This window comes from Rutidosis leptorrhynchoides, chromosome 2 (genome assembly GCF_046630445.1).
Source record: "Rutidosis leptorrhynchoides isolate AG116_Rl617_1_P2 chromosome 2, CSIRO_AGI_Rlap_v1, whole genome shotgun sequence".
NCBI lineage: Eukaryota > Viridiplantae > Streptophyta > Magnoliopsida > Asterales > Asteraceae > Rutidosis > Rutidosis leptorrhynchoides.
Window position 1 is genome coordinate 515504625 of NC_092334.1, and position 72089 is coordinate 515576713.

Here is a 72089-nt window from a genome sequence, read left to right on the forward strand (position 1 = left end):
TAATTGGGTATTCGAATTGTAACAAGGTCTTAATACTTTGTTTAATAAATACACCAGGTTATCGACTGCATATAATCCAAGGTTTTACTACTTTGTTAACAATTACACCAATTACCCTTGAATGTAATCCACCCCTGTTTCAACAAGTCTATTAACTATTAATCCAGTTCCGTGTCAGGTAAAATGAATAATTATTGGTACTTATAGATATCCCGCCCACTGTACCCAGTCAAGCGTATGTGGGGATATATAAATACGTCAAATTATAAGTCTATATATTAAATTACCGAGGTATCATTTAGTTAATATAAAGCCCATTAATAGCCCATAGTCTAATTTTCACAAGTGTCGTTCTTTTGTCCAAACCCCAATTATGGTACAACGCCCAATTACCCAATCTTTAATATTTTAGCCCAACATCACGATTATTTCGGCTTAAATAAGCATAATAATAACTTAGCTACGAGACATTAAATTAAAAAGGTTGAATATAACTTACAATGATTAATAATAGCGTAGCGTTACACGGATAGAATTTCGACTTACACCCTTACAACATTTGCTAACATACCCTCATTATTATTAAATTAAAATTAAAATTATAATATATATATATATATATATATATATATATATATATATATATATATATATATATATATATATATATATATATATATTACAGAGAGATAGAGAGGATATTTTTTTTTGTGTGTAAAACTCGGCAGACTTCGTGGCCTTTTATAGGCAGATTTTAAAATTGTGTGCTCCGCGAGTGCGGAGTTTTTACCCTTTACAGCTCCGCGAGTGCGGAGTTTCAGATTCCAGCTTACCAAATTTTGGATCCTAGCTTTGTCGACATATTTAATATATAAATATAATATATAAATAATTTATATAATTATTTATGTATTATTTTTTATTCTTGTGCATAGTTGACTTGTAATTTTAGGTCCGTTGGGTCGCGCATTTACGCCCGGTTTATGTCCCGGTTCCGGATTTTTGAACGTCCTTTCGTACGCGTAGATATCTTTTACTTTGCGTTTCGCAGCTTGTACTCTTGTAATTTTTAGACGTTTCTCATCAATAATTTGAACCACTTGAATTGTATGTTGTACATTTGAGCTTTTTGGACGTTTGCATCTTCAGATCGTCGTTTTCGCCTTTTGTCTTCGCACTTATTTATTTAAACGAATATTACATAAAAATAGAACAATTGCAACTAAAAGCTTGTCTTTCTTTAGGGATAATGCTATGAAATATATGTTCGTTTTTAGCATTATCAATCACCTAAGGTGTTGAAGCACATATTGATTCACTTCTCAAATCACTAAGAGAGCTACACAACACATGTAATCAAAGTCAAGCCTAAAACAAACTCATAGTAATGGATCTTTAGCCAACTCAATAACACATGATCATGTAATTTATTCAAACAACAATAATCAACTGATTTGGGGTAAACACTAGCATTAGAGATTCATAAATAAGTAAACATAAGAGATTTAGCCAATCATGGCTAAAATTAAACTAATAATAAGCATAGAAATGTAAATCATCATCATCTTTAAATTATTACAAGTAATCAATGCTAAATATGAAAAAGTAAAGTGAAGATTACAACCCAAAATGTAAAGAAGATGAAGATCTAAGCTAAACAATGATGAATCTTGAGCTAGCTTCCTTGAATCCACCCTTAAACACCAATGGGTGATGAAATTAGGGTTTAGTGTGTGAAATTCGGACCTTAAGCAGCTGCTCCAAAAGATGCATATGAAAAATGACCCAATCTCGTTCCTTTTATAGTGCTGAAAATCTGGGCTGAAACAGCGTCAGGAGCGCCACTTTTACATCAGAAGCGGCGCTTTTGGGTTGGTGAGGAGTGGAGCTTTTGACTTTGGAACGCCGCTTTTGGCTCTGAACAGGGGCGACGCTTTTGTTGAGGAGCGACGCTTTTTGCTGATCGGGAGCGACGCTTTTAGCATTTAGAACGGCGCTTTTGCTCACTGAAGAAAAATGGAGACAAATCGTGCATAATAGCGCCGCTTTTCCTTCTGGAACGGCGCTTTTGGGTCTTCAGGAGCGGCACTTTTGTAGTTGTTTCCTGAACTTGTCATTTTCTTAGCCAATTTTGCCCATGATTTGGTCAATTTTACACCAAATCAACTCCTTAGCCCTTAATTTACCAATTAGCTCAATAACACACTAAATAGGCTCCGAGATAGTCAAAAACCGAGCAAAGTGATGTAGATATTGCGTAATAAAGTATATATAAATGGAGCGATATCAAACCCCCTACATTTGAACCTTTGCTTGTCCTCAAGCAAACAATCGACAAAACAAGCTTTGGAGATAGAGAAAAAATAAGTGAACATTGCCAAGGCGCTAGAAGGTTAAGCTTAAAATGATACCTTTCATGAATATGCACTAGGCGGTAATAGCGTTCTCCAAAAACTTGCACTTGCTAGGACCAAGCACAATCATCTTCTTCTTTCTACCAACAATAGATTAACTCAAGCTCCCGCTAGTATCTTCAAATCTTCAATCCTCAAATGCTAACATAAACATAATTCAAGCCTAAGTCTACCCGAACCAATCATGCCCCCGGTTAAAGTCAATTTCATCTACAAGAAGGTCATCAAACACCAATCACAATAGTATCAAATCATTGCAAACTCGAAATTGACCTCCTTGACCTTGACCAAATATGTAGGATTCACGGGATAGCCATAAACTTGTAGCGACCCTCCTTGACCTTGACCTCGAACCCGACAAAATCGTCATTGACGGTGCCGTCTACTTAGGTCCCGTTACATGGTCATAAGTCTTTAAAATGACGTTGACCAAAATATGTCGCATTCATTTCAAATGTAAAGATGTTTCAAGTTTACATAAGTAGTTCAACGACTAGTTACATTACAACGTTTAATGTACAAATGAAACCTATGCGACACAATTTAAAAGTAAGTCAAAAGATGCTCCATGTATGCATGTATACTTGAAATCCAAGCAAGTATCAAAAATAGTGAGCGGAAGCATGTATCACAAAACGTTCAAGGACCTGAGAAAGACATAGAAATCTGTCAATGAAAAACATTGGTGAAATCATAGGTTTAAGTAAGTAAGTGAGTAAGTACAAATGAACCACAAGATTTATAACGTTGAAATAATAGTAAACCATTCTAAAATTTGTTATCACGAGCACCCAATTATCAAGGCTTAACTTTCCACGAACCCCATCACAATAGTGTTAGAACATACACCATTTCTCGAAAATATATTTCATCCGAATAACGGTAGCGAACTGTCCGAATGAGGGTTTGTCAAACCCATATGGCCATACAACATAAGTTCTCCCTTACACCCGGCAAGTGTAACTAATGATAATCGAATTGAGGATTTTGTTCTAACTCGTATGTAGAATGTTTGTTTTCGTACTTGTGTTCACTTTGTAAAATGAAACGTTTATGTTTTCTCATCCCAAATGTAAGTTAAAAAGAGTAAAATTGGGACTATGATCTCACCTTGAGTGCACAAAGGTAAAAGTACTTCACAAGTAAACGTGTGCAAGAATGGATGCTAGTCTTGACCTAAACAAGTAGGTCGTATCAATAACGGTAAACATGATTGGTCAAAGTTGTTCAATTAGTCCTATGGCTCGTTACGACTCGATTATATATAGCATGTGAATCACGTTGCCAAGTTTCATGCATGATACCAATATAAAATCATGTTAGAATGATTGCATAAGTATTCGGTTAAGTTTGAACAAAAGTCAACTTTGGTCAAGTCAAAGTCAACACGTTCGGGTCGGGTCTCGGACAATTTTTCTGAGTTTTATAATCATATAAGAGCATGTTAGAACAAGTTACATGTTAATCAGAGGTGCGTAGCATAGTTGGAATTAAACGAAAAATTGTAAAGTTGATCAGTCCCTGAACACGGCCATTGCCGCGCCGCGACAAATGAGGGCCGCGCCGCGGCAATCAACGTGAACTGGTGCCTGGTCAGTTTCAATTGTTCAAGTCTCAACCAAACTTCAATTAAGCACAAATCACAAACCGTAAACACTTAAAACTCATACCATACATCGTTGGAAAGGTAATTTAATGAGGAATGCAACTAAACACATTTCATCAACCAAAATCATTATTTACAATAATCAATTCCAAGTTGAAAGTTCATTAATTGTTCACCATAAATGCTTTCAAGTTCATAAATGCATATTGATGATTCGGGAATTAAATGCACACATATGATACGCCGTTTCGTAGGTAATTACGCATACAATACAACTAGACACTTACAAATAACATTGCAAGGCATTCAATGCATCAAAAGTTCATTTTACTTCTATCAAACCCTAACTCAAAATCATAAACTTAACGATTATGTTTATGAAGCTTTTCCATGTCAACCTACACACCAAATTGATGCTAATGATGCTAGTAACACATTTAATACATTCACTTTTAACATCTAACAACATTTAAGTAACCAAATCACAAGATCAAACACACCAAATTTCAAGTTCATGCTAGTTACTTAAAATAACAAAGTCGAGCATATAAATCACATATTCATGTTAGACTTGAGCCATAGACACTAATTAACACTTTTATAAGTTAAAAACATCAAGAACAAAGAATCTAGTGTTTTTAGAAAGTTACCCAAATGAGATGAAGTTGGTATGGATTCGAAGAGGATGATGCAAGGATTTCGAGTATGTAATTTGTTTTGATGAACACTTTCTACATCGAAAATGGATGATGATTCTTTAATTTGGGTGTTGAGTGAAAAGATGGAAGTATAAAGGAAATGTGGAGGATGAATGAATGAAGGAGATGATGTTGACCATTTGACCTAGTCAAAAGTTTGGTCTCTTAGCAAGTTTAGTCCCTCAAGTTTGAAGCGAGTGCGTGAATTACCTAAACGAAATATTTTAAAACGCGTATTAGCGGAAGATGTTATAATTATATAACGAACTTTAAAATAGATAGACGGAAAGTAAACGGAAAAAGACGGGATGTTACAAAACTCATCAACAAATCGATCATATCAAATACAAATCTACTCAAACAAACTCAAAGTGTACCCAAAGTATGTAAAATGCACCCCGAAATGAATAAGGGCCATGAATATCGCACACATCATCACTAATCATGAAATGCATCGTGTAAAGAATATGCTTTCAAAAAGAATGCTCACCTCATTAACCCGCAATGGCTATCCCTCTTCCACCTCCATGCCCCTAAAACACCTATTTTTCGTCAATTCCAAAAATGATCGTCAATTCCAAATATATATATCGTCAATTCCAAGTATAAGGTTAAGGTGGGTGTGCCAAAGGTAAGGGACTGGATACCCCACCTTTATTTGGTTACCTGGGCATGAGGTAACCGGCACTCATCAAGCTTTCTATCACAACTCTATGGTTTCTCTCATAGTAGGGCGAAAGCATTGACGGAGGTTCGTGGAATTAGGGCCCCACGTGGCTAAATAAGAGAGTCCTCCAATTCCAAATTTTTGAAGCACTAGGAAGACTTTAACTTCCTTTCAAACAATCAAGCTTGACTTGGGAGACTTTACTCCCAAGCTTGGAACAAACATAACTTGGAAGACTTTACTTCCAAGTTTGGAAGACTTTACTTCCAAAACAAGATGATGCTTATCTACTTCCCACATAACAAGCTTTTATGCTTATTTTTAGAAAGGTAGGAAGTAGTTACTACCTTTCCGTTAATTGCAATAGCAAGGGTGCCATAGCTTTTGGCTATGGGTTGTGTTGTCTAGCAACACTAGCACGAAGCCATTGCTGCTAAAAAGGATAGCACTTTGTGAAGCTCGGTGGCTCTTCTTCCCACGGTATGATACATCGGTTGAAACATCGTGAAATGATGAGACAGCCAATGTCAATATGAAATAGTGTGGATTAGGAAGTCTCCCACACCAAGTAGAACGAAATTCGAGAGACTTGACTCCCTACAATGGATGGACTCGATTCATCCGGAAGTGTTAAAGCATAAAGCTTTAAACACTTGGTTTTGGTGCACATGCATGAAAGACTTTAACTTTCAAGCGTAAATTTTATTTTTCTCAAAAGTTTATCATTTTCGCGGAAAATCATAAGAAGAGTGAAAGACTTTACTTTCACTTGGTGAAATACAAGCATGAAACTAAGGAAGACTTTACTTCCTTAAGTTGAAAACAAGGAAAAGACTTTACTTTTCCCAAAAAGTTTGAAAATTTTTACAAGTTTCAACCATTTTTAGATGTTTATGATATGATTTAGTGTAATGGTTAAAAACTTATTCCAACAATTGTTCGACAATGCAAGCTTTAATCTTTAGAGAGTAAATGCGACTAGTTTACCCGAAAAAAGTTTAAAAATGGCCCGAAATTTCAACTCTCCCCCTACATTTAGCGTATGAAATGCCCTCATTGCATTAATGTAACATCCCAACCCGTTAACCAACCAAAACTGCAAAAAAAAAAAAAAAAAAAAAAAAATCGAAGCAGGCCTGACCAGGCAGGTTGCGCGGCGCGCACAGGGCCTGGCAGCCCGCTGTCCAATTTTTTCCATTTTCGTAAAAAGATCCAACACTTCCCATCATTTTTAGACGAAATGCTTTTCACATCATATTAGTATAAGTAAAACTAGCACGAATCAATGATAAAACGAGTTTTATATCGCGGGGCCCACATATGCCCAAAATACCATTAAGTACGAAATACGAGTTTCGACCACAAAAAGTTTAATTGCCAAACGTCACTAGAGCATGGTGTTTGGGGTTAAACTACCCAACTCTTGGTCGAACTTCCAAAAAGCTAAAACCCTCGAGAGCCACTAATCCAAGCGAATACCTTTGCCCTTATCCAAGCCGGATCCTAAAAAGGTAAACAACGAGAGGGTAAGTTAACGCTTAGTGAATGCAATAATTATACACATACATATATAACCTACTTACTTGCAATCACATACACAATTACCTCATACACGCTAGCAATTTAAATGACATACCAACGCAAGGTATAACGCTAAATCTCCAAGACCACAAGCTAGCACAAACAATAGCATATATAACTCGAATAATATAAAGTGCCACACTACAAACACAAAACCATGGTAACCAAGAGTACAAAGGAATGGTACTTCGAATTTCCCATCGGTGTTCCCAACAACCGTTAGCGCACAACGAATTATAACACTAACCCCGGAGTGGTATCGATCGCCCAAACTTTAAACCCACCCGTCACGTGTAATGTGGTATCGAACGGCCGAACTTTAAACCCACCCTACACGCCCACACACATACATGACATGGCATCGAACGCCCGAACTTAAACCCATATCATATATTGACCCGATGTGGTATCGATCGCCCGAACTTAAACCCACATCGAATCTCGTACAAGTAAATACATTATATACACACATGTATAATCATTCCACTCACCTTGTCGACTTGGCGAGATTTCCAATAACAACTTGTAACTTCAAAGCGAGTCACCTAACACAATTAATTCTCAATTAATTCACATAATAAGTTGGACTTTCCACCAACTAGCCTCACTAGTGCATTTATGACCCATTTGCACTAGAATCACGCATTAAAGGTCAAGACTCCCAACTAATCACTAAAAGCTAGTGACTAAGGTTCTAAGACTTCCATCAACACATAACTAGGGTGTTTTCCTACTCAATTTATCCCGCTAGGTCAAACCCACCCATTTGACCCATTTCAAGTCAACCATAAACCCTAGAACCAATTTTACTAGAAACACAAGTGAGCTAGTGAATAACTAACCATTTTAGACTCAATAACACCAATTATTACTTTGAAATCCTAGGTTAGTCATTCTTGAGTCCTCTTGACTCAATCTTACCCAAAACCCCCAAAATCACCAACAAAAGGTTTTATGTTCATCACTAACCCAAGTTCTAACCCTTAAACAAATTAAATTAAGGAAATCAAAATTAGAACTTACCACCACAACTAAAACGTAGCTAGAGAGGAGATGAACAACTTTATAACTCGAGCTAAGACCCGAAACTAGCTCCTTCTTCCTTTACTTGAGCTTTCTCTCACTCAAATGGGTTTCTCTTACTAAAATTGAATTAGAAAGATGAAGGTGGTTGAGAATGGAGTTATGACTCCCAACCCACTGATCTGGTGACCTTATCTCGTCCCCTAAGTGAAATTACCACAATGCCCTTCCAAAATATCTAATGAAAAAGGCAGAATCCGGCTACAGTAGGAGTGCGCCACGCGCACCCCTAAGTGTGCGCTGAGCGCACTTAGGCCTGAACATAATCTGATCAATGTTAAATTCCAGAATTATTACCACACTTTATGTACTATATTTACACTTATGTACAATAGATATTAGGGTGTTACAACTCTCCCTCACTTGAATTGAAGCGCGTCCTCGCGATCCAAGCCGCATGACAAGCAGGAAGATACACCAACACAAATTCTTCGGGTTCCCATGTAAACTCGGAACCTTTACTATGACACCATTGGACATTAAAGGTCCTCACCTCTTTGTTATGCAACATTTTCACCTTTTCATCAAGTATAGCAATCGGCTCTTCAACATACTCTAGCTTGTTGTTTAGCTCAATCTCATCCAACGGCATCCATGACGAATCATCCGCAAGACATTTACGGAGATGGGAAACATGAAATGTATTATGGATCCCCGCAAGCTCTTCGGGTAATTCCAAACGATACGCAACTTCGCCAACACGAGCTAAAATCTTAAATGGCCCAATAAACCGAGGAGCTAACTTTCCCCATTTTCGAAACCGAATAATACCCTACCACGGCGAAACCTTGAGCATCACCATCTCACCCTCTTAAAACTCGATCAGTCGCCTACATTTATCGACATAAGACTTTTGTCTATCTTGCGCTGCTTTTAAACGAGCCCGAATCATATCGATTTTACTATTCGTCTCCAATACCAAGTCGGTGCTCCCGACTTCCCTTTGACCCACTTCACCCCAACAAATCTGGGTTCGACACCTTCTACCATATAACATCTCATATGGTGGCATTCCAATACTAGAGTGAAAACTATTATTGTATGAGAATTCCACCAAAGGCAAATGTTCATCCCAACTACCACCGAAATCAATAATACACGCTCGTAACATATCCTCCAATATTTGATTCGTACGTTCGGTTTGACCGTCCGTTTGAGGATGGTACGTCGTACTCATATTCACCCTCGTTCCCATGTCCTCATGAAACTTTTTCCAAAATCGAGAAGTAAAACGCGTGTCCCGATCCGAAGCGATAGACGCGGGAACGCCGTGTCTCGATATCACCTCCTTAATGAACATTTTCGCAAGTGCCTCTGATGTAATTGCTTCTTTAATAGGAAGAAACAATGCACTTTTCGTCAATCTATCAACAATCACCCAAATAGTATCAAATTGGGTTCTTGCCGTTTTCGGCAACTTGGTAATAAAATCCATGGTAATATGCTCCCACTTCCACATCGGAATTTCTAGAGGTTGCAACATACCATACGGCTTTTGGTGTTCGGCTTTAACTTGCAAACACGTGACACATTGCTCTACATACTTAACAACGTCACGTTTCATGCCCGACCACCAATAATCTTTCCTCAAATCAAGATACATTTTCGTCGCGCCCGGATGAATGGAATACTTTGACTTATGTGCTTCATCGAGTAGCACCCGCCGGTAATCACTCATCTTAGGCACCCACACTCTTCCTTGAAAAGACAACAAACCACGCGAACCCATAGTAATGAATTCCGATTGCCCCACAATTCATTCCGCATGCTTGTTGTGAACGTAAGCCTCTATTTGAATCACACCAAGCTTTTCAGGAAAATTGTTAGTAATAATCATACGTAACAATCCCAATCGTAACGCCGGGTGGTGACTCTTTTGGCTTAATGCATCCGCGACCACATTCGCCTTGTCCGGATGATAAAGTATCTCACAATCATAATCCTTCACCACATCCATCCATCTATGTTGACGATAATTTAAATCCCGTTGATCAAAAAGATGTTTCAAACTCCTGTGATCCGAATAAATCGTACACTTGACACCATACAAGTAATGGCGCCAAATTTTCAAAGCATGGACCACCGCCGCTAATTCGAGATCATGAGTCGGGTATCTCTTTTCATGTTCATTTAATTAGCGAGAGGCGTAAGCGATGACTTTACCTCGTTGCATTAGAACACACCCGAACCCATTCAAAGAAGCATCACAATAAACCGTCATATCATCTACACCTTCCGGCAACACTAAGACCGGAGCTTGACACAATTTCTCTTTTAACAATTGAAAAGCGATTTCTTGCTCGTTCTCCCAATTGAATCTCGTATTCTTCCTTGTCAACTTAGTTAATGGAGAAGCAATCTTTGAAAAGTCTTGGATAAACCAACGATAATAACCGGCCAATCCGAGAAAACTTCGGATTTCCGTAGGCGTAGTCGGTTGTCCCCAACTCTTCACCGTCTCTATCTTCCCCGGATCTACTTGAATACCATTCTTGTTCACAATATGGCCAAGGAATTGAACCTCCCTTAGCCAAAATTCACATTTTGAGAACTTAGCATACAACTTCTCCTTCCGTAACGTCTTCATCACACTACGCAAATGATGTTCATGTTCCTTCATACTCCTCGAATAGACAAGTATGTCGTCGATGAACACAATTACCGTCTTGTCCAACATAGGTTGGCACACTCGGTTCATAAGATCCATGAATGCCGTCGGTGCATTCGTAAGACCAAAAGGCATAACCACAAATTCAAAATGCCCGTAACGCGTTCGAAAAGCCATTTTCTCAATATCTTCCTCACGGACCCGCATTTGGTGATAGCCAGACCGTAGGTCAATTTTAGAGAAATACGTCGCACCTTGGAGTTGATCAAACAAATCATTAATCCTAGGCAATGGATAACGATTCTTGATCGTCACTTTATTCAACTCCCGATAATCAATGCACATACGCATACTACCATCTTTCTTCTTCACGAACAAGACCGGAGCACCCCATGGCGAAGCACTCGGTCGAATAAAAACCTTCTCAAGTAACTCTTGGGTTTGATTTAACAATTCTTGCATTTCCGTCGGCGCTAAACGATAAGGAGTTTTAGCAATGGGAGTAGCTCCCGGAACCAACTCAATGCGAAATTCAACTTGTCTTTCCGCCGGAACACCCGGTAACTCATCCGAAAAACGTCTTCGAATTCATTAACCACCGGAATCTCGCGAATGGGTGGTGGCTCATCACGAGTATGAACAACATGGGTAAGAAAAGCCATGCCACCACTAACAAGGAAACGACGTGCCCGTGCAAAAGTGCATATCGGCACAAGTCTTCTACGCTTATCGTCATGAATAATTAACTCTCCCCCACTTGGGGTCTTTACACGAATAGATTTTTCATGGCATGCAATATCGGCTCTATTATGATCGAGCCAATCCATACCAACCACGATATCAAAATCACCCAAATTCATCGGGATGAGATCAATTTTAAAGTTTTCGGTACCAAACACAACATTACAATTTTTACACACATCAACCACTAGCACATTCTTGCCATCCGCTATTTCGAATTCTACCGCACAACTTAACTTAACTAACGGTTTATTAAGTTTAGGCACAAATTTTGGAGACACAAACGACAAACTTGCACCGCTATCAAATAGAATTCTCGCCGGACTAGAGTTAAGCATGAAAGTACCTGAGACGACTTCATTGGATTGCTTAGCTTCATCATTGGTCATCAAATAATTACGCCCCCTTGCCGACCCTGCTGCCTTCTCTATTCTCTTAACTTGATCATTTCGGAGATCGGGGCACTCCGACTTCCGGTGCCCTTCTTTTTGACAATTAAAACACGTGATTGTATTAGTGGGCGGTTTTGGACAATCACGAGAGTAGTGACCCTTTTGCCCACAATTGAAACATGTGACCACTAGAAGCACCCCTCTTCACGCTACCGACACTTTCGGTTGCTCCCTTACTTTTCTTGTTCGAAAAACTAGAAACTTCAAACTTTCTTTTACTTGGTGCATAACTAACCGGACTCGGAGCTTGCGCTTCAAACCCCTTCGCCACCGCCAAAAGCTTTGCAAAAGTTTCAACATGACCAATACTAATTTTACCCTTCAAATCATCTCTAAGGGTCGCATGAAAGTCTTTCATTAACAATTGATCGTTCCCCACATACTCGGGGCAAAAATGCGCTTTGGCGAGAAAGTTGGTTTTGAGAGTGTTTAGGTCCAAAGACCCTTGACGCATGTTCCTTAACTCATTGTGCAATTTGGAAAGATCCGCTTGCGTACGATATTCGAGGAAAAACTCCTTCTTGAACTCCGCCCAAGACAACCCCACAAAAGCCGCATCACCCACCATATAAATTTTACCATCGAGCCAATCTTTAGCATGGCCCCTCAACAAACTAGTAGCAAGCCTTGTCTTCTTCTCGGGTGGGAACTCGGTCATGCGAAAATAACCTTCAACATCGGAGATCCAAGCCGCACTTTTCATGGGGTCGGGATCCCCGTAAAAGTGAGGAGGCTTAGTCGCCAAAAAGTTCTTATAGCTAAACTCCAACTCGCCCCCGTTTTGAGGTCTAGAAAACCTCCTTTCAACTTCTTCTTTGACGGCATTGGTCATTCATTCTTGAATCATATCAACAATTTGTTCCGAAACCGACTCTTCGAATATTTGTTTAACCCTTCGTGAGAAAACCGAAACATAGTTTTCTAAAGCGGTCTCAATCTTGGTAGTCATCTCATCTTCCTCCACATGAGAGGGACCACCATTGCCATTCGTATCCGTTCCGTTTCTCATCTTCATTCTAAAGATTAAAAATGGATTAGACATCACCAACAATTTAATACACATATGTACCTACGCATATGACCGCACACACACCACATCTAGCTCGATACTTATCGCACATCCTTGCTTGACTTGACTTGCAACCGTAATAGTGGTCGCGACTCACTATTACGCTCACATGTCGTGCCATGCTCAAACGCATCACAACCATCTTGCTTGATGTTCAAAACAATAACACATGATTAGTATGTCATAACATAAGCATAGTTAGTCCACCTATGCACCAAAAAACTAATCAAAACCCGCACCGACCCGTAGTCCTACAAGTCCCGCATATTATTCAACAACACAAAAGTCTAAGTCTAGGCGCCTATCTCAAGTCACCTAAATCCCTTAGACCATGCTCTGATACCACTTGTAACATCCCAACCCGTTAACCAACCAAAACTGCAAAATAAAAAAAAAATTCGAAGCAGGCCTGACCAGGCAGGGTGCGCGGCGCGCAACCCTTCATGTGCGCGACGCGCACAGGGCCTGGCAGCCCGCTGTCCAATTTGTTCCATTTTCGTAAAAAGATCTAACACTTCCCATCATTTTTAGACGAAATGCTTTTCACATCATATTAGTATAAGTAAAACTAGCACGAATCAATGATAAAACGAGTTTTACATCGTGGGGCCCACATATGCCCAAAATACCATTAAGTACGAAATACGAGTTTCGACCACAAAAAGTTTAATTGCCAAACGTCACTAGAGCATGGTGTTTGGGGTTAAACTACCTAAATCTTGGTCGAACTTCCAAAAAGCTAAAACCCTCGAGAGCCACTAATCCAAGCAAATACCTTTGCCCTTATCTAAGCCGGATCCTAAAAAGGTAAACAACGGGAGGGTAAGCTAACGCTTAGTGAATGCAATAATTATACACATACATATATAACCTACTTACTTGCAATCACATACACAATTACCTCATACACGCTAGCAATTTAAATGACATACCAACGCAAGGTATAACGCTAAATCTCCAAGACCACAAGCTAGCATAAACAATAACATATATAACTCGAATAATATAAAGTGCCACACTACAAACACATATCCATGGTAACCAAGAGTACAAAGGAATGGTACTTCGAATTTCCCATTGGTGTTCCCAACAACCGTTAGCGCACAACGAATTATAACACTAACCCCGGAGTGGTATCGATCGCCCGAACTTTAAACCCACCCATCACATGTAATGTGGTATCGAACGCCAGAACTTTAAACCCACCCTACACGCCCACACACATACATGACATGGCATCGAACTCCCGAACTTAAACCCATATCATATATTGACCCGATGTGGTATCGACCGCCCGAACTTAAACCCACATCGAATCTCGTACAAGTAAATACATTATATGCACACATGTATAATCATTCCACTCACCTTGTCGACTTGGCAAGATTTCCAATAACAACTTGTAACTTCAAAGCGAGTCACCTAACACAATTAATTCTCAATTAATTCACATAATAAATTGGACTTTCCACCAACTAGCCTCACTAGTGCATTTATGACCCATTTGCACTAGAATCACGCATTAAAGGTCAAGACTCCCAACTAATCACTAAAAGCTAGTGACTAAGGTTCTATGACTTCCATCAACACATAACTAGGGTGTTTTCATACTCAATTTATCCCGCTAGGTCAAACCCACCCATTTGACCCATTTCAAGTCAACCATAAACCCTAGAACCAATTTTACTAGCAACACAAGTGAGCTAGTAAATAACTAACCATTTTAGACTCAATAACACCAATTATTACTTTGAAACCCTAGGTAGGTCATTCCTGAGTCCTCTTGACTCAATCTTACCTAAAACCCCCAAAATCACCAACAAAAGGTTTTATGTTCATCACTAACCCAAGTTCTAACCCTTAAACAAATTAAATTAAGGAAATTAAAATTAGAACTTACCACCACAACCAAAACATAGCTAGAGAGGAGATGAACAACTTTATAACTCGAGCTAAAACCCAAAACTAGCTCCTTCTTCCTTTACTTGAGCTTTCTCTCACTCAAATGGGTTTCTCTCACTAAAATTGAATTAGAAAGATGAAGGTGGTTGAGAATGGAGTTATGACTCCCAACCCACTGATCTGGTGACCTTATCTCGTCCCCTAAGTGAAATTACCACAATGCCCTTCCAAAATATCTAATTAAAAAGGCAGAATCCGGCTACAGTAGGAGTACGCCACGCGCACCCCTAAGTGTGCGCTGAGCGCACTTAGGCCTGAACAGAATCTGATCACTGTTAAATTCCAGAATTATTCCCACACTTTATGTACTATATTTACACTTATGTACAATAGATATTAGGGTGTTACAATTAAAGCGGTAGAATAAGTGAAAATGAGGGACATTTTGAAAATAGAGAATATGAGAGGGAAGAAAATAAAAATCGGTGAAGATCAAACGATCTTTGTTGTTACCATTCGAGTATTACTTAGTCACCAAATTCGCTTGCATGTTGTTGCACCACTTATTGAGCCAAAAGAAGGAGCCAAGTGCATATGGCATTCCCTACAATTGAAGTATGCTCACAAGGTACAAAATGTGCGGGGCCATACTCTGGGGAGTATGAGCGCCCACAATAAAATCATAATGCTCCAAATATATCAACAAAATCATACAAACATTTACCAACACAATAAGATATTCAACCAAACTACTCAACCGATAAGATCACTAGTAAAATATAATCTCCAAATTTCAACAACCAAACATGAAATATCCATGATCAACATCACATATGCATAATTCGTCGAATCAACCAACATATCAAATTGGCATCAAACACACAATCAACAATAATGAAAACATCACAATCCTAAATTGTCTTAGGTTATTACATGCCAATATTCAAGTTCAAATTGTTTTATCCGGGAACTACAAGCCATCCGGATCCAAATAACTAGCAACATAAACATAATCAAACATAAACCAAATTGTTTTCGCCACACACACATAAAAATATCGAGTTGTTCAAACGTTCCTAAACCAACCTCCCTTAGCTCTTACATGCCAACTAATTCAAATAAATTGTTTCCCAAATCAACCATCATAAAATTAACTAAACCAACAAACAAAAGAGAGTGAGAATGCAACCAAAGGAATCACCACCAATTGTACCCTCCATAATATGAGTTTGAGCTCCCGTATGATTGGTCCTGAGTTGGGTATTGATCGTAGTTTGGTGGATTATCCCATGTACTTTGCTCGCTTGTGAAATGTCCCGTTCATATTGATTATAAACGTTCCATATTAATTGATTTCGTTGCGAGGTTTTGACCTCTATATGAGACATTTTTCAAAGACTGCATTCGTTTTTAAAACAAACCATAACCTTTATTTTATCAACAAGGTTAACAAGACACCACTTAGATTATTCAGAAATGATAATCTAACAAATATCACACTTACACACTACCAATACATATTGGTTTACAAATATTAATATGTTACAACAAAATAAATCTCGAATGCAGTTTTAAACAATATTATACAAGCATGCTGACACCAAATCTTGTCCATATAATAGCATGTAACAGCGGAAGCTCTTAATAATCACCTAAGAATAAACATGCTTTAAACGTCAACAAAAATGTTGGTGAGTTATAGGTTTAACCTATATTTATCAAATCGTAATAATAGACCACAAGATTTCATATTTCAATATACATCCCATACATAGAGATAAAAATCATTCACATGGTGAACACCTGGTAACCGACCTTAACAAGATGCATATAGAATATCCCCTATCATTTCGGGACTCCCTTCGGACATGATGAATTCGAAGTACTAAAGCATCCGGTACTTTGGATGGGGCTCGTTGGGCCCAATAGATCTATCTTTAGGATTCGCGTCAATTAGGGTGTCTGTTCCCTAATTCTTAGATTACCAGACTAAAAAATGGCATATTCGGTTTAATAATCCAGCAATAGAATGTAGTTTCATTTAATTGTGTCTATTTTATAAAACTGCATGTATTCTCATCCTAAAATATTAGATTTTAAAAGTGGGACTATAACTCACTTTCATAGATTTTTACTTCGTCGGGAAGTAAGACTTGGTCACTGGTCGATTCACGAACCTATAACAAATATGTACATATATATCAAAGTATGTTCAAAATATATTTACAACATTTTTAATACGTTTTGCTGTTTTAAGTTTATTAAGTCAGTTATCCTCGTTAGTAACCTACAACTAGTTGTCCACAGTTAGATGTACAGAAAATAAAACAATATATATTATCTTGAATCAATCCACGACCTCGTGTATATAAGCCTCAGGCTAGATCACAACTCAAAGTATATATAATATTTTGGAATCAACCTCAACCCTGTATAGCTAACTCCAACATTACTGCATATAGAGTGTCTATGGTTGTTCCGAAATATATATATAGATGGGTCGATATGATATGTCAAAACATTGTATTCGTGTCTATGGTATCCCAAGCTAACATAATATATTAGAATACATGTATAATACAATATGAGTTATCTAGGATATGATTAATATAGATTTGTTACCAATTTTCACGTAGCTACAACAAGAAAAATTATCCAATCATGTTTTACCCATAACTTCTTCGTTTTAAATCCGTTTTGAGTGTTTCAAGTTGCTATGGTTTCATATTGAACTTAAGTTTATGAATCTAAACAGAAAAAAGTATAAGTTTATAGTCAGAAATACAGGTTACAAGTCATTTTTGTAAATGTAGTCATTTCAGTCGAAAGAACGACGTCTAGATGACCATTTTGGAAAACATACTTCCACTTTGAGTTTAACCATGATTTTTGGATATAGTTTCATGTTCATAAGAAAAATCATTTTTCCAGAAGAGCAACTTTTAAATCAAAGTTTATCATAGTTTTTAATTAACTAACCCAAAACAGCCCGCGGTGTTACTACGACGGCGTATATCCGATTTTACGGTGTTTTTCGTGTTTCTAGGTTTTAAATCATTAATTTAGCATATCATATAGATATAGAACATGTGTTTAGTTGATTTTAAAAGTCAAGTTAGAAGGATTAACTTTATTTGCGAACAAGTTTAGAATTAACTAAACTATGTTCTAGTGATTACAAGTTTAAATCTTCGAATAAGATAGTTTTATATGTATGAATCGAATGATGTTATGAACATCATTACTACCTTAATTTTAGTAGGTAAACCTACTGGAAATGAGAAAAATAGATCTAGCTTCAAAGGATGCTTGGATGGCTTGAAAGTTCTTGAAGCAGAATCATGACACGAAAACAAGTTCAAGTAAGATTTCCACTCGAAATAAGATTGTTATAGTTATAGAAATTGAATCAAAGTTTGAATATGAGTATTACCTTGTATTAGAAAGATATATTACTGTAAATAAGAAAGATTTCTTGAGGTTGGATGATCACTTTACAAGATTGGAAGTAAGCTAGCAAACTTGGAAGTATTCTTGATTTTATGAAACTAGAACTTATAGAATTTATGAAGAATACTTAGAACTTGAAGATAGAACTTGAGAGAAATCAATTAGATGAAGAAAATTGAAGAATGAAAGTGTTTATAGGTGTTTTTGGTCGTTGGTATATGGATTAGATATAAAGGATGTGTAATTTTGTTTACTTGTAAATAAGTCATGAATGATTACTAATATTTTTATAATTTTATGAGATATTTCATGCTAGTTGCCAACTGATAGTTCCTACATGTGTTAGGTGACTCACAAGGGCTGCTAAGAGCTAATCATTGGAGTGTATATACCAATAGTAAATACATTTAGAAGCTGGGTATTGTACGAGTACGAATACGAGTGCATACGAGTAGAATTGTTGATGAAAATGAATGAGGATGTAATTGTAAGCATTTTTGTTAAGTAGAAGTACTTTGATAAGTGTCTTGAAGTCTTTCAAAATTGTATGAATACATATTAAAACACTACATGTATATACATTTTAACTGAGTCGTTAAGTCATCGTTAGTCGTTACATGTAAGTGTTGTTTTGAAACCTTTAGGTTAACGATCTTGTTAAATGTTGTTAACCTATTGTTTACTATATCTAAATAGATGTTAAATTATTACATTATCATGATATTATGATGTATTAATATATCTTAATATGATATATATACAATTAAATGTCGTTACAACGATAATCGTTACATATATGCCTCGTTTCGAAATCCTTAAGTTATTAGTCTTGTTTTTACATATGTAGTTCATTGTTAATATACTTAATGATATATTTACTTATCATAATACCATGTTAACTATATATATATATATATATATATATATATATATATATATATATATATATATATATATATATATATATATATATATATATATATATATATATCCATATATATGACATCATATAGTTTTTACAAGTTTTAACATTCGTGAATCACCGGTCAACTTGGGTGGTCAATTGTCTATATGAAACCTATTTCAATTAATCAAGTCTTAACAAGTTTGATTGCTTAACATGTTGGAAACACTTAATCATGTAAATAACAATTTCATTTAATATATATAAATATGGAAAAGTTCGGGTCACTACAGCTTGTACCTTGCTCGCTTGATTGTTGTTGTTCTCCCCTCATCCTAGCAAAGTACTCAAACTCTTGAGCTCGCCTTAGTGCCTCGTTTACATCATAGTCGATTAGTGGTTGGGATCTAGGTTTATTGTAATCATACATGTTAATGGTGGGATCAAATGGCCTCGGGGAAGTTGGGTCCGCTTGGTGAAGTTGGCTGCAATGAGCTTCCCATTGAGTATGTGCCCATGGGGCCGAGAAGTAGTAGCGTGCTTTGTATTCTTGGTTTGCTTGGTTAATATTAATTTGATTAAATCGACTTTCAAGCCAAGCTTGGTCATACCCACTCGGAGCACTACTCCCCGCTCCTTGTGCTCCACAACTTCCTTCAACATTACCCGTTTCATATCCCAATATCATTCAGATCAAACCACCTCCTCATTTGTTTGTTCACATCCCTCTTGAGAATATTACCGCCCTTAAAGTCAGCATACCCAAATTTGGCCATTTCATAGGCCGTGAACCTTGAAACATCAATTCCCAAATACTTGGCTATCCTTGTAACAAAAACACCACCCACAGTACCTCTCTTCCCTTTTGTCCCAGTCTTGTCGAAAAGATAGTCAGTAATAAGATGAGGGACATGGACATTCACCTGATTTGAGATTCGATTAGTGAGCCAAATGTCCAAGTAGGACATCTTCTCATTGCTATGGAAATGGTAGTTGACCGCATTCGCAATGAATCGGGCTATGATTCGAAGGTTATGTGTCCTAAGGGTGTTGGCTACGGTTTTACCCGGGCAGAAAGGCCCAATGCTCATTTCATGCCAAACGGCGGGAAAGTTAAACTCTTCCGTGTTGGTAGTGGGGATTCAGCAACTCAAAAGATAGTCCCAAAGGGCATTGGTGTTGTTCCTAAACTCTGTGTAAATCCCTAAGGCCCTGATAAGTTGGAGCATGCTCATTTTTCGTTGTTGGCCGCCCAGGTTAAAGGTCATGTATTCTATGTCAGTAATTGTTTCTACCCTGAAATTGACAATAAGGGTGGAAGTGAATTCCAAGATTGGGACGATGTAAATGGGCTCATTATACCTAAAGAATGGAACCCAAGGGTTGATTTTCCTATTCTCATATGGAGCATTAAAAAGTCCCTCAGCCTCAGCAGTCATACTGGCCTCATCAAGAAGAGACCAGTCAATGGTTTTCCCCAAATAGAACTTTTCCTTGAGCCTAAGCTCTAAGCCATCTCTAAAACGTGGGTTCAGCAAAATCTGTTGTAACCACGGGTCAGATGAAAGTCTTTGGATATCCTCTAAGATTTGTGGCATTTCCTCATCTTCAACCTCAACATCTTGTTGAGCTGGGCGTTTACCTCTACCCTTAACTCCAATACTCTTTTGTCTTTTTGCTCAGCTTGCCGAGCCACCATGTGACTTTGTTGGTACGTTAGTCTATAAAACAAGACAAAAAGATAAAAACATTGTGGAGAGATAAAAGTTAGCACATAAACAATTCACTTTCAAAGTTTAATCATAATTTCCAAGTTGATTTCAAAGATTCACAATTAATTTCATCATGCAAAACATGTTCGTGTATATCATACATGAATAAAACAATTGCATTTAGACATGGTCAATATGTGAAATCAAACAAGACAAACAATTTGGTGAAATTTCAAGCTTTACACAAAGTTGCAACATTTAGCTCATGCAAGTGATTATAAATCATAAGTAGTATCATAAGCTAAACATGCATTATACTCAACTAGTAAGCTTATCTTGGTCAAACATGGTCAACATGAAGCAATTTGCAAAAAGTCAACACTAGTCAAAGCCTAATTAGTTCGAAAATTCAACTAAGACAAGAGCATTCATCAAATTATATCAATTCTTCATGTTATAGTATAAATATACCGCAAACAAGCACATTATCACTAATCACATTGCTCAAATTGGTCAAACTCATTAAAAACCCTATCTTATGAACCCTAATTATCATACAAGCATGAAAGATGGATTCAAAGCAAGATAATCATGGTAGACTAACAATTAAGCATCAACAATAACAATTAACACTCCAATTTGGCTCAAAATCAAAAACTCCCCAAATTGGATGAACCCTAGAATTTTAAAGTTGAAATCTATGTAACAAAGCATGTAAATCATGTTAATAAACATCAATGTAGTTAGATTCATCAACAATTTGACCATTAACATCATAAATCAAGCATAATCTACGAATTAAGCATAAAGAGAAAAATGGTAAAAATCAATCAAATCGTGTTAAAGAGTGAATTAAAATGATGGATTCTTACTTTTCCCATGTTAGATAGTGAAGATATGCAAGAAAATTGAAGAGTTTAAAGTCTTGAGTCGATTTAGGTCGATTAGGGCTATAGATACGCCGCTATTAGAGAGGAAATCGAAGTTGGGTGTGAAAAAATGAATTTTTGGTCGTGCAGAATTCTTAAGTAGCAGATGCAAAAGCGCCGCTTTTCAAACAGGAGCGCCGCTCCTGACCAAAACAGAAGCGTCGCTTTTGAAAGAAAAGTGTTGCTCTATGCGAACTAAAAGTGCCGCTTTTGAAAACAAAAGCGCCGTTCTTGGCTACTGCTCATTTTTGACACAAAATTGCAGGTTAAAGCGTCGTTCTTGTGAAAGAAGCGTCGCTCTTGCAAATGAAAAGCGCCGCTCCTGGGACAAAAGCACCGCTTTTGTACCTAATTGCAGTTTTTCCAAATTTAAGTCCGTTTTGACCCATTCACAAACTATTTTTGACGTTTTCTGGTTTACCCATATGCATGCAATACAAAAAACATAAAAATGCAACTAAGAAAAGCAATATCATACAATTCTAAATGGAATGCAATTAAAAGAAATTATATACACAAATGTGGAAAGTTTTTAACAAGCCTATCACCCGACTCCCATCCCCTTGAGATTTCAACTAATCCCGGGGTGGTAAACCTCCTTTCCCTTTGAACTAAGGGAAACATTTTCGTTACCACCACCACTTAACATTGACATTAATCAATCATTCATTACCTTAGTTTCATTGATTAACTCCTTAAGTTTTACTTTCTCATGTTTTGACAAATTTGACACTAGGTGTTTTCTCAAATGTTCATCCTTTTTGGATGAAGCCCGATGCACCAGCCCAAATAACTTTCACATAGACTTGTCAACAATGTCGTTTTGATTTTTGGCTTTACCTTGAATTCCCTTGGTTAATCCCCCACTACCTTTAATTGGTGAATCTACTTGCCTTGTGCTTGCAACGCATTGCATACTAGCAACAACTTGTGGTGTGGTCAATGGCATTGATGGTGTTTTAACACGTTTGGTTTTTATGCTCATGCATTTCCCTTTATCCCGAAGAGTCAATTTCACGATCCTAAGTCAAAGAAAGAGCCCACGGTTGCCAAAAATGGCCTTCCCAAAACAAGGGGTACAACCGGGTCTTCCTTTATATCAACGATAATAAAGTCAAAGGGAAACTCCATGTCCCCCACCTTAACAATTAAGTCTTCAGTGATCCCCATACTAGAGTTAATTGATTGATCAATTAATTTGACTCCCATTGTAGTGGGTGAAAGATCACCTAGGCCTAGCCTTTTGTAAACGAAATAGGGCATGAAGTTGATACTTGCTCCCGAATCGGCTAAAGATGTGAGCATCTCCGAACCGTTTACATTGCATGGGATAAGGAAAGGTCCAGGATCACCCATCTTTGATGGTAGGTTACATTTCTTTAAAATTCCATCACACTCCTTTTTCATGAAAGCGGTGGATGCTTGCTCAACATCTCCCTTTTTGGCCATGAGTGTCTTCAAAAATTTCCCATAGTTGGGCATATTCTCAAGCACCTCCTCCAAGGGGAGTTTAACATAAATATTTTCATTTTCGGATAAAGTTGACTTACAATCCACATCATTTAGATGTGTAGGATATAGTGATTGAAGATGTGAGACCGGTGTCTCATTTTTCTCCTTAGTTGATGTGGTAGAAACCTCGACCTCGTCCTTTTGCGCCTTCGTATTCAATAAATTTCGACCTTTTGTTCTTTATCAACCTTTCCCAATTGAATTTGCCCAAAATCACCCTTTAACTCTTTGCATGTTAACTCGGTAGTCTCCATGGACATTACACTTTTAACTTGGTAGGGAATGAATGTTGCATCGTCCAAATCTTTCGAAAACTTGAATACCCCATAGTCGATAGTATCAATTTCTAACGCTTCATCAAAATCAAACTTGTCTCCTTCAATATTGAACTTGAAAGCTTGAGGATATTCGGATTGATCTTCTTCGGTTGAATCAATCGAGTTCACTTGAGCATAAGTATTGGTGGGATTTGACGAACTCGCTTGATTTTGGATTGGATTGGTAGTGTTGCCCTCGATAGGAATAACACTCGTATTATTTTAGTGGTTTTGTTAGTTGTTTCGGTTGTTGTTGTAATTATTCGGATTGACTTGAGTGTTTGAAGGTAAAGTTCCTTGTGGTCTTTCGGCAACTTGATTTGAAATTCTTCCAAAGGTGCTCTCAAGGTTTTGGAATGAAGCTTGTTGGTTTCGGAGTTGTTGCTTCAAGAGCTCATTCTCTTTCATTAAAAAAGCTTCGATTGATTCTACCTTCTTGATGTAGTTTTGCATGATATCTTCTAAGCTCTTCGAAGGTTGGAATTGTTGATTGTTTTGTTGAGGTTGTTGATTGTAACATTGGTTATTTTGTTGTTGACTATAACCTTGGTTGTTTTGATAATTTGCATTTGCTTGATTGTGGTAAGGTTGGTTGTTGTAAGGTTGTTGGTTTTGGTATTGGAAGTTGTTGTTTCGGTTTTGGTTATAGTTGTTGTAACCTTGATTTCGGTTTTGGTTCGTGAATCCGGGTGGTGTATTGGTTTGGTTGGTGAATGATACTTGTTTTTGATTAGGATTGTAGTAGCTTTGGTTAGATGTTCCTCCCCGTTGGTAGTTTTGATTACTCACATAGTTCACATGAGCATCCGAATTCATGGGAATATCATCTAGATCAACATGATTGCATTGAGTAATTTGAGGGCAATTCTTTATGAGATGTGGACCCTCGCATCGTTGACAACCTACTTGCATTGCAACTACCGTTTGTTGAATCTTCTTCAATTCTTTTCCAAATGTTTGAAATTGATTGTTCAAGCTTGCAAGCGTCACTTGCCCATTTTCACTCTCGACTTGTGTTACATTCGTCCTTGCTAAATCTCGCGGTGAAGGTGCCCATTCATAAGTGTTGACCGAGATATCTTCTAGCATAATTACAGCCACATTTGGTGATTTGTACATAAATACCCCACCGAATGAAGAATGAAGATATCGCTTCGTTAACATATTACAACCTCGATAGAATGTGTTGATATACTCTTTCTTCGTCAAACCATGCGGTAGGCAAGCTCTTAGTTGTAGTGACCCGAACTTTTCCATGTTTATATATATTAATTGAGATTGATATTTACATGATTAAATGTTTCCAACATGTTAAGCAATCAAACTTGTTAAGACTTGATTAATTGAAATATGTTTCATATAGACAATTGACCACCCAAGTTGACCGGCGATTCACGAACGTTAAAACTTGTAAAAACGACATGACGATATATATATGGATATACATATGGTTAACATGAGATTATGATAAGTAAGTATCTCCATAAGTATATTAACAATGAGTTATATACATATAAACAAGACTACTAACTTAAGGATTTCGAAACGAGACATATATGTAACGATTATCGTTGTAACGACATTTAAATGTATATATATCATATTAAGATATATTAATATATCATAATATCATGATAATATAATAATTTAACATCTCATTAGATATAATAAACAATGGGTTAACAAGATTAATTGAGATCGTTAACTTAAAGGTTTCAAAACAACACTTACATGTAACGACTAACGATGACTTAACGACTCAGTTAAAATGTATATACATGTAGTGTATTTAGATGTATTAAAATACTTTTGGAAGACTTCAAGACATATATCAAAACACTCATACTTAACGAAAATGGTTACAGTTACTTTCCCATTCTTTTCTTTCATCAAGAATTCTAGTCGTATTCTTACCCGTATTATACACAGCTTCAAAACGTACTTACTATGGGTATATACCAATAGGAACTAGCATGGGATTCCACTCTTGATTATGTCATGTATGACTAATCAATTTTAACTTCTACCATGAGCTAGTCAACTAACTAGAACTCCTTTTAACCCCACTCACCACTCACCAATTACCACTCATCATTCACTCCATTTCACTTCCAATTCTCTTGCTAATTCTCTCTCAACACACACACACTATTATGAACGTATTTTTCTAGTAGTTAATCATCATATTCATCAAAAATCACTTCAAGAATCAAGCTATAATCATCATAGGAAGAACACTTCAAGAACACTTCAAAAATCCCTTCAAGTTTACTAATTTACTTCCAAGCTTTCTAATCCATTCTAAGTAATCATCTAAGATCAAGAAACCTTTGTTATATATAGTAGGTTATCTTTCTTATTCAAGGTAATATTCATATTCAAACTTTGATTCAATTTCTATAACTATAAACTATCTTAATTCGAGTAAAAATCTTACTTGAACTTGTTTTTGTGTCATGATCCTACTTCAAGAACTTTCAAGCCATCCAAGATCCTTTGAAGCTAGATCATTTCTTGTCACTTCCAGTAGGTTTACCTACTAAACTTGAGGTAGTAATGATGTTCATAACATCATTCGATTCATATATATAAAACTATCTTATTCGAAGGTTTAAACTCGTAATCACTAGAACATAGTTTAGTTAATTCTAAACTTGTTCGCAAACAAAAGTTAATCCTTCTAAATTGACTTTTAAAATCAACTAAACACATGTTCTATATCTATATGATATGCTAACTTAATGATTTAAAACCTGGAAACACGAAAAACACCGTAAAACCGGATTTACGCCGTCGTAGTAACACCGCGGGCTGTTTTGGGTTAGTTAATTAAAAACTATGATAAACTTTGATTTAAAAGTTGTTATTCTTAGAAAATGATTTTTATTATGAACATGAAACTATATCCAAAAATTATGGTTAAACTCAAAGTGGAAGTATGTTTTCTAAAATGGTCATCTAGACGTCGTTCTTTCGACTGAAATGACTACCTTTACAAAAACGACTTGTAACTTATTTTTCCGACTATAAACCTATACTTTTTCTGTTTAGATTCATAAAATTGAGTTCAATATGAAACCATAGCAATTTGATTCACTCAAAACGGATTTAAAATGAAGAAGTTATGGGTAAAACAAGATTGGATAATTTTTCTCATTTTAGCTACGTGAAAATTGGTAACAAATCTATTCCAACCATAACTTAATCAACTTGTATTGTATATTATGTAATCTTGAGATACCATAGACACGTATACAATGTTTCGACCTATCATGTCGACACATCAATATATATTTCGGAACAACCATAGACACTCTATATGTAAATGTTGGAGTTAGCTATACAGGGTTGAGGTTGATTCCAAAATATATATAGTTTGAGTTGTGATCAATACTGAGATACGTATACACTGGGTCGTGGATTGATTCAAGATAATATTTATCGATTTATTTCTGTACATCTAACTGTGAACAACTAGTTGTAGGTTACTAACGAGGACAGCTGACTTAATAAACTTAAACCATCAAAATATATTAAAAGTGTTGTAAATATATTTTGAACATACTTTGATATATATGTATATATTGTTATAGGTTCGTGAATCAACCAGTGGCCAAGTCTTACTTCCCGACGAAGTAAAAATCTGTGAAAGTGAGTTATAGTCCCACTTTTAAAATCTAATATTTTTGGGATGAGAATACATGCAGGTTTTATAAATGATTTACAAAATGGACACAAGTACGTGAAACTACATTCTATGGTTGAATTATCGAAATCGAATATGCCCCTTTTTATTAAGTCTGGTAATCTAAGAATTAGGGAACAGACACCCTAATTGACGCGAATCCTAAAGATAGATCTATTGGGCCTAACAAACCCCATCTAAAGTACCGGATGCTTTAGTACTTCGAAATTTATATCATATCCGAAGGGTGTCCCGGAATAATGGGGATATTCTTATATATGCATCTTGTTAATGTCGGTTACCAGGTGTTCACCATATGAATGAATTTTTATCTCTATGTATGGGATGTGTATTGAAATATGAAATCTTGTGGTCTATTATTATGATTTGATATATATAGGTTAAACCTATAACTCACCAACATTTTTGTTGACGTTTTAAGCATGTTTATTCTCAGGTGATTATTAAGAGCTTCCGCTGTCGCATACTTAAATAAGGACGAGATTTGGAGTCTATGCTTGTATGATATTGTGTAAAAACTGCATTCAAGAAACTTATTTTGTTGTAACATATTTGTATTGTAAACCATTATGTAATGGTCGTGTGTAAACAGGATATTTTAGATTATCATTATTTGATAATCCACGTAAATCTTTTTAAACCTTTATTGATGAAATAAAGGTTATGGTTTGTTTTAAAATGAATGCAGTCTTTGAAAAACGTCTCATATAGAGGTCAAAACCTCGCAACGAAATCAATTAATATGGAACGTTTTTAATCAATAAGAACGGGACATTTCAGTTGGTATCAGAGCGTTGGTCTTAGAGAACCAGAATTTTGCATTAGTGTGTCTTATCGAGTTTGTTAGGATGCATTAGTGAGTCTGGACTTCGACCGTGTTTACTTGAAAAATGATTGCTTAACAAATTTTGTTGGAAACTATATATTTTTAACATGTGAATATTATGTGATATATTAATCTCTTAACGCGTTTGATATTATGTGATAGATGTCTACCTCTAGAACAAGTCCCATTGACTCACCTAATAATAATGAAGAGTCAAATGTAAATTGGAATGATTCGTGGACTGATTCACAAGTTCCCGAAGAGGAACCGGAAGAAGAGTCGGAACCGGAAGAAGAATCGGAACCGGATGAAGAAATAGAACCGGTGGGGGAAATAATAAAAAGGCAAAAGAAAATAATAAGGGAAAGGGCATAAAAATAGAGAAATCTAATTCCAACCCCGATGAACTTTATATGTATCATCAACCCCCGAAGTCCTTAAGTTGTAACAATGACCCGGGAACCTCTAAACCACCAGGTTTTTCTAAACCAATGTGGAAAACGACGGCTCGTATTAGGGGAACATCATATATCCCTAGAAACTTGGCAAAACGAACCAAAACCGAAGAAGAAGAAGAAACAAGCGAGTCGGAATAAGATAGTTGTATTCGTGTGGTGTAATATATGTAATATAGTGTGCTTATGCTTTATGATATATGTAAAAATTGCTTGTATTAATAAGTATTTTTTTTTATGAATCTAACTCTTGTCTATTTTACAGTATAAAAACACAAAATGGATAGACAACCCAATATTTTAAGAGACCTACCCGGAGACATGATTGATGAAATCTTGTCTAGAGTCGGTCAGAATTCTTCGGCACAACTATTTAAGGCGAGATCAGTTTGTAAGACATTCGAAGAACGTTCCAAGAATGCCTTGGTTTATAAAAGGCTTTCGTTCGAAAGATGGGGGATATCACATTGGGAAATCCATAAGTTACGATGTGTTTACTTTGACGCATATATTGCGGGGAACCCAAATGCTATTTTACGCAATGGGTTAAGAAATTATTTTGACTCAATATATCCGAATATTGGACTTCGTGATTTAGAAAAAGCGGCTAACATGCAACATAAAGAAGCATGTTATGCTTATGGATTAGTAATGTTCGCTTCTCACCAAAGTGAGAATAAGAACATCGGGCTACAACTATTAAACAAAACGTTCCTACAAGTGACGGAGTCGGTAATTAGGGTAAGAAATGAGGTTTTTAGATTGTTACGGGACTGTTGGACATTACGTAACCCTCGTCCCTTTGACGACGTTACAACACGCTGTCTTATCAACGGCCATAACGGTTATGTTCCACAAGACCAAGGATGGGAAGTAATCCTAGTAAAACCAGAATGCATGACTTGTTTCTGGACGTATGAATTACGTGTCTTTATTGCCTTTGCTGAACGACTTGTGTACTAGCTAGAATTATCTTCACAACCATCATGTATCAAATTTATTGTGTGCTATATTTCATGCTATATGTAAAATAAGCGGTATTGTAAGTTTGTAAAATATTCTGTAAAAGTTTGAACGCGAAATATTATTATAATCAGTTTTTCATATAGAATTGTAGTAGTTGAATTGTATATTAGCTACTAAGTATGAACTTAACGGGTAGGTACTACCCGAATTTAAACTTATAAAACGCTAATATGAAGAAAAATCTTTTATAAATGAGTTCATATTATGCTACGAAATACTATTAACTACTCTTAATATTCTGTATGATTAACTTGTTCCATTTGACTATTTTGAAGGAAATGGCACCGACTACTCGACACACCGTGAATATGAATGAAGAGGAATTCCGTACTTTTCTAGCTTCAAACATAGCCACAGTACAGGCTGCGCTACATACCAACAATAACCTTGGATCTAGCAGTACAGGAAATCGTGTAGGATGCACCTACAAAGAATTCACTGCCTGCAAACCTTTGGAATTTGATGGAACCAAAGGACCGATCGGATTGAAACGGTGGACCGAGAAGGTTGAATCGGTGTTTGCCATAAGTAAGTGTACTGAAGAGGATAAAGTGAAGTACGCTACGCATACATTCACAGGTTCTGCGTTAACATGGTGGAATACCTATCTAGAGCAAGTGGGACAAGACGATGCGTACGCACTACCGTGGTCAGCATTCAAGCACTTGATGAACGAGAAGTACCGTCCCAGAACCGAGGTCAATAAGCTCAAGACAGAACTTAGAGGGTTACGAACCCAAGGATTTGATATTACCACGTACGAAAGACGATTCACAGAATTGTGCCTATTGTGTCCGGGAGCATTCGAAGATGAGGAAGAGAAGATCGACGCGTTTGTGAAAGGATTACCGGAAAGAATCCAAGAAGATATAAGTTCACACGAGCCCGCCTCCATACAACAGGCATGTAGAATGGCTCATAAACTAGTGAACCAGATTGAAGAAAGAATTAAAGAACATACTGCTGAAGAGGCCAATGTGAAGCAAGTCAAAAGAAAGTGGGAGGAAAACGGTGATAAGAATCACCAATACAACAACAACAGCAATTACAACAATAATCGCAACAATTATCCCAACAATCGCAACATCAATCGCAACTACAACAAACGGCCCAACAACATCAACAACAACAACAACAACAGCAACTACAAAAATCATCCCAACAACAATAATAACCGCAACAACAACAACAACAATCAGAAGCAGCTATGCCAAAGGTGTGAAAAGTATCACTCGGGGTTCTGCACCAAATTTTGCAACAAGTGTAAAAGAAACGGTCATAGCGCAGCGAAGTGTGAGGTCTACGGACCAGGGGTTAATAGAACGAAAGGAACAAATGGTGTCGGAACGAGTAATGGCGGAGCAAGTAGTGTCGGAGCAAGTTATGCCAATGTAGTTTGTTATAAATGTGGAAAACCGGGCCACATTATTAGAAATTACCCGAACCAGGAGAACACGAATGGACAAGGCCGCGGAAGAGTTTTCAATATTAATGCGGCAGAGGCACAAGAAGACCCGGAGCTTGTTACGGGTACGTTTCTTATTGACAATAAATCTGCTTACGTTTTATTTGATTCGGGTGCGGATAGAAGCTATATGAGTAGAGATTTTTGTGCTAAATTAAGTTGTCCATTGACGCCTTTGGATAGTAAATTTTTACTCGAATTAGCAAATGGTAAATTAATTTCAGCAGATAATATATGTCGGAATCGAGAAATTAAACTGGTTAGCGAAACATTTAAGATTGACTTGATACCAGTAGAGTTAGGGAGTTTTGATGTGATAATCGGTATGGACTGGTTGAAAGAAGTGAAAGCAGAGATTGTTTGTTACAAAAATGCAATTCGCATTATACGAGAAAAAGGAAAACCCTTAATGGTGTACGGAGAAAAGGGCAACACGAAGCTACATCTTATTAGTAATTTGAAGGCACAAAAACTAATAAGAAAAGGTTGCTATGCTGTTCTAGCACACGTCGAGAAAGTACAAACTGAAGAAAAGAGCATCAATGATATTCCCGTCGCAAAAGAATTTCCCGATGTATTTCTGAAAGAATTACCGGGATTACCCCCACATCGATCCGTTGAATTTCAAATAGATCTTGTACCAGGAGCTGCACCAATAGCTCGTGCTCCTTACAGACTCACACCCAGCGAGATGAAAGAACTGCAAAGCCAATTACGAGAACTTTTAGAGCGTGGTTTCATTCGACCAAGCACATCACCGTGGGGAGCTCCTGTTTTGTTTGTCAAGAAGAAAGATGGTACATTCAGGTTGTGTATCGACTACCGAGAGTTGAACAAACTTACCATCAAGAACCGCTACCCACTACCGAGAATCGACGACTTATTTGATCAACTACAAGGCTCGTCTGTTTATTCAAAGATTGACTTACGTTCCGGGTATCATCAAATGCGGGTGAAAGAAGATGATATTCCAAAGACTGCTTTCAGAACACGTTACGGTCATTACGAGTTTATGGTCATGCCATTTGGTTTAACTAATGCACCAGCTGTGTTCATGGACCTTATGAACCGAGTGTGTGGACCATACCTTGACAAGTTTGTCATTGTTTTCATTGATGACATACTTATTTACTCAAAGAATGACCAATAACACGGTGAACATTTGAGAAAGGTGTTAGAAGTATTGAGGAAGGAAGAATTGTATGCTAAGTTTTCAAAGTGTGCATTTTGGTTGGAAGAAGTTCAATTCCTCGGTCACATAGTGAACAAAGAAGGTATTAAGGTGGATCCGGCAAAGATAGAAACTGTTGAAAAGTGGGAAACCCCAAAAACTCCGAAACACATACGCCAGTTTTTAGGACTAGCTGGTTACTACAGAAGGTTCATCCAAGACTTTTCCAGAATAGCAAAACCCTTGACTGCATTAACGCATAAAGGGAAGAAATTTGAATGGAATGATGAACAAGAGAAAGCGTTTCAGTTATTGAAGAAAAAGCTAACTACGGCACCTATATTGTCATTGCCTGAAGGGAATGATGATTTTGTGATTTATTATGACGCATCAAAGCAAGGTCTCGGTTGTGTATTAATGCAACGAACGAAGGTGATTGCTTATGCGTCTAGACAATTGAAGATTCACGAACAAAATTATACGACGCATGATTTGGAATTAGGCGCGGTTGTTTTTGCATTAAAGACTTGGAGGCACTACTTATATGGGGTCAAAAGTATTATATATACCGACCACAAAAGTCTTCAACACATATTTAATCAGAAACAACTGAATATGAGGCAGCGTAGGTGGATTGAATTGTTGAATGATTACGACTTTGAGATTCGTTACCACCCGGGGAAGGCAAATGTGGTAGCCGATGCCTTGAGCAGGAAGGACAGAGAACCCATTCGAGTAAAATCTATGAATATAATGATTCATAATAACCTTACTACTCAAATAAAGGAGGCGCAACAAGGAGTTTTAAAAGAAGGAAATTTAAAGGATGAAATACCCAAAGGATCGGAGCAGCATCTTAATATTCAGGAAGACGGAACCCGGTATAGGGCTGAAAGGATTTGGGTACCAAAATTTGGAGATATGAGAGAAATGGTACTTAGAGAAGCTCATAAAACCAGATACTCAATACATCCTGGAACGGGGAAGATGTACAAGGATCTCAAGAAACATTTTTGGTGGCCGGGTATGAAAGCCGATGTTGCTAAATACGTAGGAGAATGTTTGACGTGTTCTAAGGTCAAAGCTGAGCATCAGAAACCATCAGGTCTACTTCAACAACCCGAAATCCCAGAATGGAAATGGGAAAACATTACCATGGATTTCATCACTAAATTGCCAAGGACTGCAAGTGGTTTTGATACTATTTGGGTAATAGTTGATCGTCTCACCAAATCAGCACACTTCCTGCCAATAAGAGAAGATGACAAGATGGAGAAGTTAGCACGACTGTATTTGAAGGAAGTCGTCTCTAGACATGGAATACCAATCTCTATTATCTCTGATAGGGATGGCAGATTTATTTCAAGATTCTGGCAGACATTACAGCAAGCATTAGGAACTCGTCTAGACATGAGTACTGCCTATCATCCACAAACTGATGGGTAGAGCGAAAGGACGATACAAACGCTTGAAGACATGCTACGAGCATGTGTTATTGATTTCAGAAACAGTTGGGATCGACATCTACCGTTAGCAGAATTTTCCTACAACAACAGCTACCATTCAAGCATTGAGATGGGACCATTTGAAGCACTTTATGGTAGAAAGTGCAGGTCTCCGATTTGTTGGAGTGAAGTGGGGGATAGACAGATTACGGGTCCGGAGATTATACAAGAAACTACCGAGAAGATCATCCAAATTCAACAACGGTTGAAAACCGCCCAAAGTCGACAAAAGAGCTACGCTGACATTAAAAGAAAAGATATAGAATTTGAAATTGGAGAGATGGTCATGCTTAAAGTTGCACCTTGGAAAGGCGTTGTTCGATTTGGTAAACGAGGGAAATTAAATCCAAGGTATATTGGACCATTCAAGATTATTGATCGTGTCGGACCAGTAGCTTACCGACTTGAGTTACCTCAACAACTCGCGGCTGTACATAACACTTTCCACGTCTCAAATTTGAAGAAATGTTTTACTAAAGAAGATCTCACTATTCCGTTAGACGAAATCCAAATCAACGAAAAACTTCAATTCATCGAAGAACCCGGTGAAATAATGGATCGTGAGGTTAAAAGACTTAAGCAAAACAAGATACCAATTGTTAAGGTTCGATGGAATGCTCGTAGAGGACCCGAGTTCACCTGGGAGTGTGAAGATCAGATGAAGAAGAAATACCCGCATCTATTTCCAGAAGATTCGTCAACACCTTCAACAGCTTAAAATTTCGAGACGAAATTTATTTAACGGGTAGGTACTGTAGTGACCCGAACTTTTCCATGTTTATATATATTAATTGAGATTAATATTTACATGATTAAATGTTTCCAACATGTTAAGCAATCAAACTTGTTAAGACTTGATTAATTGAAATATGTTTCATATAGACAATTGACCACCCAAGTTGACCGGCGATTCACGAACGTTAAAACTTGTAAAAACGACATGACGATATATATATGGATATACATATGGTTAACATGAGATTATGATAAGTAAGTATCTCCATAAGTATATTAACAATGAGTTATATACATATAAACAAGACTACTAACTTAAGGATTTCGAAACGAGACATATATGTAACGATTATCGTTGTAACGACATTTAAATGTATATATATCATATTAAGATATATTAATATATCATAATATCATTATAATATAATAATTTAACATCTCATTACATATAATAAACAATGGGTTAACAACATTAATTGAGATTGTTAACTTAAAGGTTTCAAAACAACACTTACATGTAACGACTAACGATGACTTAACGACTCAGTTAAAATGTAAATACATGTAGTGTATTTAGATGTATTAAAATACTTTTGGAAGACTTCAAGACATATATCAAAACACTCATACTTAACGAAAATGGTTAGAGTTACTTTCCCATTCTTTTCTTTCATCAAGAATTCTAGTCGTATTCTTACCCGCATTATACACAACTTCAAAACATACTTACTATGGGTATATACCAATAGGAACTAGCATGGGATTCCACTCTTGATTATGTCATGTATGACTAATCAATTTTAACTTCTACCATGAGCTAGTCAACTAACTAGAACTCCTTTTAACCCCACTCACCACTCACCAATTACCACTCATCATTCACTCCATTTCACTTCCAATTCTCTTTCTAATTCTCTCTCAACACACACACACACACACTATTATGAACGTATTTTTCCAGTAGTTAATCATCATCTTCATCAAAAATCACTTCAAGAATCAAGCTATAATCATCATAGGAAGAACACTTCAAGAACACATCAAAAATCCCTTCAAGTTTACTAATTTACTTCCAAGCTTTCTAATCCATTCTAAGTAATCATCTAAGATCAAGAAACCTTTGTTATATATAGTAGGTTATCTTTCTTATTCAAGGTAATATTCATATTCAAACTTTGATTCAATTTCTATAACTATAAACTATCTTAATTCGAGTAAAAATCTTACTTGAACTTGTTTTTGTGTCATGATCCTACTTCAAGAACTTTCAAGCCATCCAAGATCCTTTGAAGCTAGATCATTTCTTGTCACTTCCAGTAGGTTTACCTACTAAACTTGAGGTAGTAATGATGTTCATAACATCATTCGATTCATATATATAAAACTATCTTATTCGAAGGTTTAAACTCGTAATCACTAGAACATAGTTTAGTTAATTCTAAACTTGTTCGCAAACAAAAGTTAATCCTTCTAACTTGACTTTTAAAATCAACTAAACACATGTTATATATCTATATGATATGCTAACTTAATGATTTAAAACCTGGAAATACGAAAAACACCGTAAAACCGGATTTACGCCGTCGTAGTAACACCGCGGGCTGTTTTGGGTTAGTTAATTAAAAACTATGATAAACTTTGATTTAAAAGTTGTTATTCTGAGAAAATGATTTTTATTATGAACATGAAACTATATCCAAAAATTATGGTTAAACTCAAAGTGGAAGTATGTTTTCTAAAATGGTCATCTAGACATCGTTCTTTCGACTGAAATGACTACCTTTACAAAAACGACTTGTAACTTATTTTTCCGACTATAAACCTATACTTTTTATGTTTAGATTCATAAAATTGAGTTCAATATGAAACCATAGCAATTTGATTCACTCAAAACGGATTTAAAATGAAGAAGTTATGGGTAAAACAAGATTGGATAATTTTTCTCATTTTAGCTACGTGAAAATTGGTAACAAATCTATTCCAACCATAACTTAATCAACTTGTATTGTATATTATGTAATCTTGAGATACCATAGACACGTATACAATGTTTCGACCTATCATGTCGACACATCTATATATATTTCGGAACAACCATAGACACTCTATATGTAAATGTTGGAGTTAGCTATACAGGGTTGAGGTTGATTCCAAAATATATATAGTTTGAGTTGTGATCAATACTGAGATACGTATACACTGGGTCGTGGATTGATTCAAGATAATATTTATCGATTTATTTCTGTACATCTAACTGTGGACAACTAGTTGTAGGTTACTAACGAGGACAGCTGACTTAATAAACTTAAAACATCAAAATATATTAAAAGTGTTGTAAATATATTTTGAACATACTTTGATATATATGTATATATTGTTATAGGTTCGTGAATCAACCAGTGGCCAAGTCTTACTTCCCGACGAAGTAAAAATCTGTGAAAGTGAGTTATAGTCCCACTTTTAAAATCTAATATTTTTGGGATGAGAATACATGCAGGTTTTATAAATGATTTACAAAATGGACACAAGTACGTGAAACTACATTCTATGGTTGAATTATCGAAATCGAATATGCCCCTTTTTATTAAGTCTGGTAATCTAAGAATTAGGGAACAGACACCCTAATTGACGCGAATCCTAAAGATAGATCTATTGGGCCTAACAAACCCCATCCAAAGTACCGGATGCTTTAGTACTTCGAAATTTATATCATATCCGAAGGGTGTCCTGGAATGATGGGGATATTCTTATATATGCATCTTGTTAATGTCGGTTACCAGGTGTTCACCATATGAATGAATTTTTATCTCTATGTATGGGATGTGTATTGAAATATGAAATCTTGTGGTCTATTATTATGATTTGATATATATAGGTTAAACCTATAACTCACCAACATTTTTGTTGACGTTTTAAGCATGTTTATTCTCAGGTGATTATTAAGAGCTTCCGCTGTCGCATACTTAAATAAGGACGAGATTTGGAGTCTATGCTTGTATGATATTGTGTAAAAACAGCATTCAAGAAACTTATTTTGTTGTAACATATTTGTATTGTAAACCATTATGTAATGGTCGTGTGTAAACAGGATATTTTAGATTATCATTATTTGATAATCTACGTAAATCTTTTTAAACCTTTATTGATGAAATAAAGGTTATGGTTTGTTTTAAAATGAATGCAGTCTTTGAAAAATGTCTCATATAGAGGTCAAAACCTCGCAACGAAATCAATTAATATGGAACGTTTTTAATCAATAAGAACGGGACATTTCATTAGTAGCTTCTTAAATCGTACTCATGCATTATACAAACTCTCGTCACCCTATTGTGTGAACCCATTAATCTCCATTCTTAGCCGCTCTACTTTTGACGGTGGAAAGAAATGATTGATAAACTCGTTTGTTAATTCTTGAAAAGACCTTATGGAATCGGATGGTAAACTTCGCATCCAAGCTTTTGCATCTCCTTGAAGCGTGAAGGGGAATGCCCTTAGTTTAAAAGCGTCATCGGTGACGTTTTTGGTTTTGTAAATATCACAAAGATCATTAAAGTGTTGAATATGTTCGAACGGAATTTCATCTATCAACCCATGAAAGTATGTATCCTTGATCAACGTGAAATAGTTACCCTCGATCTTCCAATTATCCGCTTCAATTGGTGGTTTTGTAATAGCCGATGCTATCATTGTTGGTGCAACCAATCTAGCGTTCCACATTGGCATGTTGTTTGGATCATTCAATAAATCTTGATTAACTGGAGGACCATTAGGATCGCCCTCTTCATTGTGAATCGGATTACCGTTTGGATCCATCTCTTCTAAACAAAATGGAAAAGCTTCGAAATTCTTTCTTAATACCCTTTCTTCTCTACGATTATAAACCCCGTGCACGTGTCTTTCCGGATCTAAGAATGTGTGAATTCTTGATCCTTGTGAGACCTTGTTTTCATACACCAAAGGTACCTATCCTTCAATCACAACACAAACACAAGCGGTTTTCTAAACGAAAATAATAGTATAAAATGCGAAAAGTAACTTCCGTAAGGGTGAACCCCTATGAAAGGATCGAACAATTAAAAGTTTAAAACAAATAACCAACTAAGCTAACCGCAATCCCTGGCAGCGGTGCCAAGAAAATGTTGATGCGTGCGTGACAATACATCTTTTACCCTCTAAATTTATACAAGACTCAAATATTACAAATAAGCACACACAACTAACTAGCACTTAGAACCCGGTTATTATAGCACTTTAATGTAAGTATTCTTATCAAGTTCGTCCCAAGAGATTAGGTGTAAGTCGGATATTTGAAACTATCAATTGTCCTAGGGTTTGTTTGATTGGGGGGGGGGGGTGTTTCGATTGATATCAACTAACAACTAAAACTTGCATAATTAAACAAACCTAAATTTATCAATTAAACTAATGACAAGAAACAAGTAGTGAAGTATTAAGACTAAAAACAAATTAACTAAGACGTGTTCACTTATCTAATCCTCTCTATGCTTTGGTGTAACACCCTAATATCTATTGTACATAAGTGTAAATATAGTACATAAAGCATGGGAATAATTCTGGAATTTAACAGTGATCAGATTCTGTTCAGGCCTAAGTGCGCTCAGCGCACACTTAGGGGTGCGCGTGGCGCACTCCCACTGTAGCCGGGTTCTTTTCATTTAATCAGATATTTTGGAAGGGCATTGTGGTAATTTCACTTGGGGACGAGATAAGATCATAGATCAGTGGGTTGGGAGTCATAACTCCACTTTCAACCACCATTTTCTTTCTACTTTAATTCTAGTGAGAGAAACCCAAATTTGAGTGAGAGAAAGCTCAAGTAAAGGAAGAAGGAGCTAGTTTCAGGTCTTAGCTCGGGTTATAAGGTTGTTCATCTCCCCTCTAGCTACGTTTTGATTGTGGTGGTAAGTTCTAATTTTGATTTCCTTAATTTAATTTGTTTAAGGGTTAGAACTTGGGTTAGTGATGAATATAAAACCTTTTGTTGGTGATTTTGGGGTTTTTGGGTAAGATTGAGTCAAGAGGACTCAAGAATGACTAACCTAGGGTTTCAAAGTAATAATTGGTGTTATTGAGTCTAAAATGGTTAGTTATTCACTAGCTCACTTGTGTTGCTAGTAAAATTGGTTCTAGGGTTTATGGTTGACTTGAAATGGGTCAAATGGGTGGGTTTGACCTAGCGGGATAAATTGAGTATGAAAACACCCTAGTTATGTGTTGATGGAAGTCTTAGAACCTTAGTCACTAGCTTTTAGTGATTAGTTGTGGGTCTCAACCTTTAATGTGCGATTCTAGAGCAAATGGGTCATAAATGCACTAGTGAGGTTAGTTGGTGGGTAGTCCAACTTATTATGTGAATTAATTGGGAATTAATTGTGTTAGGTGACTCGCTTTGAAGGTTACAAGTTATTGTTGGAAATCTCGCCAAGTCGACAAGGTGAGTGGAATGATTATACATGTGTGTATATAATGTATTTACTTGTACGAGATTCGATGTGGGTTTAAGTTCGGGCGGTCAATACCACATCGGGTCAATATATGATATAGGTTTAAGTTCGGGCGTTCGATGCCATGTCATGTATGTGTGTGGGCGTGTAGGGTAGGTTTAAAGTTCGGGCGTTCAATACCACATTACACGTGACGGGTGGGTTTAAAGTTCGGGCGATCGATACCACTCAAGGGTTAGTGTTATAATTCGTTGTACGCTAACGGTTGTTGGGAACACCGATGAGAAATTCGAAGTACCATTCCTTTGTACTATTGGTTAACCATGGTTATGTGTTTGTAGTGTGGCACTTTATATTATTCGAGTTATATATGCTATTGTTTGTGCTAGCTTGTGGTCTTGGAGATTTAGCGTTATACATTGTGTTGGTATGTCATTTAAATTGCTAGCGTGTATGAGGTAATTGTGTATGTGATTGCAAGTAAGTAGGTTATATATGTATGTGTATAATTATTGCATTCACTAAGCGTTAGCTTACCCTCTCGTTGTTTACCTTTTTAGGATCTAGCTTGGATAAGGGCAAAGGTATTCGCTTGGATTAGTGGCTCTCGGAGGTTTTAGCTTTTTGGAAGTTCGACCAAGATTTGGCTAGTTTAACCCCAAACACCATGCTCTAGTGACGTTTGGCAATTAAACTTTTTGTGGTCGAAACTCGTATTTCGTACTTAGTGGTATTTTGGGCATATGTGGGCCCCGCAATGTAAAACTCGTTTTATCATTGATTCGTGCTAGTTTTACTTATACTAACATGATGTGAAAAGCAATTCGTCTAAAAATGATGGGAAGTGTTAGACTAGGAATTGCTTCTATAACCGATACGGGACTAAATGGAGCTATTTTACAAATAATCTCTCATGGCTTTATTGGTGCTGCTCTTTTTACGAAAATGGAACAAATTGGACAGCGGGCTGCCAGGCCCTGTGCGCGCCGCGCACAGGAAGGGTTGCGCGCCGCGCACCCTGCTTGGTCAGGCCTGCTTCGAATTTTTTTTTTATTTTGCAGTTTTGGTTGGTTAACGGGTTGGGATGTTACATTTGGCTTGCCCCGTTTTGCCTATATTGCTATCTCATTAGTTGTTGAACTATTAAATGTTTAGCATCACTATGAACCTCAAATCAAATAATACTGCACGAATTCACATAAGCTTTATATCTTAAGATTGAGTTAAGCATGATTTGGTCATGGAGATTGAGCTTAGGTTAAAATCACTTAAAACCTCCAACTATCGAAATCACTTAAGATAATCGGCATTACTATGTTGACTATAGGCCAATTGAAAACCAACCTAGATCAAGAACACAATCACTTGCAGTTCCTAAACTAGTTGTCTAGATCACCTAAGGTGTTGAAGCACATATTGATTCACTTCTAAAATCACTAAGAGAGCTACACAACACATGTAATCAAAGTCAAGCATAAAACAAACTCATAGTAATGGATCTTTAGCCAACTCAACAACACATGATCATGTAATTCATTCAAACAACAATAATCAATTGATTTGGGGCAAACACTAGCATTAGAGATTCATAGATAAGCAAACACAAGAGATTTAACGAATCATGGCTAAAATTAAACTAATAATAAGCATAGAAATGTAAATCATCATCATCTTCAGGTTATTACAAGTAATCAATGCTAAATATGAAAAGTAAAGTGAAGATTACAACCCAAAATGTAAAGAAGATGAAGATCTAAGCTAAACAATGATGAATCTTGAGCTAGCTTCCTTGAATCCACCCTTAAACACCAATAGATGATGAAATTAGGGTTTAGTGTGTGAAATTCGGACCTTAAGTAGCTGCTCTAAAAGATGCATATGAAAAATGACCTAATCTCGTTCCTTTTATAGTGCTGAAAATCTGGGCTGAAACAGCGTCAGGAGCGTCGCTTTTACTTCAGGAGCGGCGCTTTTGGCTTGGTGAGGAGCGACGCTTTTGACTTTGGAACGCCGCTTTTGGCTCTGAACAGGGGCGTTGCTTTTGTTGAGGAGCGACTCTTTTGGCTAATCAGGAGCGATGCTTTTGACATTTAGAACGGCGCTTTTGCTCACTGAAGAAAAATGGAGACAAATCGTGCATAATAGCGCCGCTTTTCCTTCTGGAACGACGCTTTTGGGTCTTCAGGAGCGGCACTCCTTTACAGGAGCGGCGCTTTTGTAGCTGTTTCCTGCACTTGTCATTTTCTTAGCCAATTTTGCCCATGATTTGGTCAATTTTACACCAAATCAACTCTTTGCCCTTAATTTACCAATTAGCTCAATAACACACTAAATAGGCTCCGAGATAGTCAAAAACCGAGCAAAGTGAGGTAGATATCGCGTAATAAAGTATATATAAATGGAGCGATATCAAAGATGAAAGCAACTTAAAATAACAAGATAACTTTATTAAATTAAGGAAAGCGTTCATTGTTTACAGACAAGATCTGGACCATTACAAGTGCCTAACATCCTCTAGACCGCTCCTATTACAATCTTCGGCGTTCGCCTCCGGGTACTTAATTTCCCGCTCGGAGGTGAGAAGGCCTTGAAAGCTCTAGTGAGAGAAAGTGTATTGTAGTGAGAGAGTGAGGAGAAGTGTGTTGAAATTGGATGACAAAAAGCCCTTTAAATAGAAGTGAAAATGGCCTGCAAACGGCTGGCAGGCCGTTTGGTGAGGTCGTTTGCCAGGCCAGCCCGTTTGACATGCACGTTTGATCTGGGCGTATGGCAGGCCGTTTTCCATGCTAGAAAGCCGTTTGGCAGCCCGTTTGGCAACCCGTTTGGCTTGCTAATTTGCTGGATGGTAACTTTATTTCTTGTCTTTCACCGTTTTCGCTCTAGAATCTTCGTTTTAGCTCCGATTCTCTTGATTCTTTTTGCATCGTCTTCGTAATTACTTTATCTACAAATTAACCGAAAAAGCGATTATTTTGCCGACAAAGTTTTGAACTTTATGCTTTTGGGACTCAATATCGGGGGTAAAAACGTGACTTTTTAGCCGATATCAATACTTCGGTACTTATTACTTCGTATAATGTACACTAAGGCAAGTGTATACTGAGATAGGGTAAAAGAAAATGCGTAGGATACTATGCATGGTGTTAAGCTTTGTATTCAGGTGCTCATGATATCGTATATACTTTTACAACCGTTTTGTATGAAATCTCGTGGTCTAATACTGATAACTGATTACTGATAACCTAAACCCGTTGATTCACCAACTTTTTTTTGACGTCTTTTGCATGTTTATTCTCATGTCCATAGCCGATTAGTTTACGTTGTTACTAGAAGGTGTATTGCGTGCTAGCTGAAGTCCACCTTTTATTTTAAAGACATCTACTATTCACATTCTTTTTAAACTTTAATGTTGCTTTTACTTCCGCATTTATTCTGGTTGTTCGGTTTACAAATTTTGTGTTAAATCGAACCTTTTAATTAATAAATGCAAATGCTTTTGGAAAACGTCTCATATAAAGGGCGTAACTGTTATTGTGGAACACGATGATTAACACGCCGTAAAATGGAATTTGACTGGGTGTTATACTTATCAATGGTCAAAATTGCGTTTAAAAGTTAAAATTAAAAAAAGGAAATTTGAAGGTCTTCAAGTCTCCGTTTCGAATTTTTTTTTGGGACAAACCGCCTATGGCAGTTTTCCAATGGATAGATCTCAAAAAATACACGATTTCAAAAAAAAAGGTGACTAAATCGGAGTTACAAGTCAAAAAATATGTCCATTGAAAGTTCTGACATATTGACACCAAAGACCAAGCACCACGCACCGTCGGCAGTGCTTGGTGCGTGGTGCGAGTTTGCGAGGAAAAATTGTTGTCTCACTGAATATCTCATACACACGCAACACGAATGGGCATGCACGCATCATGTGTAGTGCGTGATGCGTAATGCGTGAACAGAGGATATTTCTTGCAATTTCAAATTTTTGAGGGCATATTGTTGATAACTTTAAAAAATAAGGCCATTTTGATCAATTTCCCTTTTTACAATGTTAGTTGCATCTTACAGATAAGTTACTTGCTATCGGGTGATCCGTTTCGAGTGGCGTTAACCGTATCGAGTTCCTGGAACGTTAACCGTTCGTTAAAACGCAATCCACCAAGTTCAATTCATTAGATTAATAATAAATTAAATAAGTTTTTCTCAAAGTTAATAATTATTAAAAATAATTATTTTATTAAAAACCAAACATTTCGCAGTCCCGAAAGACATCTGTTGCAGTTCTTAAAACCGTATCGTTTTCTTTGTATTTCAAATCATGAAATAAGTTTTCTAATTAATATAATCCCATATTAATTAAAGTAGTCCTCCAAGAACTAAATATGCATTTAGTTCGCTTAAATACACAAAACGCAAATAAGTTCCGTCAAATAACTTAACAGACGGTTAACGAAGCTTAACGGAAATAGCAGGGTTGTTACACAAACCATACATTTTCCTTTATAATTTTCGTGCACATAGGTTACAAGTACATAAGATGTATTTGTAGTGCTCAACTACAACGAATTAGAAGCAAACATGAAGTCTTAAACTCGTTAAAATTCTGCCAGCCCAGTAGCCTTTTCACGATCGCGAGGATCAACAAGGCAAAAGTTTTGCGTTTGCGAGATTACGATCTAGCATAATTTCCAGTAGCGAGCTTTTATCTCCCACTCGCGAAATTCTTCAGCAACACCAATTTTTGACTTGTTTAATTCTTCTTCGTACTCCAACAATCTCTCACTCGAAGGAAACATTAAACAAACTCAACCTTCGCCAACCCGTCACCTATGTTTATACAACTCACAATAACTCTAGATTAGCCGATTAACAACTCATTTTAATATCGATGGATGAGACACCATAATCACACCACATTCCCATCGCAAACCTACAATGGAATGAAGTCTTTCGACACCAAAAACACCATTGAGCGATAATCCAATCGTATAGTTAGTAGCTTGAGCTATCTCAGTTTCCTTCGCCACCATCGGAGTATGTGAAACTCCAATGTATAGGATTCTTTCATGAGACAACACTGCCTCAACCATCGCTCTAGAGACGTCCAATCCCAAACCCACATGTCGACGATCACTCGTACATAATATCTCATCTATCTATGATTTTCTTAACCAACAATAAGAATACCCCCAACAACCGCCTTTGTAGACCATTCATAAAGATACCCTAGTGAGAACACAATCACCACCTTTTTCAACCTTCTTCTTTTTTGCCGGTACACTGACTTCCACATAGCGATATGAATTTCATAAAACCCTTCCTTACACCCAAGCACGCCCCCACTTAACGAGTAAGAAATAAACCACGACTACTTGAAAAGAAACTTGGTTCGTACCACCAGTCATTCGCAAATTACTTTGTCGTTGGAGAGTAAAACAAGTATTCAAAGCCCTACTGTTACCCGAAATCATCACACCAACCTTGAAAAATTTGGAGAACAACGTCACATAATCATCTCTACAACTCTACTAGTCGACTAACACCCATTAGCTCGATAACTTCCGTCGATTATCAAACTCACACCGAGTTCCAGAAACCCTCAACAATCCTAGAAAGCTCAAGTTCAACAACATCTTCCAAGCATCTTGAAATATCAGACTAAAAACTTTGATTATCTCGTTTCAAACGCCGCAAGCACCTAACTTCCCCGATAACTCTCACTGTCGACTTTTCAAACCGATGTACCTCGTTCATTACAACACATCCCAAATCAGAGTTAAACCACCCTATTGAGCTCCCGTAACAAGCAACATCCCCGAAAACACAGCTCATATCACTCGAAGTTTCACAAATATGAAACCGCCTCGCGCTCGCGTCATCAAACTTGAAAAGTTCATCCTGAAATCGCCAAATTCAAAACTTGGTATCTGAAAATCGAATAGTCTGATCAGCCTCAACGTTTTACCACATATAAACCCATGTGTCTGCTAGCTACGGCCTAAAACTCAAGTTGATCCAACGGTTAACGAACCTGCTATGAACTTTCTCTTATAGTTGCGCATGAACATCCGAATTTAGTTCAATCGTTCCTTCGCACGGGATAGCGTGGAACAAGAACTCAGATCCGATTACCCGGATCTTCAGAAAATTTCTCTGCAAGGAACCCATCGACCCGGCCCCTAACTCCATAACCCTTAGCAAAAAAAACCCACCATCATACTACAACTGTCGCAACCAACTTCATCATAACTTTTCAGAACCGTTACCTGAGTCCCAATGTGATCAACTCTTCTTTGATACACAGACATACCCCTAAGTTTATCGCGAACAACTGAGTCACCCGATCTCGATACATGTTGCAAGACAAATCCCTAAACCCGTCGATTAATATCCTTGATGAAAAACCGAATCATCAACTATATCAAAAAAAACCCTTGCTTTCAATTCGCCATCGTGCCTAATACCACTTGTTAAGAATTCGTGAGGACCCTAACCAAGAAACATGATCTTCCACGATCATAAACCCACAACGACGAACGAATAATTATAGCATAATGATAAAATCAAGATAAACGACGTGTGGATTTAACGTGGTTATATCTCAACTCTAAACACGGAGAAGAGTTTACTCCACGGGCGCCAACCATAGATTTTTCTTTATATTTTTTGTGCACGAAGTCCTAATCATGAGGATCGACAAGGCAAAAGTTTCGCGATCGAGAAATGATGATCTAGCATAATTTTCCGTAACGAGATTTTATCTCTCACTCGCAAAATTATTCAGCAACACCAATATTTGACTTGTTTAGTAGTTCTTCGCACTCCATCAGATGAACTACGATAACAACAGAAAATAAGTTTAGCATGGTTGTAAACGAGTCGAGTCGAGTTTGAGCACGACTCCTTAAATTTAAAGAGCTCAATTCGTTTCAATCTTATAATGTCAATCTCGAGTTTGGTTGTTTGAAATTAACAAGTTCAAGTTAGGTTTTTCAATTTGTTTACACACACACATATATATAATTTTATATTATATTTTAAACAAACAAATAACGAACAAAGGGTTTTTGATATAACGATATCAAAGTAACTGAGTAATTTTGAGGTTGAGTTCGAGTTTCGTGATGAATTATTTCTATTTGTGTATATATGTTTTTCTTGGCTTCTATTGATTGAGTCAACAACAAACGTCGATTTATTGACGACTTGACTGCCACTTAGAGCATAAATTCGGAAGCAATCTCTTTATCCGTCGAAGAGAGAGAGAGAGAGAGAGAGATGACTTTCTCTACTTTTTAGAGTGTATCACTCTGGGTGGAAAAATGACTTCTCTTTATTCAAAGATAGAGGAAGAGTTGTCTACATCTCACATCCCCCATACGCCACGCATGTGGACCATGTGGTATTGAGTTTTGTTGTTGTTGTTGTGTATGTGTGTTTTTCGTAAAAAAAAGTGTATATAAAAGAATACTCGTATAGACAGATAGACTTGTGAGTTTGTTCGAGTTCGATGTAAAAAACTCGAACCGGAAATCGATTAATAAAGAAACTCTAGATAATGCTCAAGCTCAAACCCGAGCTCATAAGCTCATTAAACTCATCTCAAATTGAGTCTTTAACGAGTGGATTTCGAATAGCTCATCAACTTTTTTTTTTATTATTAGTGAGTACAGTATTATTTATTTATTTACCTATAAAAAACACAAAAATAAAAAAGACCCGTTTTGTAAAAAGAATCAGACGCTAATTTCGGGGGGATTGAAGGAACCGCGTTCATCGTGTCCGTTTGAATCAAAGGTCTGATGATGTTTAACAAACAAGTCGAATCTATCTATACTACTCCTTAATAAATTACTGTATTATCCAACATGTCTTACAGTATGTATGTTTCCTCACTCATTCCCTTGAACTAATCAATAATCAAAACCCATGATATTTAAATTAATTTAAAATTAAAATTAAATGTTTAGGACTAATTCAACATCTGTCCCACTCATTTGAATCCTCCATAGCTATCTGGTAAGTATCCATTTGTCTTATTCTTATCAAGATCTCTTAACCCTTTTTCATTTCTAGTACTAATTATTAGATTTAGATGCTTTGACCATTCCCCTTTTATTTCAACATTTCAATTTTTGTTTGACTTTTGATTGCCAATTCTTTAGTCTTCCAATTTCAATTTCAATTTCAATTTCAATTTCAATTTCAATTACAATTACAATTACAATTTATGTATATGTATATATACTGCTTGTAGCTGTTAGTTATTGATATAATAAATTGGTAATGTTTATAGAAGCTGAATTAAATTGTAGCTCAGTTGAATATTGCTTTGTTACTGGTAATTTGAGTTGAGATTATGATGTTGTTTTGATTATATTAGAGTCAATTGAAGTGGGTTTGACTTTAATTTGACGGGTCTTAGATAAAGTTTAGATCTTTGTTTGATTGAGCTTAAAACTTGATGAAAGATTGGATCTTTTTGTTTGAGAAATTCAACTTATGATCTTGCTTTGACAATCCTGGAGTGAATTAAACTGGGGTTGATTTTTTTTTTTTTTTTTTTTTTTTGGGTATTTGATAAAGTTTGGATCTTTGTTTGGTTGGGCAAAATGCTCGGTGAAATATTGAATCTTTATGTTTAAGAAGTTAACATATTATTATCTTGTTTTGACAATCTTGGACTGAATTGAAGTGGGTTTTGACTTTAAATTCTTGGGTGTTTTATAGTGAAGTTTAGGATCATTTGAGCAAACTTTGTGGAAAAATTGGATCTTTATGTTGAAAAAGTAGAAAAAGAGGTATCTTGAATCTTGAAAAGTGATTTGAGGCACAATGGGGAATACTTGTGTTGGACCAAATATTTCGAAAAACGGATTTATTCAGTCAGTTTCAGCTGCAATGTGGAGAACCCCACCCGAAGATGTTCAAACGACCCGTTATGGGGAATCTTCAACTCATAGCAAACAACCCGAATCCCCTTTACCCGTTCAAGAACCACCTGAACAAATGCAAATCCCAAAACCTGAAAAGAAGAAAGAAGAACAGCCTGCGAAACCCAAAAAAGTTCCGGAAATGAAAAGGGTCTCGAGTGCCGGGCTTCGTACAGATTCCGTTTTACAAAGAAAAACCGGGAATTTAAAAGAGTTTTTCACTTTAGGAAAGAAATTAGGACAAGGGCAATTCGGTACAACTTTTCTTTGTATAGAAAAAGCCACGGGTACCCATTACGCTTGTAAATCGATTGCAAAGAGGAAGTTGTTGACCGATGATGATGTTGAGGATGTGAGACGGGAAATTCAAATAATGCATCATTTGGCGGGCCACCCAAACGTCATAGCAATTAAAGGGGCTTATGAGGATGCAATAGCAGTTCATGTTGTTATGGAATTGTGTGCGGGGGGTGAGCTTTTCGATAGGATTATTCAACGCGGACATTATACTGAAAAAAAGGCCTCTGAGCTTACAAGAACGATTGTTGGAGTTGTGGAGACTTGTCATTCTTTAGGGGTGATCCATAGGGATTTAAAACCCGAAAATTTTTTGCTTGTTGATAAGAAAGAAGATTCACTTCTCAAAACTATTGATTTTGGATTATCGGTTTTCTTCAAGCCAGGTATATACTTTGAGTTATTTTGCTCAAATTTTTGGATTTTCGGTCTGTGTTTTCAAAATGCCTTGTTACATGTTGAAGAATCAAATCTAGATAAATAGACATTTAGTCGCTTATAGGCAGAAACTTTTGAAAACGAAATACATATTCACACACCTTTAGTATCTGTTGTTGAGAATTCAAATCTATCCCGTTTCCGTTTTAGTTACTCATTTAAATCTTTTCCATTCTCGGTTGGAAATCAAAAATATCGACCCATTTTCACATAAATAGTTTATTTTGCTCCCAAATTAGTAATCTTTTAAGATTGTGCACACTTTTTTTAGCTTTCGAATAACTGTTTTGCTTTCATAGGTGAAACGTTTAATGATGTGGTTGGCAGCCCGTATTATGTTGCACCAGAAGTCTTGAAAAAACGATATGGTCCTGAAGCAGATGTTTGGAGTGCTGGTGTAATCGTTTACATCCTATTGAGTGGAGTACCTCCTTTTTGGGCTGGTCAGTATGTTTTTTTTCAGAAAACGGTTATTTCAGTTATTTTTAGTAGTGGTACATATCTTTTACATATTACTAATTATACAAAACGTTGGATCTAGTTCATGGTTGCAAACGGCGGTTTTGACGGCCGTTTGCGGCAGTTTGGTGACTAGCCCATCCCGCCCATCCAAAAACGTCTAATTAGTCGGTCAACGCTAGAAAGTCAGGTCAAAGTCGGTCAAAAGTTGACTTTTTGTCTTGCCTTGTTCTAGATTCTAGTTAAAACGTAGATCCATTATCCTTTGATTAGATGTGATTCCCCTACAAGAATGAAAAACGCAGAATATTGAGGTAATGTGTAATTATGACAATGGAGTAATGAACAGATAGGTAATGTTAACTCTATAAAATATGAAAAAATGTTAACTTTGCGATGGAATGAAACTTTTTGTAATTTGAAACAGGCCTGGGGGCTAATCTCTAATTTTCTATACCTATTTGTGATATAATCTTTGTAGTTTGTACATATTCTAATTTTTCTTTTTTATAACTTGGTTATGGGCTTATGCGTATATAGAAACGGAACAAGAAATATTTGAACAAGTCTTGCAAGGTGATCTTGATTTCTCATCTGATCCATGGCCAAGTATTTCCGAAGGAGCAAAAGATCTTGTGAGAAGAATGCTTATTCGAGACCCAAAAAAACGATTAACTGCACATGAAGTTTTATGTGAGTCTCGTTCTCGCATTCCTTAACAATCATATATTTCCCTATATTATGTCAGTAAATATGGGAAAATAAGTCTCTCGTGTAATATTACTTTAAATTGACATGCATGAAATAGGTAAGTTATTTAGGTTACATCAAAACAGGCCAAGTTAACCGTGTACGGTTTTGACTTTTGACTATTTTTACAGGCCATCCATGGGTTCAAGTTGAGGGTGTGGCTCCCGATAAGCCTCTCGACTCTGCAGTCCTAAGTCGAATGAAACAATTTTCAGCCATGAACAAGCTAAAGAAAATGGCTCTAAGAGTAAGTTTGACTTTGTAGGCCCCACAGGCCAAGTATGCAGTTTTAGCAATGAAGTAAACCAGCATATTTCTAAAAGTTTGACTTTTGACTGTTGCCCAACATAAACGTATTTCTTTGAATCGGGACGGGCTAGTCACCAAACCGACGCAACCGCCATTTGCAACCATGGTTATGAATTTGAAAATATATCTTGTTGACTTAATATAGTCAAAGGGCATCATATAATTTTTTTTCTCTGAGTAGTGCGTATTTATTTATTTTTACTCTATCGTTGCAGGTTATAGCAGAGAGCATGTCTGAAGAAGAAATAGCTGGTCTAAAGCAAATGTTTCAAATGATCGATACAGACAACAGTGGTCAAATTACTTTTGATGAACTTAAGGCTGGATTAAAAAGAGTCGGCGCTAACCTTAAGGAGTCAGAAATTTACGATCTCATGCAAGCAGTAAGCCTCTAATCAAAAACAGTTATATTAGTTACGGAGTTACGGGTTTTAATTTATTAGAACTCTTTTATCAATCCGAGTAGCATTTTTAAAGTTGAAAAGTTTCTGGATAGGATTGAAAATTAATCACGGCTCGTTGTTTGTGAAACAGGCAGATGTAGATAATAGTGGAACAATAGATTATGGTGAGTTTGTTGCTGCAACGTTGCATCTGAACAAAATTGAAAGAGAAGATCATCTATTTGCGGCTTTTTCGTATTTTGATAAAGATGGAAGTGGTTATATAACTGCTGATGAGCTTCAACAAGCATGTGACGAGTTTGGCATAGATGCTCACCTTGAAGAATTGATTCAAGACGTAGACCAAGACAACGTAAGTTCTTCTCTACATTTCATATTTTATATTATAATATTAAAAGTATTTTTCTTTTTCTTTCTTTTTTTTAACGGCCAAAAAATGATTATAATATAAAAACGCTCCAGGGAGAAAATACAAAGGCAAAGCAAGCCATAAGTTCCAATTAGAAACTAAATGACCCCTATTTTTAATCCAACGAAAACAAATCCAACGAAAACGAAGTAATCTAATAACATCAAAAAGACTACTTCTATAACAAACAGAATCGTTAAAAACAATGCCGTTTCTGAATCTCCAAATCGCCCAAAGCAACGTAATCACCGAAGCTATAATACGATTCTTGATAGAAGCTGATAATCGAACCCCCTCAAGCCATTCAATGAACGTATCCCATGAAATAAATTGAGGCATAGAGCAATCAAGCCAAACCCGCAATCGATGCCAAAGATCTAAAGCCAACGAACATTCGAAAAAAACATGATCCCGTGTCTATACACCATTAGAACAAACCGGACAAACGATCGAATTAATCTCTAAGCCTTTCGAGGACAAATTCCAACGGACCGGAAGAGCATTTAATCTTAATCTCCAAACTTGAGAGGTTCTATGCAATAAAATAAAGGATACTATTTTTAAATCGCAACATAGTTTCACACTTATAAGTTATACCAATTGTAAGAAACATACCAAAAAACAGCATACTTCTATATTTTTACCAATCAGAGTAACCATGAGGTAAATTGTTGAGTTATGTTACTATTGTTTGTATAAAATGAGAATACATGATTGATGAAACTTGAAGTTATTATTATTGGTATATATGATGGCTTTAAAAGTATGTTGTAAATTTTGCTATTGTTAAAAGTGGGATAGGCTGTTCATATTTGGCCTAATTATCTCTAAAACAGATTTAGGGCAAGTTTTGACCCGTTTTATTTCAGGCAGATTTTTGACCTGTTGACAGTAAAACATCTCCCAAGTTGACCCATTAATGAGTAAATGGGTCAAAATTGCCACCTCTGACTGTAAGCATGTCTATTTTTTTTTTTATATTTTCTTTCTTTTAACACAGGATGGGCGCATAGACTACAATGAGTTTGTAGCCATGATGCAAGGAACTACGGCTTCTGGCCCAAAGAAAAGCCTTGACAATAGTTTCAGTATCAAGTTCAGAGAAGCATTTAAATTTTGAATATACTTTTTTTTTTTTTTTTTTTTCCCGGTCTCGTTTTGTGTTTTCATTTTTGAGCTTGAAGTTAATTTATTCTGCAAACTTAATTATGCTCTATTATTATGTATTATGATTACCAGTAATTTTATAAATGTTGAAGAGAACAATGTGGTTTATGGGTGTTTTTATAACCCTTCGTTTCAAGGATAAATATACATTTATCATTGGTATGTACAAGAACAAAACTATATATATCTTGAGAATGAATCACAGTGGATAAAAAGATATATCAAATTGTGATCCTATTTTTTGCTTTTATTTTTGCCTGTACAATATTTGTTGGCTGTTTTGTAATGTCTACTGACAATACACACGTGTTCTGCATCATAAAAAAAGTAGGAGGTAGTTGTTTACTAATGTTAGAACACTGATATGTTGTTGTGTACCAATATTTTATTTTTCAATTTTTTACAAGTTTAAGCTTTTTAAATGAATATGTGAATACGACATAAATGGTGACACTAAACTGTTAGAGGTGGAAATTTGGTTCTTGAAAAGTATGACATGGTAAAGCAGTATCATTTATCTACATTGCATTGCTTATCAAATGTGGAATGCATTAAGGGACAATTCAAAGTGGTTTTTGGGTATGTGGATATTAACAAATTGACTTTTAGCCATTGCCAATTTTCATTAACAAATATAGTACAAACAATCTACCTTGCCAATTCATAGATATTATTACCCCTTTTCTAAAATAACTAGTGAAATGACCCGTAAAATTACGGGTTTGTTTAATCGAAACAATTTAATAACATATTTTAAGTATTAAGTGAATGTAAATGCTAAACTCATTTATTTTAATGACCCGTTTGACTAAGAAGCTCGTCGCTATTTTTACAAATATATAGAGACATGTATTTTCGCATACATATCTAACGTAATTAATTTCGTAAAAAGAATCCATATTTGAATTTTAATAATATAATAATTATAATTTAATTATAATTATTATATTATAAGTAAATAATAATAATAATGTTCGCTCAAAGTTAAGTATTTATATTTTTAATAATAATAATAATTTTTATTAGTAATAAATGCCTTTCAAAATTTTTTACAAAATTAAAATTACAATTTAGGATAGATTAATATTTTCTTTTATAAATGATTTCGTATTATTTTTTAATTAAATTAATATATAATTATGACATCATAAATTAAAGGGTAATTAGCTTAATGATGATATCATCATTTTAGAGCTTTATATGACTATATAGATTACATCGTTTTGACTTAAAGTCATTATTTCTCAAAATCTGATTTTAAGTATTTTTATTTATGTAGTACAATATATATAATATTAATATGAATAGATTGGTTTTAAACCTTTTTTCATTCACCCAATTTTCAATTTTTTTTATCAAGTACTTCGTATTATATATCATAATAAATAAAAGGGTTAAGGCTACCAAATAATTTTATACTTTTATTTTTATTCCAGTGTAGGCTATATACCCAGAACCACTGTTGTAAACGGCGCCCGTTGCGACGCCCGTTGCGGCGTTTTGGTGACTAAACCGTTTCGACCCCGTCCCGTTTTCTTATAAGCCGGTAAACGGTCAAAAGTCAGGTCAAATGCAGGAAATATTGGGTCAACGCCGGTCAAAAGACAGAAATTCTGTTAAAATCGGTCATAAGTGTGTCAAAGCAATCAAAATTCACTTAGTTTAGTATTCCATTTTGTATTATATTTACGCTAATAGCAATTATAGGTACAAACTTTTCAACGAATGTTTTTTAGCTCTAAAATATGTGTAAATATATATTTATATATATATAAGTCAACATTAGTCAATATCCGTTTCGACCCCGTCTCTGTCCCTTTTTTCCATTGCGACATTTTGAGGTCACTACCGTTTCGTCCCCGTCTCGCGTCATTTTCAACCTTGCCCAGAACACATACTTTCAAAAAGTGTTATAGTGTAGGCTATTAGTGTCTGGTTACCTGCGTGTGTAGTCCCTAGGGCTAACGGACGTTAACAAGAAGCATTCATAGATCGAATTGATTAGAGTTTCACGTTCCTGATTACTACTTCAAGCTTCGTGTTGCATCAGATCGTGTTAAAATTCATCTCTGAATAGCAGATAGAAATGTCAAAGTTTACGAGATTTTGGTCAACAATTCAATTGGATCGTTTCTCAAATTTTCAAATCTTGATTTTAGTTCACGAATGTTAGGTGATGGAATTAGAACAACTTTCATGAAGAAATCGTATCCTAAAAACGCCTAAATGTTGACGTTCGTTAGCTTCAAGGACAGCACACGTGGGTAACTGCTCACCAATAGCCTACATTAAAACACTTTTTGAAAGTATGTGAACTACACATGTATTTTTTTTTGGATATATTGCCTACATTAGAACAAAAATAAAAGTATAAAACTATTTGATACCTTTAACCTAAATAAAATTATTTAAGGTCAAAACTGAAGAAAAAAAAATACTTAGAAAATTATAATGATAAAGTTATTTTCAGAGGGAGTGAATCGATTCACAAGTAAGATTTAGTTAAGTTTAGTAAATTCTTATCATATTAAGTGGCGACTTGACTGTTGCTTAGAGCCTAAATTGAACTTCAGACATGTTTAAAATTCATGGAAATTTGCTTCTATCAATTTCATGGCGCTTCACCTTTTTTTAACCTACTTATTGGTCGAAGGTCCATTCGGAAACAATCTCTCTATCCATAGAACATTGAGACATGAAGACTTTCTCTACTCTTGGGGTTTCACTCTGGGTGGAGAAATGATTTCTCTTTATTCTAGGAATAGGGATTGAGTTTTGTTTCATAATCGACTCGCATCTTGGAATGTGGGTCTTTAATCATTGGGTGGTAGACTCACCCTTTTAAAATCAATTTTAAGTAGCATTGGGATTTATTTCATGTCTCTCTTCAAATGCTTGAAAACGGTTTTAAAAAATCTAGAAGCAATTAGAGCTAGATTCTTTCGGGGTAGTAATATTTCAAAGAGAAAAATAGCATGGATCAAGTGGAATCATATTCTCACCCCGTGCTCTCATGGCGGGTTGAATATTGGTAGTTTAAAGGCTTTCAACTTAGCCTTAATTATTTAATCGCGTTGGCGATACATTTGCTCTCCGGACGATATGTGGGTCAAGGTAATTAAGTCCATTCATGGTACTAACTTCGATATGGCCCATGGTCATCGATTGTTGATGTTTACCACAAAGCAGTAGCCGAAAACATGCTTCCTCATAATTATTTTCATTTGAAGGTTGGTAATGGAAGAAGTGTGAGTTGTTGGCACGACGTGTGGTGTGGTTTGTAAGGATTATAGGACCCAAACAATAGAGTAATTCCAGAGAATTACCCTTCCACAATCGACAAACGAAAGAACAATAATTAAAGAATTAAAGACGCGAGATTTAACGTGGTTATATGTAATCGAATGTCGATTACTTTAATCCACGGACCAACTAGAGAGATTTTATTGATATAATTTGTAGATACAACCGAGGGTTACAATAGGATGCTTATATAGGCTAAAACACCTTGGATAACAAGAAAAAACCTAAATATGGAAACTGCTCGTCAGGCGCTAGCCGCGCCGCGCCATTTGAGGCCGCGCCTTAAAGGAAAATCTCCGGACAGATGTTTTTCCAATCTGATGCTCTGTTTCATGTGCTAGGCCGCGTCGCGCCTTCCAAGGCCGCGGCGCGCCTCCTCCTTTGTTTTGATATCCTTCACATCCAACAATCTCCCACTTGAAGATAGTCAAAACTATGACTCACATTTTGTCACCCCATCATACCAAACTAACCAAGATTGTCAAAGCACCCTTTACCGCCAAACTCCATTTGGGACACGCACACTCCTATCACATACGCCGGATAAGAAGACTTTCGATACAAGGTCTTCAACACTTCTTGTTAGAATCGAATCATCATCTCTCTATCTCCCTAGTCGGTCACCACCTTCTCATTAGTTCATGAGAAGACCCGTTGAAGCTATGCAAAACTTCAACTTGTCCATTGACACCACCTTAGTAAATATATCCGCGGGATTCTTCATACCAAGGACTTTCTCCAATATCAAAGTACCATCTTCAATATGTTCTCGAATAAAATGATACCTCAAATCAATGTGTTTCGTCCGATTATGAAACACCGGACTCTTTGCGAGATTGATTGCACTTTGGTTGTCACAATATAAGACACAATTGTCTTGTCTTTTACCCAACTCACACAAGAAGTTCTTCAACCAAACAAGCTCCTTAGAAGCTTCCGCAATAGCCATATACTCGGCCTCGGTGGTCGACAATGCAACACTCTTTGTAGTCTAGACATCCAACTAACTGCCGTCTTACCAACCATGAACACATATCCCGCAGTACTCTTACCTGAATCACCAAATCCACCCAAATTTGCATCCGCATAACCTCTAAGTATAACATTTCCCTTAGTGAAACACAATCCCATACTAGAAGTACCTTTTAAATAACGAAGCAACCATTTGACCGCTTCCCAATGCTCCTTCCCCGGATTAGACATATAACGGCTTACAACTCCCAATGCATTAGCTATATCCGGTCTCGTACAAACCATGGCATACATAATAGTTCCCACGGCCGATCTATACGGAACCTTTTCCATCTCCGCTTTGTCTTCTTCCGTTTTAGGTGATTGATTCTTCGATAACTTTATAGCGCTACCCAAAGGCATAGTACGAGCCTTTGCTTTATCAACATTAAACTTTTCTACTACTTTCTCAATATACTTGGATTGAGACAAGTATAGAACACCTTTAACACGATCACGCACAATACTCATTCCAAGTATTTGCTTAGCACTACCAAGATCCTTCATCTCGAACTCTTTTGAAAGCATACCTTTCAACTTATTGATCTCGAACATGTCCGAACCCGCAAGCAACATGTCATCAACGTATAATAATAAGATTATGTAAGAAGACTTGAATTTATTTAAGTAACAACAATGGTCCGCTTCACATTTTACAAAACCAACCTTCTTCATAAACTCATCAAATCTCAAGTACCATTGCCGAGGTGCTTGCTTCAATCCATACAAACTTTTCTTTAACATACAAACCCACTTCTCTTTACCCTTTACCTCAAAGTCCTCGGGTTGCCTCATGTAGATCTCCTCATCAAGATCCCCGTGTAAGAATGCGGTCTTCACATCTAGTTGTTGTAGATGTAAGTCCTCGTATGCGACCAACGAAAGCACCAAACGAATAGTAGTCATCTTCACCACCGGTGAAATATCTCTTGGTAATCAACCCCTTTCCTTTGTTGAAACCCTTTAACCACTAACTGTTCTTTGTATCTCTTCTTGCCATCCGACTCATTCTTTATTCTATACACCCATTTGTTTTGCAACGCCTTTTTATCATGAGGTAATTTCTCTAGTGACCAAGTCTTGTTCTTCTCAAGTGACCTCATCTCTTCTTTCATAGCAAGCTCCCATTGTATGGATTCTTTGGAATTTCTTGCTTCAAAGTAACTTTCAGTTTCACCGTTCTCGGTATAGAGCAAGTAGTTTGTTAATGGAGAATACCTAGGATTAGGTTTGGGCACTCTAGTTGAGCGTCTAGGTATAGGAGCAACCGGTATGGTTGGACCGGTTTCATTAGCCTCCTCATCACTAGAACTCGCACTATGTTCGAAATTATCACCGCTATCCGAACCATCGGCAATTCATTGTTCCCCGAACTCCCACTAGAACCCGCTAGATCATCAAGAGAAACATCATCAAGAATAACATGATCCAGTTTTTGACTCCTTGTTTCTGGTTTGCCATAGACCGAATCTTCATCAAAGGTAACATCACGTGATCGAATAACCTTTCTAGATTCATTATCCCAACAATGATAGCCCATCTCATCCGAACCGTAACCAATGAACGTACACTTCTTTGACATAGCTTCAACTTTATCTTTATCAATATCTTTGGTTTTCACATAAACATTACACCCAAATACTCTAAGATGATCATAACTAACCTTTTTACCTAGCCATTCTTCCTCAGGAATTTGGAAACCCAATGGTGTTGAGGATCCCCTATTAATCAAATAAGCCACCGTATTAACCGCATCCGCCCAAAACATCTTAGTCAAATCGGCATGTAGTCTCATACTCCTAGCCCTTTCGTTCAACGTACGATTCATACGTTCGACGACCTCATTGTGTTGCGGTGTTTCCAGTACCGTTTTCAACATTCTAATACCGAGCTTTGCACAATGGTCTTTAAACTCAAGACTACCATATTCTCCTCCATTGTCCGACCTTAAGCACCTGACTTTTAATTTGTCTCATTCTCAACCATAGCTTTCCACTTCACAAAAGTAACAAAAACTTCAGATTTAGTTTTAAGAAAGTAAACCCATACCTTTCAAGTGGCGTCATCAATGGAGGTGACATAATAACGAGAACCGCCATGTGATTCTACATTCGTTGGCCTAAAAATATCCGTATGAACTAGCTCCAATTTCTTCAACTTTGGTGAATTCTCCGATTTAACAAAAGTTACCTTCTTTTGCTTCCCATAAGTACATGGTTCGCAAAACCCTAGCTCTATCTTTTTCAAATCCGGAATCCTCCCACTCGAACTAAGAAACTTCATACCCTTCTCACCCATGTGCCCGAGTCTTCAGTGCCATAGAGTAGAACTAGCCCCAACGTCAATGTAACATCCCGCTGTTCACATACATAGATTAAGGTACATACTTAATTGTTTGTACGATTATATTTAATTGTCCATGTGATTAAATGACTTAAAGTGCTATTTCGATGTGTACGATATGTATATATATTACACATGTATAAGGGTATGTTTGACTTAGGAAGGTATTAAGTCGAGTGAGGCTTCGTGGTGAAGTCTAGATGTACATACGAAGCAAGTTTGGGGCATACGAGTCGTTAAATCAATATTTGGTTATGTTGTCGAAAAACTGATCAGCCATAGGCTATCGCAGCGCCGCGAAGGCTTTTGCCGCGCCGCGATGTTGAACCCAAAACAAGAATCAGGAGTCACGATATGCAGGTCGAAAATCTTGTGCATTCTCACGCCGCGAGGTTTCTGGTCGCGCCGCGGCATCTCACGTAAACCCGAATCAGGAGGCGTGCTAAATAGGATCGAGTTTTCCTTTATATGTCGCACCGGGACGATATGGGCCGCGCCGCGGCAGGCCTGCAGGCCTGACTCCGAATTCAGCTTTTAAAATGGGAAATCCAAGGGTAATTCCGTCTTTTTGCATGTAGATCTGATGGGAGCATTTAATCTCCACCACTTATCCATTTTATTCATTTCATTTCTATTTTCTTTCTCCATTTACTCTCAAAACATAAAATCCAATTGATTTCTAAGTGAGATTTGAGGGTGGAGATTTGTGAATCAATCCTTGGAGCAAGTATTAAAGTTGTTCTCCTCGTTCTTAGCTACGAGTGGATAGTGTTGGTAAGTCTTAACTCCGTATTTGAGTTTTAGTTAATTTATGGCTAGGGTTTGGCGATTTGAGACTTGTAAGACCCATTTGGGGACTTAATGGGTGAATTTGGGGTAATTCGATGTAAGGGAACCCAAATGAAGTTAACCTAGGGTTTGTTCATGTATATTGAGATTTGAAAGTGTTAATGGTGTTGTTATTCACTATTACACTTGTAAAATGATGAAAGAATTATTAATGAATTAAGTTTGACTTGATTTGTGAGTCTAAGTGTTAAAATGGGTCAAATAGGTAATGTTGACCTAGTTTGGGTGAAATGGGTATGAAGTACCCTAAGTTTGTGTTAGTTAAAGTTAGTAGACTATAAATCGCTAGCTTTAGTGATTGAATAGGAGTCTTGGCCATTTATGGGCGGTTTTGGTGTAGTTGAGCTATTTAATGTAAATTGGGTCATTAAATGCTCAAGTGTAAGTATGGTGGTTAGTTCCACAAGTTGTGTATTGAATGTGTACTTAATGTATTAGGTACTTTGCTTTGAAGTTTCGGAAGTACACAATCATCATCTTGGTGTTAAGGTGAGTGGAATAATTATGCGTGTACGTATATAATGTATTTATTTGTGTAGTGTGAATGTGGTATTGTCGCGGTGTTTAAGACACCACATTCTAAGTAACGAGTAGCATTGTCGCGGTGTTCAAGACACTACTCATTGTTTTGATTGACATGTGGTATTGTCGCGGTGTTCAAGATGCCACATTGTCATGGGAGTGGAATTGTCGTGGTGTTCAAGACACCACTCATTGTTTTGATTGACATGTGGAATCGTTGCAGTGTTCAAGACGTCATATTGTCATGGGGGTGAGTTAGTCGCAGTGTTTAAGACATCACCCGGGGGATTAGTGATTACGCAGTGTTTAAGTAACACTAATGGATGTTATGAACTCCGATGGTCTTTTCTGAGTACCGTTCCCTTGTACGATTGGTTAACCATGGTTGTGTGAATTGTATTTAGCATATTAAATTGTGAACTATATGCTATTAATGTTGCTAGCTTATCGTGAAATGCGGATAGTAGTTTATGCATGATGTTTGCATGGTTGTTGAAATGCTAGCTTGTATGCAGTATTGTGTAAGTGATTGCAAGTAAGTAGGTTATATATATGAGCATGTATAATTATTGCATTCACTAAGCGTTAGCTTACCCCTCTCGTTGTTTATCTTTTTAGATGCAGGTGCGGAGAAGGGAAAGGGGGTTGTTGGTTGCTAGTTCCCCATGTTGGTTTTGCGTTGAAGCTTTGAAGTCGACCTAGCGTTTTGGGTAGTTTATCCCCAAACCATGCTCGGGTGTAGTTTGGATTAAAACTATCATTTTAAATGGGTCGAACTTGTATTACATTTAATTAATGGCTTTCGAGCCTATTGTAAACATTTAACTTGTGTCATTGTTTGAATGGGTTGTATGTAACCGTTATTTTGGCGCAAATGGGTTATTTATTTTAAAATTTTTTTTACTCGTGTTAAATACGGGTTGGGTTGTTTCAAGTGGTATCAGAGCATGGTCTAAGGGATTTAGGCTACTTGAGATAGGTGCCTAGACTTAGACTTTATTGTGTGTGCGCTTTATGCGGGACTTGTAGGACTTCGGGTCGGATCGGGTTTGGTTAGTGCAAAGGATTATGTGAACTAACCTTGCGCTATTGGTTTTGTGTTGTATTTGAAATCCATCAAGCGAGATAGATGTTGTACTAGTAAGTTAATGCGAGATGCTCGCGTAACAATGACTAGCCACCATTGTTACGGGTGCAAATTGTGTCAAACAAGCGATGTACGATGATTGTTGAGCAAGATGGGGCGGTAAGGTGTATATGTGCATATATATATATATATATATATATATATATATATATATATATATATATATATATATATATATATATATATATATATATATATATATGTGTGTGTGTGTGTGTGTGTGTGTGTGTGTTATGTCTTTTCATTTCGATGTTTAACCTCTTTCGTTTTATAGAATGAAGATGAAAAACGGACACGACACCGATAATGGGGGCACGAGCGAGGACCCCGAGTTCACGGCCAAGGTTGAGGCCATTTTGAAAAGTCATCATGCGTCTTTCCTAGAAGATGTTTCTAGATACGATTGACGAGCAATTAGTCAATGTAGTAAAAGAGCGAATTAAAGTTGTCCTTCAAGAGGACAATGTTGGGAGACGAGACTTTTTTTATAAAAATTTTAAAGATGCTCAACCTCCTACTTTTGAGGGAGAACGGGACCCACTTAAGAGTGCCCGGTGGATCTCCGACATGGAGGGGGCTTTTCGTACTTGTGAATGCCCTCTTGATAAAAAGACGAGGTACGGGTGTAGTATGTTGAGGGGGGATGCTAAATTGTGGTGGGACGCAAAGATCCAAGTTTATGGTGAAGAACAATGCATGGAATTCACTATGGATGAATTCAAAGCGGAATTTTTCGACGAATACTGAACTTCGGCCGATCTTACAAGGCTTAAGGATGAGTTATGTTCCTTGAGGCAAGGGTCGATGGATTTGAACACTCTCAAATCTGTCTTCTTGTCCAAGACCCAATTTTTCCCGGAGTATGTCGGGAATGATAAAATGTTAAAGGAAGACTTCTATCGAATCTTGAATGATAGTTATCAAGAAAAGATTAGTGTAAACATGGTGAAAAGCTTCGATGAGTTGTTCAATATGGCCAAAGGTTTTGAGGCGCTCGTGTTGAGAAAGAGTGGCTTTACTTTTGGCAAGAGGAAGTTCGAAGCTACAATTCATTCGAACAAGAAGGGTAAGGGTGCAACCGAGAGTGTTGGTAGTGTGAAGAAAAGTGTTCCCGGAGAGTTCTGTTATTCTTGTCACAATTGTGGACGAAAGGGGCATATGGCCCGTGATTTCACCAACCCACCTTCTACAACCAAACTCACTTATTATAATTGTGGTAAAGAAGGGCACAAGAGGCCAGACTATCCCAATTTGAACAATGATCATGTTAAGAAATTAGAGAAAGCGGTGGGTACGGCTAGGGGTCGAAACTACTTGATGACGAATGAAGAAGCCAAACAATCCAATGAAGTCGTCTCAGGTACTTTCATGGTTAACTCTAGTTCGGCACGTATACTTTTTGATAGTGGTTCCGACTTGTCGTTTGTGTCTCCAAGATTTGTGCCTAAGTTGAATAAACCGCTAGCTAAGTTAAGTCATCCGGTAGAAGTCGAAATAGCGGATGGTAAAATGGTGCTAGGGGTTGATGTTTGTGAAAATTGTAATGTTGTGTTTGGTACCGAAACTTTTGAAATCGATCTCATTCCGATGACTTTGGGTGATTTTGATATTGTTGTTGGTATGGATTGGCTCGATCGTAATAGAGCCGATATTGCATGCCATGATAAATTCGTTCGTGTGAAGACCCCAAGTGGGGGAGAGTTAATTATTCATGGCGATAAGCGAAGAAGACTTGTGCCGATATGCACTTTTGCACGGGCACGTCGTTTCCTTGTTAGTGGTGGAATGGCTTTCCTTGCCCATGTTGTTGATACTCGTGATGAGCCACCACCCATTCGTGAAATTCCGGTGGTAAATGAATTTGAAGACGTTTTTCCGGATGAGTTACCAGGTGTTCCGGCGGAAAGACAAGTTGAATTTCGCATTGAGTTGGTTCCGGGGGCTACCCCCATTGCTAAAACTCCTTATCGTTTAGCACCGACGAAAATGCAAGAGTTGTTAAATCAAACCCAAGAGTTGCTTGAAAAGGGTTTTATTCGCCCGAGCTCCTCGCCATGGGGTGCTCCGATTTTATTTGTGAAGAAGAAGGATGGTAGTATTCGGATGTGCATCAACTATCGGGAGTTGAACAAAGTGACGATCAAGAATCGTTATCCATTGCCTTGGATTGACGATTTGTTTGACCAACTCCAAGGTGCAACGTATTTTTCTAAGATTGACTTACTGTCCGGCTATCACCAAGTGCGGGTCCGTGAGGAAGATATAGAGAAGACGGCTTTCCAAACTCGTTACGGGCATTTTGAGTTTGTGGTTATGCCTTTTGGTCTTACGAATGCACCGGCGACATTCATGGATCTCATGAACCGAGTGTACCAACCTATGTTGGACAAGTCGGTAATTGTGTTCATTGACGACATACTTGTTTATTCTAAGAGTATGAAGGAACATTAGCACCATTTGCGTGAAGTGTTGAAGACGTTACAGAAGGAGAAGTTGTATGCTAAATTCTCCAAATGTGAATTTTGGCTAAGGGAAGTTCAATTCCTTGGGCATATTGTGAATAAAGAAGGTATTCAAGTAGATTCGGGGAAGATAGAAACGGTGAAGAGTTGGGGAAAATCGACTACGCCTACGAAAATTCGGAGTTTTCTCGGGTTGACCGGTTATTATCGTCGGTTTATCCAAGACTTTTCTAAAATTGCTTCTCCTTTGACGAAGTTAACTAGGAAGAACGTGAGGTTTAATTGGGAAAACGAGCAAGAAATTGCTTTCCAATTATTGAAGGAGAAATTGTGTCAAGCTCCGGTGTTAGTATTACCGGAAGGAATTGAAGATATGACGGTTTATTGTGATGCTTCATTAAATGGAATCGGGTGTGTTCTAATGCAAAGAGGTAAAGTCATCGCTTACTCCTCTCGACAATTAAAGGAACACGAAAAGAGATACCCGACTCATGATCTTGAATTGGCAGCGGTGGTACATGCGTTGAAAATTTGGCGCCACTACTTGTATGGTGTCAAGTGTACGATTTATTCGGATCATAAGAGTTTGAAACACCTCTTTAACCAACGAGATTTGAATTATCATCAACGTAGGTGGATGGATGTGGTAAAGGATTATGATTGCGAAATACTTTATCATTCGGGTAAGGCGAATGTGGTCGCGGATGCTTTAAGTCGGAAGAGTCAACATCCGACGATACGAGTAGGATCGTTACGCATGATTATTAATAACGATTTTCTTGTAAAGCTTGGCGAGACTCAAATTGAAGCTTTTGTTAACAATAAGCATGAGGAACGAATCGTGGGACAAAAAGAGTCCATTACCTTAGGTCCGCATGGTTTGTTATCCTTTCAAGGACGAGTGTGGGTGCCTAAAATGGGTGATTATCGGCGAGTGCTACTTGATGAAGCACTTAAGTCAAAGTATTCCATTCACCCGAGCGCGACGAAAATGTATCTTGATTTGAGGAAAGAGTATTGGTGGTCGGGCATGAAACGTGATGTTGTTAAATATGTTGAACAATGCGTCACGTGTTTGCAAGTTAAAGTCGAACACCAAAAGCCGTATGGTACGTTACAACCTTTAGAAATCCTGAAATGGAAATGGGAGCACATTACCATGGATTTCATCACAAAGTTACCAAAGACGGCGAGAACCCAATATGATACGATTTGGGTGATAGTTGATCGATTGACGAAGAGTGCCTTGTTTCTTCCCATTCGGGACACGATATCGTAGGAGACTTTGTCCAAGTTGTTTATCAAGGAGGTGATATCGAGACATGGGGTTCCTATATCTATTGTTTCGGATCGAGATACTCGGTTCACTTTTCGGTTTTGGAATAAATTTCATGAAGATATGGGTACTCAATTGAAAATGAGCACGGCGTATCATCCTCAAACGGATGGTCAAACCGAACGTACGAATCAAACGTTAGAGGATATGTTAAGGGCGTGTGTTATTGATTTTAGTGGTAGTTGGGATGAGCACTTACCATTAGTGGAATTCTCGTACAATAATAGTTACCACACTAGTATTAGAATGCCACCTTATGAGATGCTTTATGGGCGTAGGTGTCGAACTCCTATTTGTTGGGGTGAAGTGAGACAACGAGAAATCGGGAGTACCGATTTGGTCCTAGAGACGAATAGTAAAATTGAGATGATTCGGGCTCGACTTAAGTGTAGTGACCCGAACTTTTCCATGTTTATATATATTAATTGAGATTGATATTTACATGATTAAATGTTTCCAACATGTTAAGCAATCAAACTTGTTAAGACTTGATTAATTGAAATATGTTTCATATAGACAATTGACCACCCAAGTTGACCGGTGATTCACGAACGTTAAAACTTGTAAAAACTATATGATGACATATATATGGATATATATATAGTTAACATGATACTATGATAAGTAAACATATCATTAAGTATATTAACAATGAACTACATATGTAAAAACAAGACTACTAACTTAATGATTTTTAAACGAGACATATATGTAACGATTATCGTTGTAAAGACATTTAATGTATATATATCATATTAAGAGATATTCATACATGATAATATCATGATAATATAATAATTTAAAATCTCATTTGATATTATAAACATTGGGTTAACAACATTTAACAAGATCGTTAACCTAAAGGTTTCAAAACAACACTTACATGTAACGACTAACGATGACTTAACGACTCAGTTAAAATGTATATACATGTAGTGTTTTAATATGTATTTATACACTTTTGAAAGACTTCAATACACTTATCAAAATACTTCTACTTAACAAAAATGCTTACAATTACATCCTCGTTCAGTTTCATCAACAATTCTACTCGTATGCACCCGTATTCGTACTCGTACAATACACAGCTTTTAGATGTATGTACTATTGGTATATACACTCCAATGATCAGCTCTTAGCAGCCCATGTGAGTCACCTAACACATGTGGGAACCATCATTTGGCAACTAGCATGAAATATCTCATAAAATTACAAAAATATGAGTAATCATTCATGACTTATTTACATGAAAATAAAATTACATATCCTTTATATCTAATCCATACACCAACGACCAAAAACACCTACAAACACTTTCATTCTTCAATTTTATTCATCTAATTGATCTCTCTCAAGTTCTATCTTCAAGTTCTAAGTGTTCTTCATAAATTCCAAAAGTTCTAGTTTCATAAAATCAAGAATACTTTCAAGTTTGCTAGCTCACTTCCAATCTTGTAAGGTGATCATCCAACCTCAAGAAATCTTTGTTTCTTACAGTAGGTTATCATTCTAATACAAGGTAATAATCATATTCAAACTTTGGTTCAATTTCTATAACTATAACAATCTTATTTCAAGTGATGATCTTACTTGAACTTGTTTTCGTATCATGATTCTGCTTCAAGAACTTCGAGCCATCCAAGGATCCATTGAAGCTAGATCCATTTTTCTCTTTTCCATTAGGTTTATCCAAGGAAATTAAGGTAGTAATGATGTTTATAACATCATTCGATTCATACATATAAAGCTATCTTATTCGAAGGTTTAAACTTGTAATCACTAGAACATAGTTTAGTTAATTCTAAACTTGTTCGCAAACAAAAGTTAATCCTTCTAACTTGACTTTTAAAATCAACTAAACACATGTTCTATATCTATATGATATGCTAACTTAATGATTTAAAACCTGGAAACACGAAAAACACCGTAAAACCGGATTTACGCCGTCGTAGTAACACCGCGGGCTGTTTTGGGTTAGTTAATTAAAAAATATGATAAACTTTGATTTAAAAGTTGTTTTTCTGAGAAAATGATTTTTATTATGAACATGAAACTATATCCAAAAATTATGGTTAAACTCAAAGTGGAAGTATGTTTTCTAAAATGGTCATCTAGACGTCGTTCTTTCGACTGAAATGACTACCTTTACAAAAACGACTTGTAACTTATTTTTCCGACTATAAACCTATACTTTTTCTGTTTAGATTCATAAAATAGAGTTCAATATGAAACCATAGCAATTTGATTCACTCAAAACGGATTTAAAATGAAGAAGTTATGGGTAAAACAAGATTGGATAATTTTTCTCATTTTAGCTACGTGAAAATTGGTAACAAATCTATTCCAACCATAACTTAATCAACTTGTATTGTATATTATGTAATCTTGAGATACCATAGACACGTATACAATGTTTCGACCTATCATGTCGACACATCTATATATATTTCGGAACAACCATAGACACTCTATACGTGAATGTTGGAGTTAGCTATACAGGGTTGAGGTTGATTCCAAAATATATATAGTTTGAGTTGTGATCAATACTGAGATACGTATACACTGGGTCGTGGATTGATTCAAGATAATATTTATCGATTTATTTCTGTACATCTAACTGTGGACAACTAGTTGTAGGTTACTAATGAGGACAGCTGACTTAATAAACTTAAAACATCAAAATATATTAAAAGTGTTGTAAATATATTTTGAACATACTTTGATATATATGTATATATTGTTATAGGTTCGTGAATCAACCAGTGGCCAAGTCTTACTTCCCGACGAGGTAAAAAAATCTGTGAAAGTGAGTTATAGTCCCACTTTTAAAATCTAATATTTTTGGGATGAGAATACATGTAGGTTTTATAAATGATTTACAAAATAGACACAAGTACGTGAAACTACATTCTATGGTTGAATTATCGAAATCGAATATGCCCCTTTTTATTAAGTCTGGTAATCTAAGAATTAGGGAACAGACACCCTAATTGACGCGAATCCTAAAGATAGATCTATTGGGCCTAACAAACCCCATCCAAAGTACCGGATGCCGCTTTAGTACTTCGAAATTTATATCATATCCGAAGGGTGTCCCGGAATGATGGGGATATTCTTATATATGCATCTTGTCATTGTCGGTTACCAGGTGTTCACCATATGAATGATTTTTATCTCTATGTATGGGATGTGTATTGAAATATGAAATCTTGTGGTCTATTATTATGATTTGATATATATAGGTTAAACCTATAACTCACCAACATTTTTGTTGACGTTTTAAGCATGTTTATTCTCAGGTGATGATGTTGTACGAGGTGTATATAAAATAGTTTATATTTTACTAGGAAAAACTATTAAATACGATACAATTTTACACAAGATATTTATTTATTTATAGAATGGATATACTTAAACCTTGCTACAACACTTATAGGCAGTGTACCTAATCGTACAGTAGTGTAGTTTTTAGTAAGTCCGGTTCGTTCCACAGGGAAATCTTTAAACAAAGCTCAACGCTATATTAGTTTACTTTTATAAAAATACAAATATATATATAAGTAATATTATTATTATAAAGGGGGGTTTTTACCGTTTAATGACCGGTTTGTCGATTTTAAGACTTTAGTCGCAGTTAAAACCTAATGTAAAATATAAAATAAATACAAGACTTAAATTAAAGCGTAAAGTAAATAACGATAATGAAATTGCGAATAATAAAAGTGCGATAAAATAAACTTACGATAATTAAAAAGTGCGATTAAATAACAATAAATAAGAGTGCGATAATTAGAAGTGCAATTAAATATAAAATAAAGGAAATTAAATATGAAATAAAAGAATTATGCTTATTTAAACTTCCGTAATCATGATGTTTGACGTGTTGATTTTAGTTTTATGCCCATGGGTTAATTGTCCTTTGTCCTGGATTATTTAATATGTCCGTCTGGTTTTTGTCCACAACAGTCCATCAGTCATAAATATAAAGTGCGAGTGTCCTCATCAAATTATTCTTATACCCGAAGTTAAATATTCCAACTAATTGGGGATTCGAATTGTAACAAGGTTTTAATACTTTGTTTAATGAATACACCAGGTTATCGACTGCGTGTAAACCAAGGTTTTACTACTTTGTTAACAATTACACCAATTACCCTTGAATGTAATTTCACCCCTGTTTTAATTATTCTAGTGGCTATTAATCCATTCCCGTGTCCGGTTAAATGAACGATTATTCGTACATATAAATACCCCGCCCATCGTGTCCGATTGAGTGTATATGGTAATTTATAGGGACGCCCAATTGTAAATCTTTATATTAACATTAACAAACTTTCATTTAGTTAAACAAATATAAAGCCCATTAATAGCCCATAGTCTAATTTCCACAAGTGTCGTTCTTTTGTCCAAACCCCAATTATGGTACAAAGCCCAATTACCCAATTTTAGTAATTAGCCCAACATCATGATTACTTCGTTTTAAATAAGCATAATAATAACTTAGCTACGAGACATTAATATAAAAAGGTTGAACATAACTTACAATGATTAAAAATAGCGTAGCGTTACACGGACAGAATTTTGACTTACACCCTTACAACATTCGCTAACATAACCTTATTATTAGAATTATAATTAAAATTAAAATTAAAATATAAATTATATATATATATCGTATAGATAGAGAGATAGATATTGTGGTGTGTAAAGAAAACGGATGCCAGAAGTCGCTTTAAATAGAATGTGGCCTGGAAAAGGGGGTCATGCGACTCGCATGAGTTTCCCCTTCCAGCCATGCGAGTCGCATGGCAAGAGATTCCAGCTCATGACCTTTTTTCTGATTGCTTGCCGACATAATAAATAAATAATATAAATATATAAATAATTTTAATAATTATTTATATATTATATTATATTTATATGCATAGTTGAGTAGATATTTTTGGTCCGTTGCGTCGGGCGTTTCTTCTAGGCTCAGGTCCCGGTTCCGGATTTTCGGACGTCCTCGCGTATTATTTTAAATCGCGTACTTTGCGTCTTGTAACTTGTACTCTTGTCATTTTGAGACGTTCCTCATCAATAATTTGAACCTTTTTGATTGAATCTTGTACTTTTTAGCTTTTTGGACCTTTTCGTCTTTAATTTGTCGAATCTGCCTTTTATCTCCACTTTTTAATATTTAAACGAATAGTGCTTGTAAATCGAACAATATCAACTAAAATCTTGTCTTTCTTGGGAAATAATGCTGTAAAATATGTGTTCATTTTTAGCCTTATCAATATTCCCACACTTAAGCGTTGCTTGTCCTCAAGCAATATAGTCTTGAAACACTTGAATCACTTCTTTATTCTTCACACTTTGTACATAAGTGACTTCAATACAGCGGTATAAACAATGATAGTAACGATGTGGTTTAAAGGTGGGTGTGTCTTTTATAGTTGCCTCGGGTTTAGGTCAACGACACTTGCAATCAAATAGCCGATTTACTTTCGGTTTCCAAAGCAAAGTGCACATTTGAAAGGTGGTTTACAGTCCCACATGACTATAAAAATTTAGATCCTTAAGGAAATTGGATCTTTATAAAAACATTTGATCTTTTGAAAATTCAAGCCAGATTTTACCCTAGACAAGTTTTCTGATTTGATCCATCATCGGTGTTGCAAAATATATCTGTGGATCAATATTTTGGCTAAAACTTTTAGGCTCATGTAATCCACTGCTATCCCTGTATCGGAAAGCACACCTCCAGTTTACTTGTTCCGTATATTACCTTTCGGCAAACTACCGTCCGGTTGTAAAGGAAAGCGATGAACAAGAAACTGTTAAGGCAATGTCCAGTGACATGCAGATGATTATGGTCTTTTTAACGTGTCGGATGCTAGAACTATCCTTGGTAGGAGCAATAGTAAAGATCATCCTTTAATTTTTCGGTCTGGCACAAGGTCCTGTCTCCG

General features: G+C 36.5%; 2 protein-coding genes across 3 annotated transcripts; one reads left to right on the forward strand and one right to left on the reverse strand.

The window, feature by feature from the left end:
- Positions 1-22830: 22830 nt before the first annotated feature.
- On the reverse strand, positions 22831-23265 carry LOC139889547 (uncharacterized). The gene has a single exon (XM_071872492.1). The coding sequence runs from the start codon at positions 23263-23265 to the stop codon at positions 22831-22833; it is 435 nt and encodes a 144-aa protein (XP_071728593.1).
- A 24452-nt stretch (positions 23266-47717) lies between these two features.
- LOC139894546 (calcium-dependent protein kinase 1-like) lies at positions 47718-53270 on the forward strand. Of its 2 annotated transcripts, none has more exons than XM_071877901.1 (8): positions 47718-47793; positions 48727-49612; positions 49964-50107; positions 50664-50816; positions 51005-51120; positions 51398-51565; positions 51717-51938; positions 52996-53270. In XM_071877901.1, the coding sequence occupies exons 2-8, from the start codon at positions 48832-48834 to the stop codon at positions 53113-53115; spliced, it is 1704 nt and encodes a 567-aa protein (XP_071734002.1). In that variant the 5' UTR covers positions 47718-47793; positions 48727-48831; the 3' UTR covers positions 53116-53270. The 2 variants fall into 2 exon arrangements, with proteins under 2 accessions (XP_071734002.1, XP_071734001.1); XM_071877900.1 differs by lacking the exon at positions 47718-47793 and adding an exon at positions 47892-48015.
- Positions 53271-72089: the final 18819 nt, after the last annotated feature.

What these genes read in the sequence shown, in the direction of transcription:
- LOC139889547 (XM_071872492.1), bottom strand. Translation starts at nt 23,265, where the DNA reads ATGGCCAAAAAGGGAGATGTTGAGCAAGCATCCACCGCTTTCATGAAA.
- LOC139894546 (XM_071877901.1), top strand. Translation starts at nt 48,832, where the DNA reads ATGGGGAATACTTGTGTTGGACCAAATATTTCGAAAAACGGATTTATT. An exon ending in AGTACCTCCTTTTTGGGCTG is followed by an intron (nt 50,108 to 50,663) that starts GTCAGTATGTTT and finishes ATGCGTATATAG; the next exon opens with AAACGGAACAAGAAATATTT. An exon ending in AAGACGTAGACCAAGACAAC is followed by an intron (nt 51,939 to 52,995) that starts GTAAGTTCTTCT and finishes CTTTTAACACAG; the next exon opens with GATGGGCGCATAGACTACAA.